Source organism: Sebastes umbrosus, chromosome 14, assembly GCF_015220745.1.
Source record: "Sebastes umbrosus isolate fSebUmb1 chromosome 14, fSebUmb1.pri, whole genome shotgun sequence".
NCBI lineage: Eukaryota > Metazoa > Chordata > Actinopteri > Perciformes > Sebastidae > Sebastes > Sebastes umbrosus.
In genome coordinates, this window is record NC_051282.1 from 1,890,742 (window position 1) to 1,962,830 (window position 72,089).

At 41.9% G+C, this 72,089-nt stretch overlaps 4 protein-coding genes across 5 annotated transcripts in view; 3 read left to right on the forward strand and 1 right to left on the reverse strand.

Moving 5' to 3' along the window:
* The first annotated feature begins 1,798 nt into the window (after positions 1 to 1,798).
* rpain (RPA interacting protein) lies at positions 1,799 to 7,867 on the forward strand. Of its 2 annotated transcripts, XM_037791264.1 has the most exons (7): positions 1,799 to 2,007; positions 2,447 to 2,653; positions 3,066 to 3,138; positions 4,131 to 4,242; positions 4,407 to 4,470; positions 7,328 to 7,468; positions 7,742 to 7,867. In XM_037791264.1, exons 1-7 carry the CDS (start codon positions 1,936 to 1,938, stop codon positions 7,769 to 7,771), a joined length of 699 nt encoding a protein of 232 aa, XP_037647192.1. In that variant the 5' UTR covers positions 1,799 to 1,935; the 3' UTR covers positions 7,772 to 7,867. The 2 variants fall into 2 exon arrangements, with proteins under 2 accessions (XP_037647192.1, XP_037647193.1); XM_037791265.1 differs by lacking the exon at positions 3,066 to 3,138 and having other exon boundaries at positions 1,820 to 2,007.
* Positions 7,868 to 9,102: 1,235 nt separating this feature from the next.
* LOC119501116 (26S proteasome non-ATPase regulatory subunit 11A) lies at positions 9,103 to 25,681 on the forward strand. The gene is made up of 13 exons (XM_037791254.1): positions 9,103 to 9,350; positions 10,158 to 10,259; positions 13,423 to 13,619; positions 13,742 to 13,799; positions 13,920 to 14,114; positions 14,218 to 14,362; positions 14,557 to 14,617; positions 15,972 to 16,034; positions 16,199 to 16,324; positions 17,074 to 17,109; positions 17,243 to 17,294; positions 21,297 to 21,440; positions 24,503 to 25,681. The coding sequence occupies exons 1-12, from the start codon at positions 9,260 to 9,262 to the stop codon at positions 21,437 to 21,439; spliced, it is 1,269 nt and encodes a 422-aa protein (XP_037647182.1). The 5' UTR covers positions 9,103 to 9,259; the 3' UTR covers position 21,440; positions 24,503 to 25,681.
* A 5,657-nt stretch (positions 25,682 to 31,338) lies between these two features.
* On the forward strand, positions 31,339 to 44,828 carry LOC119501119 (homeobox protein Dlx3b-like). Its single transcript, XM_037791258.1, has 3 exons — positions 31,339 to 32,057; positions 35,799 to 35,983; positions 41,555 to 44,828. The coding sequence occupies exons 1-3, from the start codon at positions 31,691 to 31,693 to the stop codon at positions 42,017 to 42,019; spliced, it is 1,017 nt and encodes a 338-aa protein (XP_037647186.1). The 5' UTR covers positions 31,339 to 31,690; the 3' UTR covers positions 42,020 to 44,828.
* Positions 44,829 to 62,451: 17,623 nt separating this feature from the next.
* The window catches only part of LOC119501123 (homeobox protein Dlx4a-like), a 21,096-nt gene continuing 11,458 nt past the window's right edge, over positions 62,452 to 72,089 (reverse strand). Inside the window, exon 3 of the mRNA XM_037791263.1 lies at positions 62,452 to 65,003. Coding sequence (XP_037647191.1) covers positions 64,761 to 65,003 — 243 coding nt within the window. The 3' untranslated portion in view covers positions 62,452 to 64,760. The remainder of the gene's footprint in view (positions 65,004 to 72,089) is intronic.

The following is a 72,089-nucleotide window of genomic DNA, read 5'->3' on the forward strand; positions in this document are numbered from 1 at the left end:
GATGCAAGACCTAGTCAGATATTTAACTTAAAAGGACTGTTTGTAGGAATCAGAAATGTCTTGTTAACAGCGACACCTGTGGCCGTTAAGTCAACGAAAGTCAGCGTCCTGTCGCTCGCGCTTGTGCTCGCTCTACATAGACATGAACGAGCATCGCTCAAAACAGTGAGGTGACACACGTCAGCTAAAAGCACAATATCACTCTATATTTCAGCTGCTTGGCAGTAATGTTAGCTGACCAGATGAAGGTCTCTCCATGAATCAATGCTGATCCTAGTGTTGGCTTTTCCTGCTTCAGCCTGTGGTGTTAATGCACAGGCTGAGCGGATTTATTAAAAACAATTCCCGAAGCCAGATCATGATCTGGATCGCCACCAAAAAATGACATTCAAATCCATCACGGACTTTTGGAGTAATCATCCAAACGGACAAACCAACAAACAAACCAATGCCGGTGAAAACGTAACCTCCTTCCTAGGCCTTTGGCCTTGGCGGAGGTAATAAGCCATATTGCTGCGCCATGCACAGAACAGACAAACCAAACACTGGCTCTAGAGAGAGCCTTTCACGTTTTTATATTACTTGAAGGCCACCGTAGTTCTCCGACCGGCTTGTGAAACTGCGGTAACGTGAGTTGCAGAGTGCAAATCCTGTGGTACCGCCAGCCGCCGTCTGACTTCCGTTGCTCCTAAAGTCGTGTTATATGGTAAGGTAGGCCTCTGAGCGAGGTGAACGGCGTTACCACGGTTTTGCACTCTACGACTCACGTTACCACAGTCTTGGAAAGGGAGGAGTGAGCGGAGGGGTACTCAGTTGGTTGCAATCTGCAACCACACCACTAGATGGTGCCAAATCCTATGACTTCAAGACAAGGGACATGGAATTGCTAAAATACTAACTCATTTCTGGGTTTTAGGACTCATTCCTGCAGCACCCTACGGGACATCATATCCAGCAGCAAATATGACTACTTTTCTGATAGATGGAGCAGGAGAAAAAGAGTGAGGGTGGTCTTTATTGAGTGAGGGTGGTCTTTATTGTTTCTACACACCGGGGATATTTATGTTGAAAAGCCATGAAAAAGTGCATTTCGCATAATATGTCACCTTTAAGCAAGGTTCAGTCCTCTGCAAGTTGATTATTGCGTGGCAACAATTGGAGAAAAAAGAAAGAAAAAGAAAAAAAAAATCAAACTGAACATATAAAACACTAAACCATGACTTGGAAAATAGTCGGTGGAAATGTAAAGTAGAGCAACATTTGATTTGTAGTAAACTGGAAAAAACATGTGGAACCATGGTGGTTATGCAGTGTTTGGGAGTAGGTTCATCTGAGGTAGTTAGTAGTTTCTGATGGTTCAACTGTATTCAAATAGACTGTGCATAGAAATCCAATTAGACAAAGTACTATTTTTTTTAAATCGTTTGATTGTTTTTCCAACACATGGTTGATACTTTATAGGCTGATTCCACAATTTTAGACTTAAAGTTTTACCACTTTTAGGCTAACACAACAATTACGACTTCATTAATAAATATTGTAGTCGTTAATAATAAATCTACACTATGATGTTATTACTGGCTTTGAAACAGCATTCAGAGCATGTAAAGAAATCAAATTTGCACAAGAAAAACTCTTTATTCACTCACTCTTTCACAGTTGGACTCATTTTCTAAAATCCCGACTATGGCATTTGTCTCTGAGTCATTCCTACCTTCATAACTGCTGCTGGCATTCTGCTGGCAGTTCAACCATTTTTTGGCAGCACAGAACTACATATCCCACCATGCAATCCGCCGCAGCGCAAATCAACTTCCGGGTCACGGGGTTAAAAGCTGAAGTGTTTTGGTTTAGAAGTCTTCCTCAATGTTAGCCAGTTAGTTTGGAACAAGTCTTTTTATTGATGTCACTTTACCCTCGCCAGTAGCAGTAGAGATGGATGCTCTGCACAGACACCGCTCACTTTATAAAGGGACGACTCCGCCATGGAAAGAAACCTACCGCCAGGTGAGAGACAGCACGTTAACTTGTCAGGTAGCTAGCTAGCGTTAGCATGTTTGTTGTTTATTTGTTTTGCACAATTTCAGACAATGCAACATAACAAAGAAATAAATGAATAATATTCAGTGCAGGAAGAGACAAACAACCCACTGGGCTGATCTGAAGCCTCCACCTAGAGACTAGTTTAATATAAAGACATAATATGACTACATCATAGTGATAACAAAACAATTAGGACAAGATATATATAATAACAATACAGTAAATATATCAGAAAAGACAAGTGTGTGTGTGTGTGTGTGTGTGTGTGTGTGTGTGTTGCGTGGAAGTGTATGGTAAGTGTTTGTGAGGAGGATATTGTTAAATATCTAAGCATGTGGAGGCGCAGCTGCTTCTTGGTTCTCAGTCTTTAACACTTCTGGTCTGTATGTGTTGTCTCTTGCAGCGCTGTGTAGACAGGCTGAAGAACAGCCGGTCCAGGCTGCTGCAGAGATACCGTCAGGTGGGAGAGAGCCAGCAGCAGAGGGGCTCCGGCTCCGGGGCCTCCGTCATCGTCCAGGAGGTGATGGAGGAGGAGTGGACTGCCCTGCAGGCAGAGGACCGGAGACTGGCCTCGCTGTGGGGGTCAGAGGGGTCAGAGGGCATGGCAGAGGTCGGTCTCTCTCTGTCACTATTTCTCTCGCTCTTTTTCTCTAACTAGGTATACTTTCTCTACTCTTGGCTCTCTGTAACGTTAGCTATTTCTAGGCTTGTCTCTTGTCTTTCTGTTTGTCTCTGGGTCTCTCTCTGTGTAACTCTGAGCTCTGTCAGGTGTGTGTGGTCCCAGAGAGAGCTCCCTGTACTGTGTAGATCGCACTGCGCCTTTGATAAAAACACAGTTTCACAATAAGTCTGTCTTCAAAAGAAATCAGCAAATCAAGAACTGCACTCAATAATGAATGAGTGAATTGGAGAGCAAAGACCTGGGGTGTCATCATGTGGAGTGGACTTGTAGAGTTGAATTATCTGTATGAGTTTTACAGTATAACCTAGTGGAGGTCTGCTGTCTCTTCTTTTATAAGCAGATGTTCAGTGTCATGAAGGAGTACGATGAACTAGCAGTACTGGAAGAAATCCAACAGGAACTAATGTCTCATGGTAATACATTTCTATAAATCATTTAAATTTTTTGGTGGGGCGGGGTTAAAAGTGGCAGTAGGCAGAATATCTTTGGCATCATTGGGCAAAAAATCCATAATAACCTTTCAGCATATTGTAATTCAAGTGTTCTGACAGATAACTAGACTTCTGCTCCTCCTCATGGCTCTGTTTTCAGGCTTTAGAAAATCTAGCCCGTGACGGGAGACTTTGACCAATCACAGGTCATTTCAGAGAGAGAGAGAGAGAGAGCGTTCCTATTGGCTGTTCATTCAACGGAGGCAGCTGTCAATCAATCTCTGATCAAATGGTCAAACTAGGCAGCGCTGATCAAATATGAATAAATATTCTGTTACTGTAATGCCTATTTCTCAAATAAAATGTTCTCAGAATCATCTTGTAGTGTACTGTTTAGCTATAAAATGAGAAAGTTTGCTCCGACTGGTGGGCGGTGCTTGGTATTTCTTCAGCAGATCTCAACATGGCGGCCGGGTAACAAACTTTCTCATGTTACAGCTAAACAGTGCACTACAAGATGTTTCTGAAAAAGTAATAAGTAAGAAAAGAAATAGGCATTACAGTAACAGAATATTGATTCATATTTGATCAACGCTTCCTAGTTTGACCGTTTGAACAAAGTTTGCGAGTGATTGACAGCTGCTCAGAGACGGCAAGGCTCCAGTTCAGCTCTGATTGGTTGTTTTCCTCCGGTCTGTGACATCTTGCAGATGCCATTAGGAGCACCGTAGGACACAGAGGAACATGATCATTTTTAGTCATATTTGCTCCAACCTGCCTACTCCAGCTTTAAATCCAAACTCCTGACTGTAGATATTAAGACGAATGTCCAGTAAAATAAATGGATCTGTAAATTATTCTATACAGTTTTACTTGCAGCAGGGTTGAGATATATCTGCGGATGCACTGGAAACAAGGAAGATGTTGCTTTTGAGTCCCTACTAATGTTGTGTATCCTCTTCTTTGTGCCCCAGAAATGTCTATTATTGAAGAATACGAGAGGAACCTGCAGTTTGAGCAGCAGTGCATATCATCTGTTGTGGAGGGGATGGAGGAGACGCATATTATTTGCCCCATATGTCACACGTGAGTCCTGCAGATGACTGCTATAACATAACATAGTGACAAAGGATGATATTTTTGCATATTTATCTACTCATTTTTAATACTAATCTAAAGTCACACTAACACAATTTTCAACCAGTGATAGTTTATGATTCAACTTTAGCATGTTTTTTTTTGTCTGGCAGGAACAACTTGACCATCAACAACTATTTCATCTCCTGCCCCTGTGGACTGTACATTAACACTAAGGTTAGTTCGTTTGATAAACTCTATCCCAGGGGTCGGCAACCTTATTGATATGAAGTGCCATTTTTAAAAAATGTTTTTGTGAATCAGTGTATGGCTCACAACAATACATCAACATTAAGGATAACGTTCAGTTTAAAGGGACTTTGTAAGAATCAGAAATGTCTTGTTAACAACGACACCTGTGGCCGTTAAGTCAACGAAAGTCAGCGTCCTGTTGCTCACACTTGTCCTCGCTGTACATAGACATGAACGAGCATCGCTCAACACAGTGAGGCGACACACGTCAGCTAAAAGCACAATATCACTCTATATTTCAGCTGCTTGGCAGTAATGTTAGCTGACCAGACGAAGGTCTCTCCATGAATCACTGCTGATCCTAGTGTTGGCTTTTCCTGCCTCAGCCTCCCGACCGCGGTCAGAAGGAACAGGGGAGACACCGGAGTTTTGGTCGGAGACGATAACGTTTCTCTCTGCGGAGCCCCGTCACTTCACAAGACACGGGAAACCTCTGTTGGTCTGGAGGAGGTGCAGCAGTTATTTCTGCACAAACGTCCACTGAACATTCACTAGATATTCTCAGAGCTACTAACTCTTCTGCAGTGTGGAGTGCGCGCGCATGCACGTGAGAGTGGAGCGAGAACGAGCGCGGTGTGTGAGTGAAGGCAGGCAGAGGAGCAGAGTACCTCAGAGACTTCGGTCCTGGAGACCAAAGCTACGGTCTCCCCCGCATCCTCCGACCGCGGCCAACACTGTTTAACAGACGGGCTTCACTAGATACAACCAAGAGGTTTTGGTGCTTCACTGTAGTTTGTGTTGGAGTCTGAGTCTGAACAGCGTAGCAACACGCGAGCGAGCATGGGACACCGACCCACAATGATTTATACGTGTAAGAAATTACAAACAGTCCCTTTAATAGTTGGTGCCTTCAAATGGGTTTGTGTTTACGGTGTTCACTAGAAGAGTCCATATGAACGCCCCCCCATCCCATGTGGTTTCTGAAAGCTTCACGAGTTGTGACGTGTTTACTGACGTTGTCAGAAATGGCGGAGGACATGGAAGTTTATTTTTCGGTACATAATAAGTGAATATTAGTAATTTTAGTCGTATGTTGTAATTCTATGTAATTGTATAATATGTCTGAGGAAAATGTTGATATTCTCACCGGCCTCATCTCTTTCCTCTGTCATTATGCCTTTGCATTTCCTGTATTATGTTACCCGCTTGCTAGCTGGCTAAATTGTTCTAGATGCCGACAGTAACGTTAATATTGCCGTTGGTTAGCAGCGGCGTTATCACGAGTTAACCACCTGAATGCCAAGCATATCTTGTACTAGACTTCCCATGTTGTGAACACGGCTCACGAGTTCCATTTTTGAAGGCACCATATGACACTACATCAAAATGAAAATCTCCAACCAATCTGTCATTTTATTCCATCTGTATAGGCAACGTGCATAGCAACATTTAAAAGAAATAATTCTGGACATTGCACAGTAATTCTGTATGAGAGCTATACAAAAAGGCTGCCATGCGTATGAAAACATCCATATCTGAGTTAAAATCATCAGCCCTACCAACCTTCAACAAGTCTTGTTCTTCAGCAACAAATTTGATAAATTCTGTGAAGACGAGTACTAGCCAATCAGAGGCAGCGTAGGGCGGGTCTTCGCTGATGAGGGTGGGGACAAAAATCAATCAAACTACGGTAATTAACAGGCCGCACAACTTCCAATGGCTGTGAAAGAGGCCGTTTGGCATGCAGATGAGAGGGCACTACAACATTTCCAAAACTCTCTTGCACACTTATTGCTAGTGTGCCACTGGTGTCCAAGGTTACCTACCCCTGCTCTATCCTATCAAAAATAAGGGACAAATGAGGACACCTGTCACTCATAACTCAGGCAAATCTGAACACACAGACATCAGAATCGTGTTTATTGCCAGGTGTAAGAAGTATACAATAGGAATTTGCTTTGGTTTTGTTGGTGAAAGTCAAACAGTATAAAAACAAAAGAATAGATAAAAACGTTAGAATAAAATAAGAATAACAAATTGAATTTCTACCAATATACAAAATAAGCTATAAACGTGATATAAACAGATAGGGCAAATATTGCCGGTGTGATCTATATCTATATCTATATATATATATATAGGAACTGCTAATAGCTAATTCGGCACACTTTTAATAATGCAAAATTGCCTAAATATAATATATAATACATAATATACAGGCCAAAATAACATTATACAGTATTTTCCATTTTAGAGTTTTAAAACTTGAATCATGATTATCCCCCAAACAGGAGTCATGGTTATAATAGTTTTGAATTTTCAATTAGTTTTTGTTTTTGTTAGGGACAGGTATAATGGCTCAGAAGTATGTAGCTACATATACATACAAAATACATGGTTGGAGAACTGTGTAGGAATGGCCATAATGTTTAATGTTCGTGCTGTTTTAGTGTCCGATGTGATGCAGTGGTGGCATAGCGCCATCTCCTGGAATGCCGAGTCCATTCGGTTTCTGTGGTTCAATGTCACAAGAGTTGACGGAGATTCGTGCTGTCTCCTTTTTTCGGTACTGATATATTATAGCTAAAAAAATAAAACTGAAATTAAGTTGCTTTCATTTTTATTTTATTTTTATTCGTTTTTTGACCAGGAAATATCATTTTAATTTAGTTTTAGTTTTTCTTAAAGGGTATAGTTGGATATATGTCATGCCTGGTTACACATGTGGTGACTATTAAAAGCCAGTATGTAAAGGAAGAGAGCAAAAAAAGCCCAGGGTTCAATTGAGTAATTAAGTAATGGCTTTGCTTAAGATGCTGCATGTTGTACACCTCGTCTTTAGAATCAGAACATCACCCCCGATGTCCTGCGGCTTCTTCTGGAGTCCAGGGTGTCGGAGCACATGGAGGACTGTCTCCACAACCCTGTTTTCTCTGTAGCTCCCAACACAGACAGCTCCCCCAACCTGATGATAAGCTGCAAGGTACGGTCACTGCCAAGTCTTTTGTACAGACGTTTCAACTGTGCTTCAGAGGATTTTTTCCATTGGCCTTTAGGCCCTTTTGTTGTAATGAAGTGCTGTATTTTCCCTGTTGTTATGTATGTACTGGCCTGTTGCCCACATATGTTCTCTGCTACTAGACTGACCCAGTTTCTCCAATAGAATAATAATCGGTATGACACACAATAACAGTAGTGTCACTGGTGACGGATGGATTCTTTGCCATCACAACTTTACTGTTTTCTCTGCTTCCAGGTGTGTGACTACCTGTCCATTGTCCTGTGAAAGCAGCTATGAGTGACCTTAACTCGTCTGATTTTGAGTTTTACTGTTTTATGCTCTCTGTTGTTTTGTGAAATAAAGACTATTTTTTATATTTAATGTGTTGATGCTCTTTATTGTACGGTCTGCTACCCCCTCTCTGACTACCATTTCATAACCAATGGTCATGATGAATGTAGTGTATGCATCATTTTACTAGTGCCAAGTATTTTCATGGAAACAATTAGGAAATTCAAGTTACTTAAGACTGCTGAACTTCCATTCTAGAAGTTGCTGAAACTTCACTCTATTTGCCTCCTGTCTGAGGTATAATACTGTGTGTGATTCTATGGTTTGAGGATGGTAATGGACCTGAAGTTGCTGACTGGAGTCTGGCCGACAAGTCAACCTTTTCAATTTGTCCCTAACCACCTATGTAACTGTAAGCTCCAAAATGCAACGCTTCTATTACAGTGCACACTACAGATGGACAAATGATTTCAAGAAAACATATTTATATTTTGAAATGTCTTTTTTGGCTGATGCAACATTTCCCTGTATTTGTTGGGCTTCTCTGGCTTGACAGAGTGAATTTCACTCTGAATACTAGGGGATACATATTTCCGCAGCTACAAAATCAGCTCCGGCGATAATGCATCCACGCTTTTGTCTGTCAGATCAAGTGGAGTTACCAGCACATATTTATGGCAACTTCATCTTAATTTCATATTCAATGTTAATTTCTTGGCATGTGGCTAAAGATCTAATTATAACATAAGGACAAGGAAACTTCGCCTGTGGAAATACTGCCAGATTAATTAAGAAAACCCTGCAAATTTCAGACTTATCCAATCAATGAAACTCTGTTCCTAGCGTGCAAAGAAACCTTGATCACTCCACATAATCATAAGCTATAAACGTCTATCAAATCTATCAGAATTAATGCAAAAATAATTGGGGCGGCAGTAGCTCAGTCTTCGGGGACTCAGCTTGGGAACCGGAGGGTTTACGGTTCAAGTCCCTGCACGGACCGAGTGTTGAGTGTGGACTGGTAGCCGGAGAGGTGCCAGTGGCACTCCTGGGCACTGCCGCGGTGCCCTTGAGCAAGGCACTGATCACCTAAACCTGCTCCCTGGGTGCTGTATAGTTGCTGCCCACTGCTCCCAATATATATATATCAGGATGGGTTAAATGCGGTAGCTGAATTTCACTATGTGCTGCGTTATGTACAATGTGTGACAATAAAATAGAATATACATTTACGTTTATGAACCCGACAGTCCAATAGTCCACTAGTGTTTTGCAAGTGCATGCACATCTGGGCGTGCAGAACTCTCCATCACCGGTAGAGGGCAGCATTGCTCCGACCATGTGAACCGTGATTTGAACGACCTGACCGCAAAACAACGAGGCAGAGCCGAGTCAGAGAACGACCTGACCGGAAAACAACGAGGCAGACCGAGTCAGAGCCGAGTAGAGCCGAGTCAGAGCGGAGGCAGAGAGAGAGGAAAGATGGCAGCCGCGGCAGTGGCTGAGTTTCAGAGAGCACAGTCTCTTCTGGGAACAGACCGGAATGCCTCTATCGATATCTTACATTCTATAGGTAAATATAACCGACACAATACGGCACTAGAGAGACAATAAGCATCCGCTCAGACACCGGAGCTGTACAGCCCTCCATCAGATGGGGAGCAGTTACAGTTAGCATGCTAAGCTAAGTTAGCATGCTAAGCTAAGTTAGCACGCCCAGTGCTGGCCGGCTCTCTCTTCTCGTTGCTTGCACAGTGAGTCAGCAGCAGCGGGCTAGCCGGCTAGCAGCATACCGGCTAGCTTAGCAGACAAGCTAACGGTAGCTAGCCCGACTCATTCATTTGACAGCAGCTAGTGTGACAGCTGGCTAGTTAGCGTTAGCATTAGCATGCAGCCACCGCTGTTAGCAGCTAACAGCTCGTCTGGTCAGATGTCAGTCAGGCCGACCTGGACATCAACGTGAAACTGAGTTGACTCTGTCAACACCAGCTACTGTGCCACAACCTACAGTTGATGTTCATGTACCATCTGATGTCTGATGTGGATTATTACATCGGAATTATGTTCTGATCGTTTATTGTTTAATGTGACAGCTTCGTCACCTGGCTGCCTGCCTTTCAACCCATTCATATATATATATATATATAAGTATATATATATATATATATATACTTATATATATATATATATACTGACTTAATACTAGTCTCTAGAGACAGATCCAACCTCTCCATGATATATGCATATATAGTGACTTAATACTAGTCTCTAGAGACAGATGGATAGAGTGTAACATCAGCATTGTCACTGTTGGTATATCACGGTGATTTGTGTCAATACGGATCAGATTACATCATCATTATATGTGTGTGTGTTGTAGTGAAGCGGGACATCCAGGAGAGTGATGAGGAGGCGGTGCGTGTTAAAGAGCAGAGCATCCTGGAGCTCGGTGGGCTGCTGGCCAAGACAGGACAGGCTGCAGGTAACAACATCATGTCCAGACACACACAAAAGCTTTATATCATACTGTATCACTACAAGCTCAGTCAAACCACATGAGGAAGTTTGGACATTGGTCTGATTGGATCGTTCTTTTTTTTATAAGAGAGCAACACTTGAAATTTGAGAAATTGTGACTTATGCTTTTTGTCACTTGATCTGATAATGTTGTCAAATTGTGAATGCTGAGCAGCAAGGCTTTTAAAGGAGCAATTCTAATCCAATCCACTTTTTGTTAAATTCTGAGAATATCTCCTCACTGTCCGCTAGCTGTCTGTTCTATGTGGGCGCTGGAAAAAAACTCTGGTGTTCATACACAGCCCTGACTCTGTTTGGTCTTAGTTAATCGTGATTTATCGCAAGTTGATCACACAGTTTTTATCTGTTCAAAATGAACCTTAAAGGGAGATTTGTCAAGTATTTAATACTCTTGTCAACATGGGAGGGGGCAGATATGCTGCTTTATGCAAATGTATGTATATATTTATTATTGGAAATCAATTAACAACACAAAACAATGACAGATATTGTCCAGAAACCCTCACAGGTACTGCATTTAGCATAAAACAATATGCTCTAATCATAACATGGCAAACTGTAGCCCAACAGACAACAACAGCTGTCAGTGTGTCAGTGTGCTGACTTGACTATGACTTGCCCCTAAACTGCATGTGATTATCATAAAGTGGGCATGTCTGTAAAAGGAAGACTCGTCGGTACCCATAGAACCCATTGACATTCACACATCTGGAGGTCAGAGGTCAAGGGACCCCTTTGAAAATGGACATGCAAATTTTTCCTCGCCAAGATTTAGCATAAGTTTGGAGTGTTGTTTAGCTTCCTTTGCAACAAGCTAGCATGATATGGTTGGTGCTAATGGATTCCTTAAATTTTCTAGTTGAATAATTAATTTCTCGCTTTTTAGAAATAACGTCGCCAAGAGGGTCTGAAAAGACGATAAATATAGCAAAAAAGTTGCCAAGTTGGTAACAAACTAAAAAACTAGTTTTTAGTTTCACATGATACCAGTATCTTCATTCTAGTATTACATCTGAGTCCGCTGCAACCTCCGAAAGATCGAAGTGCGTTAAAGCATTAAAGAAATTAATGGTGTTAACGCGTTATTATTGTGTTAACTTTGACAGCCCTAATTAAAAGAGAAAGGTAGTGGGAGTGAGAGGGACCGTAAATCTATTATTAGTATCTGTTTGGGTGTTGAGTTCAAATATCAACAATGTTTCTCCAGAATCGCTGACTCCACCTTTTAAGAGGAGAGAGTCTGTCAAATGTAAATGTTAACTGATCACCTCATCTGCTGAATGCACTAGCTGCCTTGTTTGCATGCAGCAGAATTTTATGAAGCTCAAAGTTTCAAAGAAATATGAGTGGACAATCAGACAAATCTGACAAATCATGTCCTGCCTTACCAGGCTTTATTATGAGGGAGTTTTGATGTCATTGACCATTTTTGTGCAGACTGCAACTGTGACCATTGACCTAATATCTTATTACAACATTAAACTTTTCATTAACCAACCAATATGTAACATATTTACTGTAATAAATCATCAAATGTCCATGATATGTCATCAGCGATTAAGGGAACATGCTAAGTGTAAGTCTAAAGCCAGTAAGTTCCTTTGCAATTTACATTCTGGTCCGAAACGTCTGTTTTTGTTTTGGCTGGTGTGATCCCGTCCACTGCCCATTTCAACACCCCGTTGCCACATATGAAACAAATTGGCATACAAACACAGCCTTCTGCAACCATGGAAGCAAGCTAACCAACTGGATCAACAGAGATAACGTTAGTGTTAGATTCTGCCCGACCTGAAAAGCCTCGGCACATCTCTCCGGGGTCCGTGTGCAGCTGGGTTATCAAGGTAGCGAGTATTTGAGACATACAGACGGAGAAGTGATTCCAACTACTGCTGGTGGCCAGAGGCTAACGCAGTCGTGACTAGAAGGTAACCCTCAAATTGCGAAGACGTGTGCTAACTGCTATCAGTCACACCGGAGGAGCTGATGGGCCACGGCTCCATTGTTTTGAATTTGGACTGCTGATACTCCTTTTAAATGCTAGCTGTCAGTGCTACATATTGCTCCTTTAAGTGTCAGGCTTTTTATTTATTATTTCATTATTTGGCTGTCGGATGAAAATTCAGCAAAAATATATATTTTTTAATACATGCACATGAGCACAGGTTCAAGCAATGAATCAAACTGTAGCAAGTGTTTGTGTTTAAATATTTGTATCAAAATGCTGTAAAGCTTTTGATAGTTATAGTTGTTTGAAAGTACCTTTTAGTGATGTTACTAAAACTGAAATGCAAGGATTAAGACATGGAGTTAACGTAGTACTAGACCAGGACATCTTTAAGGAATTTGTTCTTTAGTCTAGGTTTAGATTTAATCCCTGTCAGCAAATCTGCTATAAAATGTCCAAGGATCCGTCTGCCTTTTAAAAACAAAAACAAAACACTATGCAAGGAAGATATTAGCTGGCGAAGGTTTAAACATCATGTGTCATTGTATCAGTTGGGAAACAATTTGGAATTAGTGTGTTCTTGTAAAATGTTTATGTTTATTTATTTGCACATACATAAAACTTCATAAAATCTAGATAAAAATAAGAAATGTGACCGGAGAAGTCAAGAAGCCACAGGCTTATACAACGGACCTCCCCTCAACGTGAGGAGTAAAACAAAAGAAAATGAAGCTAACATAATTTAAAAATAATACAAAAAATGACAACTAAAGCACACAAATTAAGCAGAAAAACAAATAACTATATGAAAAAAACAAACAGAACAAAAATCAAAGAAGAGAATATATATATATATATATATATACATACATACTTACATACATATACATAAAAATAAACCCGTCAAGAATTAATTAGACATCATGGATTGAATGCGATGACAATTTCATTTAAACATTTTCCAAGGATACAGCGCTTTTGATTATGTGTATTTTGGCGTTCCATATCTGTACCCCGCACTATCAAATATTGTGTTATTTAGTGTTTTGCAACTCTGTTTACCTGCATCACATTTTTGCATTTACCAGCCATTGTGGCAGATTGACTTATACATACTTGTGTACTATACGTCTTTCTTATCCTCCCACTCTCCTCTCAGAACTCGGGGGTCTGCTGAAATATGTACGCCCCTTCCTTAACTCCATCTCCAAGGCCAAGGCAGCCCGGCTGGTCCGCTCCCTGCTGGACCTGTTCCTGGACATGGAGGCTGCCACGGGTCAGGAGGTGGAGCTCTGCCTGGAGTGCATAGAGTGGGCCAAGGTCGAGAAGAGGACCTTCCTCAGACAGGCTCTAGAGGTGAGAATCAGTGGTGTCGCAGGGTTTGTTCACACCCAGCGGTTTGTCTGTCGTCTTTTCTGGTTTTCAAACAAGTTGTAGACCCGGGCCCTAAAATGGTGTTTTTTCTCCTTTCTCCTCAGGCTCGTCTCATCTCACTGTATTTCGACACAAAGTGCTACCAGGAGGCACTACAACTCGGTAAGTGTTGAATCTCCTGGAGTTTTTAATTTCCTTGAATATTACAGAAAGTGTAGATGTCAAAAGATGTCAAAACGTACTGAATTATTGCGTTGACTCTAAACTTGCCTCCTTTTTCAGGCACCCAGTTGCTGCAGGAGCTGAAGAAGATGGACGACAAGGCCCTGCTGGTGGAGGTCCAGCTGCTGGAGAGTAAGACATACCACGGGCTTAGCAACCTGCCCAAGGCCCGCGCCGCCCTCACCTCCGCCAGGACGACCGCCAACGCCATCTACTGCCCACCCAAACTACAAGCTGCTTTAGACATGCAGTCAGGTACAATCGCTGTTGTGGGGTATCTGTTGCTCAGCTGCATGTAGCTATATATATATATATATATGTATAGTATATACATTTATGTGTGTTTGGTTGTTTCCAGGGATCATTCACGCGGCGGAGGAGAAAGACTGGAAGACGGCTTACTCCTACTTTTACGAGGCCTTTGAGGGCTATGACTCCATTGACAGCCCCAGAGCCATCACAGCCCTCAAATACATGCTGCTCTGCAAAATCATGCTCAATTTGTAAGTGGTATACTACACAGATACATGCAAACGCATGCTCAGCACCATATCCAGCCAGTATGCATGGAATATTGGGTTTTAATACATTTAATGTAAGACGTGCGACTCCGTTGTCAGTTTGTTGACAAGAGAAGCCAGACTGGGTGTAAGCTTTTTGTCCTGCTGTGTCTTGATGCCTGTTGTTTGTGTTTCAGGCCAGAGGATGTCCAGTCCCTCATCAGTGGCAAGCTAGCTCTGCGGCACGCTGGCAGACAGGTATCTCTCTTTATTCCTAAGCATTTGAATTCTAATTTAAACTTAGCTGACCATTTGTTAAACCCCTCCCCTGAACAACAGTTGTTGAATCATAGCTTAGCCACCATAAGTAGGCATGACAGGTCTGTCTAGCTCTGCAGTTCTCTACATGGTGAAGATGAGCTTCTCTGCAATTATAGAGTGTGAAGGGTGGTGTTTATATTGCCTTTCCAAAACTGACAACACAGGAGCCAATGTGTAAGGAATGGATTAAACGGTATCGTTGTCTGCTCTAAAGGAAGCTGCAAATGTTAGCATGTCTGGCTAACTAGCATACTACCTACCTAACCAGACATCTCCCCGGCCAGGAACACATCATCAACAAACTACATTCATTTGTGGGGTTACAGATTAAGTTCAAATAAAGCCCTGCTCCTGATGAGCACACCCACTGTGAGATATTCACCTCTGTGGAATGGAGAGTTTAAGCTAACGGTAGCAGCTCTGCCCTGCTCTTTATTGACTTTGGGGTAGAGACGCACCGTTCGATCGGCCGGTGACCGGAATCGGCTGATTATCAGCTTGATCAGCCGTGACCGGTGACCGGCCGATCAGTATCGGATACGGCCGATTCTGTGCCGGCCAAATTTACACGCATGTGGCGCACAATGGTTCACGTCGCGCACACTGCGGCACAGACAGTAGCCAACTGTTGTCACAGCCACACACACACTCCGGTGTTCTCGCTAGACGTGATTTCTAAAAAAGGCGACTAGCAACAAATTTAGCGACTTATTCAGACAATCAGGGAAAGAGCGAGAACTTTATTTAAATATATTATATTGTAATTTATTCCCAATGCTGCTCAGAGTAATCCCAGTGAGCGCCTCCTCTGTCAACAGCGTGGGGTTTCTCCCTCTCCTCTTGCTTGGTGTGCAGTCAGTAAGTCTGGGGCAGGCAGGAGGAAGCCTCAGTTTTTTTAGCATAATGTCATGTACATAGCCATTAAGTACATATTAAGGCCCTTTCACAGGGTTCTGGTTTTAAAACAAGTCAGCTGGAAGACAGAGTTGGTGTTTTGAACCAACTACCTAACAGCTTAATTAGCTAGCTGGCTACAGCTGATAAAACCTGCCAGCCACAGTTGTCATTTCAGCTGGCAAACTCAATGGTTGTTGTCATTGTAAACTGCAAAATGTGCCATTAGAGAGCAGAAAGCTTGACAGGTGTATCAACAGTAACTAAGAGGGAAGGGCTTAGCGAACAGTCATTGAAAGTTAGATTTAGTTTTATTAGCTGGATTTTCTGTATTTATTTATTGACATATTTATGTTGTATGTGCCCATAACCTTTCCTTTGTATTCTTGTTCTACAGACAGACTCACTGAAATGTGTGGCACAAGCCAGCAAGAACCGGTCGCTGGCAGACTTTGAAAAGGTTTGTGTCCAGAGTTTGATGCTGTGTGTGGACTTGTGTTGAAGCTGTTACATTATGAATGAAACTGCTGAGTACACTGTCTGCCTCTCTGCATGTTTACATTTTTTGGATCATTTTCATTTGTGATTAAACTGTCCTGTCCTCCCCCGTCCTCCCCTCTCAAGGCACTAACAGAGTACAAAGCCGAGCTGAGGGATGACCCCATCATCAGCACTCATCTGACCAAGCTGTATGACAATCTGCTGGAGCAGAACCTCATCAGGGTCATCGAACCTTTCTCCAGGGTCCAGGTAGATCATCTTTTCAACGTCGGTCTGTATTCAGACGGAGAGCTAGTTGACGTGAGCTGTTTGCAGCCGGTAAGCAGCACAGTCCTGCATGGAACCAACAGCTCACGTTAACTAGCTGTCGTCCTGCCGACTTCAACACAGATTTGTTGTTTGGAATGAAGCATTATCGGGGAAAAATTATGGTGCGTCAATAGTGAGTTTACTGCTTCCCAAACACATTTTCTATCATCAGGACGACGGGACGCCGTTAATGTCGAGCCCTGACGGTACCTATGGTACCTGCAGGTTAGGGGTTACAATCACATTTTCAGAATTTTGGCATCGACTTGGTACCGAAGTATTGTGGCGGCTGTGGCTCAGATGATAGAGCAGGTCGTCCACCAATCGGAAGGTCGGTGGTTCGATACCAGGCTGCTCCGGTCACATTTCGATGTGTCCTTGAGCAAGACACTTAACCCCAAATCGCTCCCGAAAGCATAGCCATCGGTGGGTGAATGAGTATTTAGATTAAATCCTGTTGGGCAAAGTTGGCACCTTAGCAGCCTCTGCCATCAATGGGTGAATACTGACATGTAGTGTAGAGCGCTTTGAGTGGTTGGAAGACTAGAAAAGCGCTATATAAATGCAAGTCCATTTACCATATTGGTTCTTGTGACATCCCTAAGTATTAGTAAGCACACTAAGAACACTGAGTATACTTTGTAAGTAATGTCTTTAATCATTATGCTTGTCCTTCTTTTCTCTAACAGATGGCACACATTTCCTCCCTCATCAAACTATCTGAGGTACGATTTAGCTAATCTTCATCAACGTTTCCGTGTAGACTTTCACTTTCATTATACATGAGTTGCCTGTTTGATGTAATCCTTTAGATTTTGACAGTGAAATAGCAACAATCAGACTGTGTGTGCTTTGCAGGGAGACGTGGAGAGGAAATTATCACAGATGATCCTGGACGAGAAGTTTCACGGTGAGTGTGTCTGCAGCTCTACTAGTATACACGTCATGCTAGATAGCTAAATATGATTATTAGGGCCCGAGCACGAAAGTGCCAGGACCCAACGGTGTCCTGGCATGAAGTGCAAGGAACATATTGTTTTTCTGCAGATTATTAGGGCCCGAGCACGAAAGTGCCAGGACCCAACAGGGCCCGAGCACGAAAGTGCCAGGACCCAACGGTGTCCTGGCACGAAGTGCAAGGAACCTATTGTTTTTCTGGGTATTATTATTAGGGCCCGAGCACGAAAGTGCCAGGACCCAACCGTGTCCTGGCACGAAGTGCAAGGAACCTATTGTTTTTCTGCAGATTATTAGGGCCCGAGCACGAAAGTGCCAGGACCCCAACGGTGTCCTGGCACGAAGTGCAAGGAAACCTATTGTTTTTCTGCAGATTATTATTTTTCTGCTGCAAGAACGCGTTTTTGACGACCTTAGCCATCCCCAAAACTCACCAAAATTGGAACATGCGTCGGGAGTGTCGAAAATTGCAATGTTCTGTAGTGATTGGGAACGGGCGTCGCCAGCGGGCTCTATAGCGCCCCCTAACGCGTCGAAATCTAAGGTTGATCCGATATTCATGAAATTTGGTATGCATATCCCACTCATCATTTGAAACATATTCCTCATTGGGTTTCATTAGCTCCGCCCACCCAGAAGTCGGCCATATTGGATTTCATGTCATTTTTAGCGTTTTATAGGCCGCGTACTTTAACGAACTCCTCCTACAGATTTGATAAGATCGATTTGAAATTTGGTCAGGACCATCTTAAGACCTTGAGGATGAAAAGTTATTAAAATCGTGAGTTTTCACTTAACGACCTGACCGTGGCGTGGCGGCCATTTTGAGCCATTCGCCATGAAATGGAAAAATTGATATCCGCGCTCCGGTTTCACCTACAAGTACAAAATTTGGTAGACAGATGTAAGATGTGGAGAGAAACAAAAAAGCCTCTTGGAGGTATGCCCAAAACTCAACAGGAAGTCAGCCATATTGAATTTTATGTGCGATTTTGCCCATTTTTCGCCCATTTCTGGGGGGTTTTGTAGGCCGCGTACTTTAACGAACTCCTCCTGCAGATTCAATAAGATCGATTTGAAATTTGGTCAGGACCATCTCAAGACCTTGAGGATGAAAAGTTATTAAAATGGTGAGTTTTCACTTAACGACCTGACCGTGGCGTGGCGGCCATTTTGAGCCATTCGCCATGAAACAGGCAGTTATTGTAACTCAACTGTACATAGTCCGATCTGCCCCAAATCTCTCAGGTATGATGGTGGTCCAGTACTGATGACATGTATATGAAAAAATATACTCATAGCCCCGCCCCAAGACGTTAGCCCCGCCCCCTTTCATATCTCATGAACCGTTTATAGTAGAGTCTTGTGGGAGGTGTCATATCACTCAGCAGAGAGTGCCTGTTTCATTGGTGAAAGTTATGCCCGACCCCTACACATTAGCCACGCCCCCTTTCATAACTCATGATCCGTTTGTAGTAGAGTCTCGTGGGAGGTGTCATATCACTCAGCAGAGAGTGCCTGTTAAGTTGGTGTTGTTATCCCCGCCCCCTACACATTAGCCACGCCCCCCTTCATAACTCGTGAACAGCTTGTCGTAGAGCCTTGCGGCAGGCGTCGTGGCGCTTGTCAGAGTTTCGGCTTCACGGTGCCCGGCCGCGTCGGTCGGCGTCCCGCCAGCATCCCCGACGCGCAAGTAGGGGCGAGGGCCCGTTCATCGCTGCTCGCAGCTTTAATTATTCTTATTCTGCTGCGAGATCGCGTTTTTGGGACCTTTTCCATCCCCAAAAACTCATGAAAATTGGAATATGCATCAGAAGTCGCGAAAATTGCAAAGTTCTGTAGTGATTGGGCTCGGGTGTCTCCAGCAGGGCTCCATAGTGCCCTCTAATGATGGCAGGCTGTCAGACAAAGTTACTCCGATCTTCACGAAATTCAAGTATGTCATTGCTCACGCCCTCATACCTGGATTAAATGATTTTGAGATTTTTTCGGCAAACAGGAAGTCAGCGATCTTGGACTTCCTGCGTTTTTTTTAAATTTACGAACACATGTTTGAGGACTTTAGGATGCACAAAAACTCATGAAACTTTACACGCACATCCAAACTCGTAATTCCTTTGATTTAGTGGTGAAATTTTGCTTGGGCGTGGCATGTTGGCTCTCTAGCGCCCCCTTATGTCTTTTAGCCTTTGAACATGCCTTTGACACCCTTGGAATACTCGAAAACTCATGAAACTTGGCATAACGATGGACACCCGTAAACCTTACGTGAATGTAAAGCGATTGGGCTTTGCGTGTTTAGCCGGCTCCATGGCGCCCCCTAACGCGTTGAAATCGTAACTTTGTCAAAGTTGATCCGATATTCATGAAATTTGGTATGCATATCCCACTCATCATTTGAAACATATTCCTCATTGGGTTTCATTAGCTCCGCCCACCCAGAAGTCGGCCATATTGGATTTCATGTCACTTTTAGCGTTTTATAGGCCGCGTACTTTAACGAACTCCTCCTACAGATTTGATAAGATCGATTTGAAATTTGGTCAGGACCATCTTAAGACCTTGAGGATGAAAAGTTATTAAAATCGTGAGTTTTCACTTAACGACCTGACTGTGGCGTGTCGGCCATTTTGAGCCATTCGCCATGAAATGGAAAAATTGATATCCGCTCTCCGGTTTCACCTACAAGTGCAAAATTTGGTAGACAGATGTAAGATGTGGAGAGAAACAAAAAAGCCTCTTGGAGGTATGCCCAAAACTCAACAGGAAGTCAGCCATATTGAATTTTATGTGCGATTTTGCCCATTTTTCGCCCATTTCTGGGGGTTTTTGTAGGCCGCGTACTTTAACGAACTCCTCCTACAGATTTGATCAGATCGAGTTGAAATTTGGTCAGGACCATCTTAAGACCTTGAGGATGAAAAGTTATCAAAATGGTGAGTGTTCACTTAACGACCTGACCATGGCGTGGCGGCCATTTTGAGCCATTCGCCATGAAACAGGCAGTTATTGTAACTCAACTGTACATAGTCCGATCTGCCCCAAATCTCTCAGGTATGATGGTGGTCCAGTACTGATGACATGTATGTGAAAAAATATACTCATAGCCCCGCCCCAAGACGTTAGCCCCGCCCCCTTTCATATCTCATGAACCGTTTATAGTAGAGTCTTGCGGGATGTGTCATATCACTCAGCAGAGAGTGGGTTAACCCTAACTCAACTGTACATAGTTCGATCTGCCCCAAATTTCTCAGGTATGAGAAGGGTCCAGTCCTGATTATATGTAAATGCAAAAATATAGTCATAGCCACGCCCCCTACACATTAGCCCCGCCCCCTTTCATAACTCATGAACCGTTTGTCGTAGAGTCTTGTGGGAGGTATCATATCACTCAGCAGAGAGTGCCTGTTTCATTGGTGAAGGTTATGCCTGCCCCCTACACATTAGCCCCGCCCCCTTTCATAACTCATGATCCGTTTGTCGTAGAGTCTTGTGGGAGGTGTTATATCACTCAGCAGAGAGTGCCTGTTAAATTGGTGTTGTTATCCCCGCCCCCTACACATTAGCCACGCCCCCCTTCATAACTCGTGAACCGCTTGTCGTAGAGCCTTGCGGCAGGCGTCATGGCGCTCGTCAGAGTTTCGGTTTCACGGTGCCCGGCCGCGTCAGTCGGCATCCCGCCAGCAACCCCGACCCGCGAGGAGGGGCGAGGGCCCGTTCATCGCTGCTTGCAGCTTTAATTATTACTGTTATTATTTACTTGTTGTCAATATTGGTGTGTTTGGTTGTTTCCTGCACATGAGTCAGATTTACACTCACGGTGACGTTTTTGTGCCATCATAGTTCATAATGGTTTGTTTTTTTACCCCGGTCTGTAATCGACAGCCTTTTAACGTTTTTTCTCTCTCTGTTTTCCTCCTCTTATCACTCTCCCCTCCCCCTCTCTACCTGACAGGTATTTTGGATCAAGGTGAAGGAGTGCTGATTGTTTTCGACGAGCCGGTGGTGGACAAGACATACGAGGCGGCCCTGGAGACCATTCAGAACATGAGCAAAGTGGTGGACTCGCTCTACAACAAAGCCAAGAAGCTAACATAAGGTAAGCCCCGATGCAACTGATCACGTTGGTGTCTGTCTATGTGTGATAATTCAATAAATGACAAGGTGTAGCAACCCATGAGGCTGAGATACCTTTTGGTGTATTATTACTGTGCAGAGATAAAAACAATTAAAGCTGCAAGCAGCGATGAACGGGCCCTCGCCCCCGCGGGCACGTCTGGGGAACGCGCACGTCGGGGAACACGCTGTCGGGGGCGGGCATAACCTTCACCAATGAAACAGGCACTCTCTGCTGAGTGATATGACACATCCCGCAAGACTCTACTATAAACGGTTCATGAGATATGAAAGGGGGCGGGGCTAACGTTTTGGGGCGGGGCTATGAGTATATTTTTTCATATGCATGTTATCAGTACTGGTCCACCATCATACCTGAGAGATTTGGGGCAGATCGGACTATGTACAGTTAAGTTACAATAACTGCCTGTTTCATGGCGAATGGCTCAAAATGGCCGCCACGCCACGGTCAGGTCGTTAAGTGAACACTCACCATTTTGATAACTTTTCATCCTCAAGGTCTTAAGATGGTCCTGATCAAATTTCAACTCGATCTGATCAAATCTGTAGGAGGAGTTCGTTAAAGTACACGGCCTACAAAAAAACCCAGAAATGGGCGAAAAATGGGCAAAATCGCACATAAAATTCAATATGGCTGACTTCCTGTTGAGTTTTGGGCATACCTCCAAGAGGCTTTTTTGTTTCTCTCCACATCTTACATCTGTCTACCAAATTTTGTACTTGTAGGTGAAACCGGAGCGCGGATATCAATTTTTCCATTTCATGGCGAATTGCTCAAAATGGCCGCCACGCCACAGTCAGGTCGTTAAGTGAAAACTCACGATTTTAATAACTTTTCATCCTCAAGGTCTTAAGATGGTCCTGACCAAATTTCAACTCGATCTGATTAAATCTGTAGGAGGAGTTCGTTAAAGTACGCGTCCTATAAAACGCTAAAAATGACATGAAATCCAATATGGCCGACTTCTGGGTGGGCGGAGCTAATGAAACCCAATTAGGAATATGTTTCAAATGATGAGTGGGATATGCATACCAAATTTCATGAATATCGGATCAACTTTGAGAAAGTTAAGATTTCAACGCGTTAGGGGGCGCTATAGAGCCGGCTAAACACACTGAGCCTAATGGCTATACATTTACATAAAGTTCACAGGTGTCTATCATTTTGCCAAATTTCATGAGTTTTCGAGTACCTAAAGGTATGTTCAAAATCTAAAAGACATAAGGGGGCACTAGAGAGCCAACATACCACGCCCAAGCAAAATTTCACCACTAAAATAAAGTAATTACGAGTTTGGATGTGCGTGTAAAGTTTCATCATTTTTTGTGCATCCTAAAGTCTTCAAATATGCGTTCGTAAATTTTAAAATCACGCAGGAAGTCCAACATGGCTGACTTCCTGTTGGCCGAAAATATCTCAAAAACATTTAATCCAGGTATGAGGGCGTGAGCAATGACATACTTGAATTTCGTGAAGATCGAAGAAACTTTCTCGGAAAAACTGCGTACGTTAGGGGGCGCTATGGAGCCCCCTGGAGACACCCGAGCCCAGTCACTCCAGAACATTGAATTTCCCACCAGTTCTGACGCATGTTCCAATTTTGGTGAGTTTTTGGGGATGGCTAAGGTCCCAAAAACGCGATCTCCCAGCGGAAAAATAATAATACTGACAAAAACAATAGGTTCCTTGCACTTCGTGCCAGGACACCGTTGGGGTCCTGGCACTTTCGTGCTCGGGCCCTAATAATATGCCTAGCGTCCTCACTACTCCGGCATTTTCAAACCCCTAAAGCAGAGATGTGAAAACGCTGCTGATCCAGTATTAGTTTGAAGACTCCGGGATTATGTTTTAGTCTGGACGGGCAGAAATGGAGACCTTTGAAAACACCAACGCTTCCTGATTTCCCTGATTTGACACGCCCCTATCACGTGACCCTTTTCCAGAAGAAAACAAACAACATCAGCCTCAACCACCAGTGGTTCATTTCCACATGGATGGAACAAGTTACAAGCGTTGCTGACCTTGTTGTCTCTGCTTAACAGCTGTTGTGCAGTTAAATTCTGCATTCTGTAATTCTACCACTGCCTACATGCGCAGGAGGCAAGCGATTATTCGTACGATTTGCGACAATTAAAATTTTGCGTGAATGCTGATGTGATGTGAGTTTTCAGGCGTATTAGTATGGACAGAGGTTATTTCTGAAACGGTGCTAAAACGCTCGTGTGCACGGAGATATTAGTGTGGATGTAGCCTGAGATGAGACTTAATTGCTTTTTCCAGCGGTGCATGCCTATCCACAGTCCCTACAATGTATACTAATTAGGGCTGTCAATTGATTAAAGTAGTTAATCCCGATTCATCACACATTTTTTTTATCTGTTCAAAATGTACCTTAAAGGGAGATTTGTCAAGTATTTAATACTTTTATCAACATGGGAGTGGACAAATATGCTGCTTTATGCAAATGTATGTACATATTTATTATTGTGAATCAATTAACAACACAAATCAATGACAGATATTGTCCAGAAACCCTCACAGGTATTGCATTTAGCATAAAACAATATGCTCTAATCATAACATGTCAAACTGCAGCCCAACAGGCAACAACAGCTGTCAGTGTGTCAGTGTGCTGACTTGACTATGACTTGCCCCAAACTGCATGTGATTATCATAAAGTGGGCATGTCTGTAAAGGGGAGACTCGTGGGTACCCATAGAACCCATTTACATTCACTGATCTGGAGGTCAGAGGTCAAGGGACCCCTTTGGAAATAGCCATGCCAGTTTTTCCTTTGCCAAAATGTAGTGCAAGTTTGGAGCGTTGACATGGTTTGTACCAATGGAGTCCTTAAGTTTTCAAGTTTCATATGGTGCCAGCATCCAACCTAAAAATCGCAAGTTGCATTAATGCGTTAAAGAAATTAGTGGCGTTAAACAAATATGCGTTATTATTGCGTTAACTTCGACAGCCCTACCAAAAACACACGTCTTCTTCAACCCTGTCTTTGTCTTCCCCCTCAGAGAGAGCGAAACCATCGGTCCTCCTGTCAGGAGCGCCGCGGGCCAGTCACACCTCCGCCGTTCGCTCACTTCAACCCGGGGAGGGACGAGGGGAGGAGGAGAGTACAAACACTTTAACACCCCAGCAAGCAAACAAACCAGCTGACCAACCGGAGACAACCCGACGGAACAACACAGCGACGGGAGTGGACGCGCCGCTCCTCCTAGTCCTCCCTCCCTCCTCTGCTCTCCCTCATCTCTCGTCTCTTCCTCCCAATCTGACTGGGGTTGATCTGACTCAATGTGCTCCTCCCTGTGAACTAATTCAGGCACTGTGCCCCTCTTCTCTTCTCCTCCCACCACTGGTTTCTACTGTATGTCAAATTGGACGAGCCTCCCTTTCCCACCTTTTTTTTCCCTGTTTCTCTCTGCGCTGGCCATCAGGGAATCTTGTAAAATAACAATAAAGAATACGTATACAGTACTTATACATACATGTATTATATATTAAAAACAAGGAGTGTAATTGGGGGTAAACGTAGGTTGGTTGGTTGGTCTCTGTCTCTCACCGGATTCTACCCTTTCTGTTCAGTTTGCCAACCAGCCCTGAAACTTGAATGTTTGAATTTCTCTGATGGTTTTGAAGAAATCGGCCCACAGTCAACGGCGGCCATCAGAACAACCCCTCCCTTCTCTTCACATCCTTACTACGACCCTTGCCCCCTCACCCCGTTTCACCCTCACTCACTCACAAGGCATTCTGGGATTCGTGGACCATACAGGGAATTTGCTCTTCTGTCCACTCGGGACCATGCCACAAGGAGAGGAGGACATTCATCAACACACGGGGGAGGGGCTCCTATACCCCTCCTGCACTCCCACTTCCTGTTTGTATATAACATTGCCAAGCACCTCTGTTCATCCAAGGCCCGATGTATCACACTGTCCCCCTTTTTTTATAATGCGTAAGAACTGTATAAACGTCGCCCCACCGAAAGCTCGGTCAGTCAAACCAAGTGCTTTTGACGCTTGAGACTTGACCGGAGAGGAAACTCTGAGTTGTTTGGGCGGAAAAGAGAGCGGGTTTCGCCGAAGAAAATCATGCTGTACATTTTTGGGAACTTAAATTTTGCAAGGACTCGAGGGTTTACCATATATGACATAGAGAAAGACAAACGCTAATAAAAAAAAAATGAAACCGGCAAGTTGTTTGATTTTAGGATCCTGGTAATTAAAAGGTGTTGCGCAATTAATTTAAAAAAGATTTGATTGAAAAAAAAAAAAACACCTTAACAGTACAGTATGATTGAGAGAGCATGAAAGCTAGTTAGCAAGCAAACAAGTCCCAACAGTTCGCTAAAAGTAATGGATAAATGGTGACTTAAAGGTGCAATGTGTAAGATCTGGTCAGAATTTTAGTTCAAAAACATTCATAAAATGAACTAACATTATCAGCAGGATTTAAAGAGGTTACAGCGTAAACACTTGTACCTTGACAGGCGATAGTGAGTCACTGTAGCTTCCAGTCTCTCAGTCCAACATGAGAAGACCCGAGGGCTTAAAGGTTCCATATCATGCTCATTTTCAGGTTCATACTTGTATTTTGTGTTTCTACTAGAACATGTTTACATGCTGTAATGTTAAAAAAAAAACTTTATTGTCCTCCTACTGTCTGCCTGAATATACCTGCATTTACCCTCTGTCTGAAACGCTCCGTTTTAGCGCATTGCAACAGAATTGCGTTGCTAGGCAACAGTTTCGGTCCATGTTTACTTCCTGTCAGCTGATGTTATTTACATCCACTGCAACAGGAAATAGACAAATTGAGAATGTTTACGTTTAAAACCGTGTAATGGTCTAAATATTGTAGATTTGTGACATCACAAATGGACAGAAATCCTAACGGCTTGTTTCAAACGCACAATTTCTGAATACGGACTGTGTGTATTTCTCCGTATATTGAGTGTTTTGATAGTTTAACAGTATTTATAAAGCACTTAAACCTGCTTTATAATATAAAAGACATGAAAATCTCACTTTGTACAATATGGGACCTTTAATAATCCCGTTAAAGGTACAGAATCCGTCTATGTTTTGTCTGTTTATTGGATTCATGATGCCTTCAAATGGAACTCTTCAGCTTGCATGTCCAACATGGGAAGTCGTGTACACAATATGCTTGGGAGTTCAAATGGTTAATTTGTGATAAAACCCCGCCGCTAAGGTTATTGTCGGCGTCTAGAAGGCACAGAGGCTAACAATTTAGCAAGCGGGTAACGTAATGAAGGAAATGCAAAGACATAATGACAGAGGAAAAAGATGAGACCATTGGGAATATCAACATTTCCCTCAGACATGTACTGTATATCAACTTATTATGCACCAAAACGTCAGCAAAGCCCCCGTTTAGCGGCACATTGAACACACAGATGGCTAAACTACAGGCCGACGCCACACGTGAAGATTGTAAAATAGCATTGCTATTTAGACCAGCACTCAGAGTTTCAGCAGTTTGGTTGAATTGTACGTATTCTTGCCCTGCTGTTAGCTAGTAGTTGGCTTTTTTTTTTTTTAAAGAATTATAACTACTGCTTGTAGATTTACATTGGATGGACCCAGTATAACGGTGAAATGCTGATCTGTTGGTTTGGGGCATGTGGCCAGATCTTACACATTGCACCTTTAATGCTTCTTCCACTCTAAAGTCACCACCCCAACATAAACATTCAATTATATGAAAAGAATATGTAACAATATCTACTATTAATTAAGAGGTTTGTACTATAATAACGTCCACTTTTTTAAATGAACACATTTGGAACACAGCGGGCGGTGTAGGTGGCGTGTGCTTGAGCTCGTCTGATGGGGAACCAATGCTTCGGACAAGAATTCATGCATAACAAAATACACTTGTAACTCTACTTGAGTCAGTGTCTGCTGCTTAGGGGTTAACCCTCTGAGAACTACTACAGGTTCAGTTTTAGAGTTAGAGCTAATGTATCATATGAAACTAGAAAGAAACTTAGAGAATCCATCGGTACCAACCATGTCATACTGGCTTGTCGGGAAGGAGGTTAAATAACGCTCCAAAGTTTGGAAACATTTTGGCGAGGAAAAACTCTCATGGCCATTTTCAAAGGGGTCCCTTGACCTCTGATCTCAACATATGTGAATGTAAATGGGTTCTATGGGTACCCACGAGTCTCCCCTTTACAGACATGCCCACTTTATGATCATCACATGCAGTTTTTTTCCTGCAGTATAAATGTTTTATTGTCTCCTGATTTAAAATGGTGTATTTTAATATTTCTACCTACAGGGGTCCCTGAACAGTCTTGAATCACATAAATTGGGTCTCACTGTAAAGCTGAGACTCCAATGAGCCCAACTGTATTCATGTGTGATGATGTTAGATAGATAGATAGATAGATAGATAGATAGATAGATAGATAGATAGTTACTTTATTAATCCCGAGGGAAATTCCAGTTTCCAGCATCACAGTTCCGTAGCTAAGTGCAAACATGTTAGTAAAAAGGCAGTTAAAAAAGTTAGTAGTAAAAAGTACAAAAAATATACCAGATATAAAAATACCAGGAGATGAAGAAAACTGTTAAAACTGAATATAGTGCAGGGTAACAGCTGTGATAAACGACTTTTAAAAAAAGTGAATATAGTACAGAAGAGACTGTTAAAAGTGAGTATAGTGCATTATTATCTGTCCTGCAGACCGTCCTCCTTTGTCCCCCTCCTCCCTAGAGAGGTGTTGTACAGTGTGATGGCTCGGAGGACAAAGGATTTCCTGAGTCTGTCTGAGGAGCACTTGGGGAGCAGCAGCCTGCCGCTAAACAAGCTCCTCTGTTTGTTGATGACGGCGTGCAGAGGATGGCTGGCGTTGACCAGTATGGCCAGCAGTCTGTTGAGTGTTCTCTCCTCTGCCACCGTCACCAGAGTGTCGATCTCCACGCGACCACAGAGCCGGCCCGCCTGATCAGCTTGTCCAGCCTCGAGGTGTCCCTCTTAGTTGTGCTGCCCCCCCCCAGCACACCACAGCGTAGAAAAGGACGCTGGCAACCACAGATTGGTAGAACATCCGCAGGAGTTTTGAGCAGATGTTAAATGATCCCAGCCTCCTCAGGAAGTACAGTCTGCTTTGGCCCTTCCTGTAGAGGTGGTCAGTGTTTATTGTCCAGTCCAGTTGGTTGTCCAGCTGCAGCCCGAGGTACTTGTAGGTACCCACGACCTCCACCTCGTCCCCATCGATCTGGACTGGTCGTGGGGGTGGTCTAGACCCCATAGGAGCCATTTCATTGTAGTGAGACCATTTTTTGAAACTTGACCTCACTGTATATAATGACCTGTGGTGAGCTCTAGGATAATCACAGCCTCATGAAACTTTACAGCCACAAACTAAAGACCTAGAGCATTCAGAGGATGGATGGATCAAACTAGAGACCTAGAGCATTCAGAGGATGGATGGATCAAACTAGAGACCTAGAGCATTCAGAGGATGGATGGATCAAACTAGAGACCTAGAGCATTCAGAGGATGGATGGATCAAACTAGAGACCTAGAGCATTCAGAGGATGGATGGATCAAACTAGAGACCTAGAGCATTCAGAGGATGGATGGATCAAACTAGAGACCTAGAGTATTCAGAGGATGGATGGATCAAACTAGAGACCTAGAGCATTCAGAGGATGGATGGATCAGACTAGAGACCTAGAGCATTCAGAGGATGGATGGATCAAACTAGAGGCCTAGAGAATTCAGAGGATGGATCGCTCTCCTAGCTAGATTGACAATAAGGGGGTCTCTGAGCAGATTCCAGAACAGAAGTGCTCTCCATCCAGTCGCCAAAAAATTTAATTCTTTGCAGAAATCTCCAAATGTCAAAAGTTTTCGATCCCTTTCTATGATTTCTATGGTGTTCCTCAAGGTCTTGGCATCTTAATGTGGTATTTTGGAGGGATTATTGATCATTTTTATCAGTTCTCGATAGGTTAAAAATTATTAAATTTAGCACCAAATCTGTGCAACAAATGGTATCAGCCCATAAATTGCTGCAACAACTTCTGAGACATAATAGAGCATGAGGATGACCATCCTATACTTCTATCATAATGTTCTAAACCCTTATACACTTTTACAATTCATTTTAATTCATTCATTCATGTTTATTTCTAATTTATGAGTAGAACAACTTGACACACAGTGCTGAGCAGCATCTCAGATTAATCTTCAGGTTTCCAGCTTTCAGATGATGTACACCACTTCTATGTGACATCTACTGTTGACCTGCTATCTCCCCCTAAAGACCCCCTGGACCCCTCCAAAAAGGACAAAAAACTGGTCTATTGTGGGTCTCAGAGGGTTAATTTCCAAAATCTGTTTTTAAATCAGTGCATTTAATGCACTTGACATTTTGTTGCCAATCCTTCCTGAGAACTACTTTCATGTAAAGAGTCAACAGTGACATCTGGAGGTGAGATGATGTCATTGTATTGATGGAAACTCCTAAACCTTTCAGTCACATGGATATTGTTCTTTCTTTGTGTACACCATGTATTTTTTGTTGCAGTCATTATTATTTGTAGTGTGGAGCGAGACTGTTTCTATCTTCTCAAAAGGAAATTGAAAACGGCAAATGTTATATTTGATATATTTAGGGTACGTGTAGTCAGATTTGACTTTCCACTGCAGTAAATTACAATTTTCTTTTATATAGATTAAAGGTCCCATATTATAAAAAAGTGAGATTTTCATGTTTTTATATTATAAAGCAGGCTAAAGTCTTATATAAATACTGTGAAAGTATCGAAACGCTCAATCTACAGGGAAATACACACAGCCCCTATTCAGAAACTCTGCATTTGAAACAAGCTGTCAGGATTTCTGTCCATTTGTGATGTCACAAATATACAATATTTAGACCCTTGACACAATTTCAAACGTAAACATTCTAAATGTGTCCCATTTCATTCCTGGTTGCAGTGTATGTGAATGTCATCAGCTGACAGGAAGTACACATGGACCCAAGCTGTTACCTAGCAACGCAATTCTGTTGCAATTACGTCAAAATGCGCTAAAACTGAGCGTTTCAGACAGAGGGTGAATACAGGTATATTCAGGCCAACAGTATGAGGAAAATAAAGGGTTTTTGAACATTACAGTATGTAAACATGTTCTAGTAGAAACGCAAAATACAAGTATGAACCTGAAAAAGAGCATGATAGACCTTTAAGTCTTTTTACAGTGTGGTAGTAGTCCTTGTGGTGTGGCCTTCATGGCTACAGTGTCCTTATATGCACCTAAAGTTGATTGCAGGCTCAGTTTATGGCTGCTTCTCTCCCCTGGGGCCCAGTCAACACATAGAAAGACTTTTTTTTAAGTGAGCCCTGATTAAGTGTAAATAAGTCCCAACATGGGTCGACACAGTCTGTATCTGCATCTGAATGGGAGGCAGCACCGTAAAGCTAATGCGTAAACACTCCTTATCTCAGCACCATTATGCCTGGGTTCAGTCTGCTACATTGTGATCTGCTCTGCTGCTGACGGCCTCTTGTTGTCGAGCTAAATGTTAGTTAGAGGACTTTACGGGCTGTGGTGGAGGCCTGAGGAGAGGCTTACTGGAGGTTAGTGTGGGGAAGAAACAGGGAGCCAGACAGACAGACAGGCAGACAGGCAGATAGACAGACAGGCAGACAGACAGACAGGCAGACAGGCGACAGACAGACAGACAGGCAGACAGACAGGTGACAGACAGACAGACAGACAGACTGACAGACAGGCAGATGACAGAGAGACAGACAGACAGACAGACAGACAGACAGGCACAGGCAGATAGATAGACAGGCAGACAGACAGACAGACAGTCAGACAGACAGGCAACAGACAGACAGACTGACAGACAGGCGACAGACAGACAGGCAGACAGAAAGACAGACAGGCAGCGCTGGCTGGCCTCAGGGCCTCTACAGGCAGCGAGCAGACGAGCCAATGAGGAAGGAGACATCCACCCCCCTTCTCGTCCTGCCTGGCTCGGCTCGGCTCAGCTCGGCGCGCCCTGTAATTAGGAGCTGTAGTTGGGTTGGGCGCCGCCACGGTGGACAGCCTGGCTGCTGTTTGGTTTGAGCTCCAGACTGAGAGGAGACCTCATCTCGTTCTCAACACTGCTGCTTCAGAGACTTTAAATCGGACAGCAGAGAGACATGAACGGACAGTGTCCACCTGTCTTCGAGGAGAAGAAGCCCCCCCTCCCAATCATGGCTGGCAGCTCCATCTCCACCACCAAGGAGTCCCCCACCCTGCCGGAGTCCTCGTCCACAGACATGGGCTTCTACAGCGGACAGAGCGCGCTCCACGGCGCGCACGACCTGTACCCAGCGCAGCAGCAGCAGCAGCAGTACTCCGCGCAGCACATGAACCCGTACGCGTACCACCACCACTACAACCTGCACGGGCTGGGGACCGGCGGGGCCTACCCGGTGGTCGCCAAGGCAGAGTACCCGTACCCCCACGCAGCGTACCGGGAGCACGGCGCATTCAGCAGGGAGGTGCACGCGACGCTGCAGGACGGTGAGTTGGACCCGAGAGGACAAGTTAGTTTCCGTGCATGAGTAGAAGTGACTGATCACCGGTTATATATTAATATCGGATCATTTTCATAAAGAACTGTATCTCAGTATGTGTCTTAAAACCACATTGCCTCCCCCCCCCCCCCCCCCCACCCATTACGCACGGGTTTTACGCACGGAGAAAACGTTTCCACTGCTGTCCTAAACTATTCACATCGCATTTTATACATTGTTTTGGAACACTGAACTGATGCTCTGTTAATGTCCTTCAGTAGAAGATGAGTAGTGGAGTCACAGTTACAGTGTATTTATGGTATTGAGTTAATAGAAGTAGGGGAGACGCTCTATACACACTATATGTATATACAGTCCAATACCTCACACTGTATATACATATACCTCTATATACATAGAACCTGCCACAGTTGTCTCCCTGTTCAAAAAAACACATGTGTCACCGGCAGTTCGTAAAAGAGTCACGAATTTTAATCTATTCAATTCCTGTCCATAGAGACTCAGGACAACTTTCAGCAATGTATTTTTCATGCATTTTTCTACCAATGTCCAGCAACAACTGACGCACGTGTCAATTTCTGCTCCCAGTTTTTTTTTTAAATAAAACTACTTGGTTAGGCTTAGGAAACAGAACTACTTAGGTTTAGGAAAAGATCACGGTTTGGGTTAAAATAAAAAATTGTATTTTCACACGGGACACGAACACCGGTCTCCTGGGTGAACGTCCTGTGTTTGACCCCCCCCCCGACCTCTTCCCATTGCAACATTTGCCGCTCTCTATACTTCTGGGTTGCGTGGCTCAAGTACAAATTGATTTTTTTCCTGACCATCACAAAAAAGATGTGAAATTGGTGTCTACAGTATGTACACCTATCAACAGTTACATTTAATTTCGAGACTATTTCATGAACTGCTGTGCGACTGGGCTGATGTCACAGATGTTTATAAGAATATTTTCAGCTATAATGTATTTCTTCAGAACTGTATCTAAATTAATTGCAAATGTACAATATTCAAGGTTAGTGACGTGTTACCTTTCAGACTGTAAAGCTTTGAAAAGGATGTGAATTCTGGGTTCCCACTCACACAGTACCTTCATATGGGGAGTTAGATATACAGTAGTTGTGACAGCCAGGTGAGGTTTGTACTCTCCTCCTGCTACTAGTCAGAAGTAGAATCTTTATTTGATTTAACTGAAAGGAAGGACTCACGAATGAACCCAGTCTGTCTTTTACTGTAAGTGGAGCAGCTTCTTATTGCCAGGGATGTCCCAGATTTGTACAAGTGTTAACCAGCTCCGCCATGCACTTAAAGTTTCCAGAAGAAAATACTTGCGACTCAAAGTTTGAGAGAAAGGTAGCCTATAGGAGCGGGGGGAGGTGTCAGTGGGCGAAGAGGAAATAGGAGATCATTGCTGGCGAGATAAAGCTTCAGCCTGCAGGAGAATAGTTTGTATAGAGGGAAAAAAACAAAGCTTTGAGTTTGACGGGGGTAAATTCACTTAGCTGCTGCTGTTGTGTGTCTCATTGTTATTCACTGTAAATGGAAGCACACCTGCCAATCATCTCGTCTTTGAGCTTCTTTCAGATTTATTTTGATAGGAAAATGGAGATCAGCCTGAAGGTCTTTAGATGGAAGCCATGGCCTAGTTCTAGCGAGTGGCATTTCAACTTCACCTAGGCTACTGTATATCAGGGATGAAGAAGTAATTAACAGGCAACACTTGTTGGTTTATGTGCACTACATAGGCAACCTAAACAGTCTAACCCTAACCCTAACCCTTCCATAAATAAATATCACAAGACCACTAAAGACAACATTTGGAACATCATTTTGGCTCTTTAACTTAAACAGAAGTGCCCCTACAGCTAGACTGCGTTCAAAAGCCTGGAAGACGTCTCTGTGCAAACGACAGAGAGGGAAAACAAGCTCGACAGACTGGTGTACTGTTTTTGACATTCCAGTTGGGAGTTGACTCCTGGAAATTGGCCCCGGGGGACTTTGGCCCGCAGCCGCGCACATCAGGTGTCACGACATGTCAGTCAGCCTTGGCCTTTGAATCACCCGACAAGGCTTCTTATCATGCAAGGCCCGTGGCCACGCCCGCACAAATAACCAGCAAACAAATACACAAATAGGTGACGAATTAAACTCAGAGATAAATAGAAGGGCTGTTTAAAATAGATCGCATTATTGTCCATAGTTAATCACGATTAATCGCAAAATAATCACACATTTGTAATCTGTTCCAAATGTACCTTAAAGGGAGATTTGTCAAATATTTAATCCTCTTATCAACATGGGAGTGGGTAAAGATGCTGCTTTATGCAAATGTATGTATATATTTATTATTGGAAAGCAATTAACAACACAAAACAATGACAGATATTGTCCAGAAACCCTCACAAGTACTGCATTTAGCATAAAACAAAATGCTCAAATCATAACATGGCAAACTGCAGCCCAACAGGCAACAACAGCTGTCAGTGTGTCAGTGTGCTGACTTGACTATGACTTGCCCCAAACTGCATGTGATTATCATAAAGTGGGCATGTCTGTAAAGGGGAGACTCGTGGGTACCCATAGAACCCATTTACATTCACTTATCTAGAGGTCAGAGGTCAAGGGACCCCTTTGGAAATGGACATGACAATTTTTCCTCGCCAAAATGTAGCGGAAGTTTGGAGCGTTATTTAACCTCCTTCATGACAAGCTAGTATGACATGGTTGGTACCAATGGAGTCCTTAAGTTTTCAAGTTTCATACGGTGCCAGCATCCAACCTAAAAATTGCAAGTTCAGAGGTCAGAGGTCAAGGGACCCTTTTGAAAATGGCCATGCCAGTTTTTCCTTGCCAAAATGTAGCGGAAGTTTGGAGCGTTGTTTCCCAACAAGCTAGCATGACATGGTTGGTACCGATGGATTCATCAGGTTTGTGGCCGCTACAATCTAAAAATCGCAAGTTGCGTTAACGCGTAAAGGAAATTAGTGGCGTTAAAACAAATTTGCGTTAACGCGTTATTATCGCGTTAACTTTGACAGCCCTTCAGCCACTAATTATCTCTTTTTTTTTTAATTATGATCATTTAAAAATATCTAAATTCAAATGTGGTCAGTAAATAATATAAATAAAAACACACAATTTGTAAATAGGTATAAATGCATATGAAATATATTGCATTGCATTTCCTATACAAATTAGAATAGATTTTTAAATTGTATTGTTTCCCCATCTTAAGGTGATACAAATATATGTGTTGATCAAATGTGAACAAATGTATTTGAGTCAGGTTGGCTGTTTATCTAAAATAAGACCAGAAAAAGGATTTGGATACAAGAATAAGAGCTGAAACGGGGCGAGATGTATACAAGCGGGCCTCCAGGCTACATGAAAAGCACCTATAAATCTCTGTCTCCCTCCCCGGCTGTGGGAGACACTCCGACCAAAATTACAAGTTCTGCTGCTGGCGGAATTTCTTTGAAATTTCGGGGTTGTAGTGGCCGTGGCTATTTTTGTGCTATAACTTCTCGGCACAAACTGCCATGTAGAAAAGTTCATTTAATTGTTCGAAGTCTCATACGGGTCGTGTCACACTTTATAAGATCAAAGAAGAAGAACAGCACTGTGATCGTTTTGACTGGGAGGTTCCACAAACAAACTAAAAGTCCCCCCCACAGGAGTGTTGCAGGAATATTACATGGCTTTTTTTTATGGTTTCCTCCCACAGTGAAAGAGGAACCAGACGTGGAGGTTCGGATGGTCAACGGGAAGCCCAAGAAGGTGCGCAAGCCCCGGACCATCTACTCCAGCTACCAGCTGGCAGTCCTGCAGAGGAGGTTCCAGTCGGCGCAGTACCTGGCCCTGCCAGAGCGGGCCGAGCTGGCCGCACAGATGGGCCTCACACAGACGCAGGTGAGGCTGCAGGGAACACCGACAGTACACTTCAGTTTAAATGAGAGAAGAAACAAAGTGCGTGCTCTCTTACACTGCAGATCACAGGTGTAAACAAGTTCAAATGTCTTAAAGGTCCCATATTATAAAAAGTGAGATTTTCATGTCTTATATATTATAAAGCAGGTTTAAGTGCTTTATAAATAATATGAAAGTATCGAAGCGCTCAATATACGGAGAAATACACAGAGCTCGTATTCAGAAATTGTGCGTTTGAAACAAGCCGTTAGGATTTCTGTCCATTTGTGATGTCACAAATATACAATATTTAGACCATTACACGGTTTTAAACGTAAACATTCTAAATGTGTCCCAGTTTATTCCTGGTTGCAGTGTATGTTAATGACATCAGCTGACAGGAAGTAAACATGGACCCAAACTGTTGCCAGGCAACGCAATTCTGTTGCAGTTCCTTTGAAATGCACTAAAACGGAGCGTTTCAGGTATATTCAGACAGACAGTAAGAGGAAAAAAAAGTTGTTTTTTTTAACATGTAAACATGTTCTAGTAGAAACACAAAATACAAGTATGGACCTGAAACTGAGCACGATATGGGACCTTTAAAATGTTATTTTTTTGTCTGTGAGGTCAGGGCCGGCTCAAGGCATAGGCCATATAGGCAGTCAGCTAGGGCGCCACCTTCTGGTCGCCCGCTAAAATAATCTTTTTAGAGAAAAAAAAAATTTGCTGGTGCCCTTCTTCATTTTCTGCATTGAGGTAACAAACCAAACGAATAAAGAAAGAAACACATACATAAATACACTTTTCACCCCTGTAACTCTCTTTCTCACACTTTTTCATCTGCCTTATTAATACTTATTTGTTAATAAAAGTGTAAAGTGTAGCGAAACTGACAAAACACTTTTTAGCCAACAATATCAGGGACCAGATGTTTATTTATATTATAATAAATACAGTTATTTATGAAAATACAAATCTTAATCTTTGTCTTAACACCATTGTGATGTCTGATTGTGTTGTGGTTTACGGGGTTAGGGTTCTGGGGGGTTGAACACAAACCCTAAGGGGGGGGCTCCAAATCCGGATTTCGCCTTGGACACCAAAAGGGCTGGAGCTGGCCCTGTGTCAGATGTTGAATGGGAGTTGCAGTTTAAGTTGAAGCCCTCAAAGTAGTCGAAGTGTCAGTTGAAGTTGAAGCCCTGAAAGGGTTTGAAATATCTTTTGTGTGTAAGAGCCGGAAACAGTCAACGATTTACTTTCAAATCTAAGCCCCGTTAGGTAGTCGTCAGACCGTAAGGAAACACTGAAAGTAGCTCAATCGTCATATGAAGCGTGAAAGATGAAAGTAGCTGAACTGTCATTCAAAGAGATTAGAAGAGATTAAAGCAGTTTAAATGTCAGTTTAACTTATCAGCGATGAAAGCAATTGGAATTTCTGTTGAATTTGAAGCGCCGGGAATAGTTTAAGTGCATCGAAAGTAGTTGAAGTATCAGCAGATGGATTGACAGAACTCAAAATGTTTACAGTGAAAAATGGAAAAAAAATAGTTGTGTGAGTTGATGTGTAGAAGATGAAAGCAGACAGTTTAGTTGAAGTGCCAGAGATATTTGACGTATGTGCTCTGTAAACAGTTGTAGTGCTTGAATGAAGTCTCCTGGTGAACATACGAATGAGTATGAAGAATGTTGAAGAGGAGGTGAAAAGGTCCACAGATTATGAGCAATACTGTATCTTAAAGCTATAGGTTACACTCAAATTACAGCTGTCAATCGATTACAATATTTACTCGCAAATTAATCACACATGTTTTATCTGTTTAAAATGAACCTTAATATGAGATTTTTAAAACTGAGCCCGCTACAACTTAAAAATTGCAAGTTGTGTTAATGGGTTAAAGAAATCAGTGGCGTTAAAGGAATTTGTGTTAATACATTATTATTATTATTATTATTGTGTTAACTTTGACAGTTCTAACTAAAATGTAATTTGCGAGATCTCTTTTGACTGCAGAATAATGGAATATACTTAATGGTGCTCCGTACGATATTCAGAGCATTAATATAGCAGGAAATAACGGCTAGCTCACAGCCGCCGCTCTGCACTGTGCTTATACAGCGGTTACAGCTGACAACGTAGCGCCCACCCCCCCATTTCACCCCCAGGTTAACACTGTTAGCGCCGTCAGTACTTTTACTGTGGTTTTCATTGTTGGCGCTGTTAGCACTGTTAGCACTGTTAGCACTGTTAGCTGCAACCCATGCACATGGGAGAAGTTTTGTCTTCAGGGAGATTACAGGCAGAAAGCCCTGTGCGCAAGCCTTCGGCCATATTGAGAGCTGTGTAGAGGCAATAGATATTCTCAGAATTTTGATATTGGCACCTTAAAGGTCCCATATTGTAAAAAGTGACATTTTCATGACTCTTATATTATAAAGCAGTATCGAAACGCTTAATCCACAGAGAAATACACACAGTCCGTATTCAGAAACTGAGCCTTTTTTTTTTTTCAAACAAGCTGTCAGGATTTCTGTCCATTTGTGATGTTACAAATCTACAATATTTAGACCATTTCAAAGTTTTAAACGTAAACATTCTAAATGTGTCCCAGTTTATATCCTTTTGCAGTGTATGTGAATGACATCAGCTGACAGGAAGTAAACATGGACCAAAGCTGTTGCCTAGCAACGCAATTCTGTTGCAATTCCATTGCAATTCCATTGAAATGTACTAAAACGGAGCGTTTCAGACATAGGTTAAATACAGACATATTCAAGCAGACAGTATGAGGAAAGTAAAGGGTTTTTTGAACATTAAAGCATGTAAACATGTTCTAGTAGAAACCCAAAATACAAGTATGAACCTGAAAATGAGCATATGTCCCCTTTAAAATACAATAATATAAAATACAAGGTCATACTAGGCTATTAAGATAACATTTAACAAAATAAATTAAGAATAAAACATAGATACTATAAAAATAATTTATAATAAAAATAGAAATCTATTTGCCGGAGCATTAGACAGTGATCCTATCAGCCCTGTGAGTTGTTACTGTTGTGTCAGTATGGTTTATGCAGTCATACTCCTCCTTCCTTAATGATTTACTGCCACATGAATTATCTTCTTAGCTTGCGGTGCAGGTTGTTTTATCACGGCTGCTGTAAATCATTGTTCAGTGTTATGCTTGGGTTGCATACACATGCTTTATGAAAACAAAAGGCATGAGCAATAACTTGAAATGTATGATTGTCATGTCGTCTGGTTTGATGCTCTCATGGAGTCATTATTGTTTATACAAATGACAATAGCTCTCATATTATCATAATATTACATTTCAATGAGCTGTAATCTGTTCTGTGACATCACCTCTGCTGGCCAATAACTGTTCTTAGATGATATCTTGTTTATGGAAGTTAAATATTACTTACTAGTTACCTGGTTTATGACTAGTACACAGCATTTATTGTAACATGCTTTATTTAGTATGACAAAAACATTTTCAGAGGATGTTATTTTTTGGCAACAACTGATTAGTAGATCCATTTGAGGAATAGTTTAGATTAAGGAACTGAACTGAAAACAAGTGGGGAACATTGTTATGGCCAGTGTGTCGGCAAACAAAGTGCCTATTAACACATCCTGTAGTAATGAAACAACATTAGTATTCAGTTGGAGTCGTGGTTCTGGCCACCTGATGAATGGAAGTCTAATATTCGCTCACTTTTAACTCTGTTTTTGGTCACCACCATCACCTGAGAAACAATATCTGTCTCTTTAGCTGCTAAATGCTCAGCTACGTTGCCACCAGCTAGTTGCAGACTTTGCCAGTCTGCTGTATTGTGCTGGGCAGGTAGTGCACGGCGGCTTTACCAGAGCTTTTTCACTGAAAACGGCTGCCTTGGAAACAAGATTGTTAAAAGTAGAGTTTATAGGGAAAGAACCAAAAACAATGAGCTAAAAGAAGCTAAATTAGTTTTTTTTTTTTTATATATTAACAATGGATCAAATGATTAAGCGACTTTCAAAGCAGTCACTTGTACTGACGAACCCACAGAGAACTCTGCAGTTACCCCTCAGCATTACAGAGCGTTTTAGCACCTTTCAGGTCATTGTTTTGGTTTTAACTTTAAACTGTTTCGGTTCACTTTTACACCTCATTATATCCATTCATTTCGATACGGCATGTATGACTATTTCTGTCTTCTCCAGCTGCGTCCCCGTTTCCGGCGGTGTGAAACAGACTCAAGAACAAGTAAAATAATAAATATAAAAATATAATTCAAAGCGGTAAACACCCACAGCATAAATCCAGCTGTCATTCCTGCATTTGTCAGTTTAAACTGTGTTATTTTCCACCTGTATTATGAATTAAACTTCTTCATATGTCTTTAATATTATCATATAGTCACTGCACTGAGCTCTGATTTGTCGGCAGGCGGTGCTTTTATACAAGTTGATCTCTTATCTGGAACATAACCTGCTCCGGAGCAGGTTAGCTGTTCTGCATAAGTTACCATGGCGATCTACCCCGGTAAGAAGTGAACCAGCTTCGTAGGACGGAAAACCCTGAAGTTACCTCGCTAACCACAAATCTTCGTAGTAGAGGCCTCTGGTGTGTGGAGCCACCTGGCAGAATTGTAGATGCCTCCAAATGTTAATTAAAAATCAATAGTGTATTAGAGAATTGATACAGTATCACAAAACATAATATACTCAGAATCAGAAATACTTTATTGACACCGGGGGGTCAGCGTTACAGTTACTCTTGTACAAACATAAGAAATGTAAGAAATAAATGAGTATGTAACATGTCAATTATGTACATAATGCTACAATGTGAACAAAATATATGTAAAGAAATATAAGTAAGTACTAAAATTAACAATAAGAAAATGAGAATATAAAAAATATGAAACGTGCAAATATTTGCATTAAGATGTGCAATATATAACAAAGAACCATAGTGCAACACAAACACAACATACTGAGAAGTAGGATCTATTAAGTGTGTTAAATATAAATGCCAGAATAGTAAATTAATAAGAATATTTCTTGTATCTACAGTATAAAGCCGGAATTAAAGACAGTATTGCACAGTTGAATTATTGCACAAATTATTGTACGGTTAAGTCAGTATTGTATATAGCAGCTGATGGGTGAAATAAGTCCAGGAAATATGTATCAGTATTTTCTTACACCCTTACACAAGAGTGAGTATTGGAAATTAATATTGCATTAAAGGTCCCATATTATGCTCATTTTCAGGATCATACTTGTATTTTGTGTTTCTACTAGAACATGTTTACATGCTGTAATGTTAAAAAAACCCTTTATTTTCCTCATAGTGTCGGCATGAATATGCCTGTATTCACCCTCTGTCTGAAACGCTCCGTTTTTGCGCATTTCTTTCTTCAGAGTTTCTGAATACGGGCTGTGTGTATGTCTCTGTGGATTGAACCTTTCGATACTTTCACAGTATTTATATAGGACTTAAGCCTGCTTTATAAATCTCACTTTTTTATAATATTTCCCCTTTAAGTTGCCTCAACAGTTGATACTCTTTCTTCCAGGTCAAAATCTGGTTCCAGAATCGTCGCTCCAAGTTTAAGAAGCTCTACAAGAACGGAGAGTTTCCACTCGGGGAAATTCCTCTTGAACACAGTCCAGACGCCAGCGATTCCATGGCCTGCAACTCTCCTCCATCCCCGGCCGTGTGGGAAAACAGTAACGGCAAAACTAACAGCAACAACAACAACAGCAGCAGCAGCAACAACAACAACAACAACAACAACAGCAACAGCAACAGCAACAGCGGCAGCAGCATCAAGAGCAGTGCAGTGATGGATCCGACCAGCAGAGGGCAGGGTCCCTATCAGCCTCCTGTGGATTCCTCGCCGGCCTGCATGGGAGAGTACACACACCAGAACTGGTACGAGCAGCAGGGCGCACATTTAGGTCTGCTACAGTTGGGCCCGACGCACCTCGCGCCGTCAACGGGGGCGTCGGCCACACATAGTCTGGGAGCCGTTTACTGACGCTGGAACATGGACTGCACAACAGGAGCTCCGCGCTTAAACACTGAGGGGAATTCTTTTTTTGGAGCGCCGTTGGGAACAGAAACACCCGACAGTGATCGTCAGATACGAGTCATGACTGTTAAACCCGACACATATGTTGTCAAACAGGCTTTTCTACAGTAAACGTGGATTGAAAACAAGTGCTGGCCTCCGGAGTTTATGAACTGATTGAACTCGTGGAGATTAGAGCGATTGATATGTCTTATTCAGTGCTGAGACTGAATTCTTATTTTAAATCACAGATAACAGATGATATTTTGTATATTTAATATTTTTTAAATATGACCGTATTTATGCCAAAAAAAAACTTCCCTTCCAGTCTTCCATAAATTCTTCTTCTGGAAAGGGCCTCTGACGCAGCATTTCCCCTCTAAAACGGAATACTACTGACATTTTCCGGGCTTCGCAGCAAATTAAAGCCCACCACACCAACACGGCAAACTTTAAGATATGTTGGGCTTTAACCTGACAGAAAACAGGACTGTTTGACAGGTCAGGCACCATGTTAGAGGGGAACAACACTGAAAGGCTGATAACCTTTTAAAACAAAAAAACATCAATATCAGACAAACACTGAAATGAGCCATGAGAGGGTGTTTTTGTAATTTGTAAAAGAACATCATACACGGAGCAACGGAAGTCCTATAGGACATTAATGGGAGGATTTACTTCTGTAGCTCCGGCACATTCTACCCGCCATTCACAAAGTACTGTCCAAACAATGTTTGTGTCCATAGATTTTTTTTGTCAAAAAGCTTTTTTTACTTATAAAACCCATCTGGAGCAGATAAAAGTAAAAAAAAAAAATGTACATACAACAATGGGCAAGAAAGCAGAATGTTGTATGCAGACTTTTGATAAAGTGCCTCCAGTGATGTCATCTGAGTAGGGATGTCACCATATCAGAAACTTATAGTCGATACCAATACCAGAACAAATTCCACGATTCTCGATACCAATTCGATACCACGGTAAAAAACAAAAGTAAAACAATAAATCCCATGTATTTCAACATCCACTCCTTTTGTACCGTTTGCATTCTGGTGTTTGTGAGGAAGTTCAACAGGTGCCCCACGGCCCCGAATGGGATAATGAATGAATGAATGATATTTGAACACATCATGATAACGTTGGAATTTACCTTCACCCAATACTCATTTTCACTGAATAAAGCCTGAACACATCATAATGTAATTCTTTTGCACCTCCCGGTAACGGTAGCAGTTATCTCGGTACAGGACTGTGCTGCTTACTGGCTGCTGACCGCCAACGTTAGCTAGATCTCATCCTGCGATCAATCGGCAGATTGATACATGGATTTGTTGACCACAATGTAGCATTATCAGGGAAAAATAGGGTACGTCCCCTGGATGCGTCGATAGTGAGTTTACTGTGTCCCAAACACGTTTTCTATCGTCCCCGGTACGACAGAACACTGTTAGTCTTGAGACCTGACGGTGCCTGCGGTAGGTACTGTAGAAAAATGTGTACCATCACGTTTTCAGAATTTTGGGTTCGCATGACATCCCTACACTTGAAGCAGAGGTGGTTGTAGTTTGAAAATTAGAAAAAGAAAAAGAAGTGATCTACAAGCATAACACACCTGAATCTCCGACCGAACTGTCGGTGGTTGAGTTGCATTGTGGGTAATGTAGGCGCCAGGTTTTGACAAGAATAATGCATGAAATAAAAAAAGACATATCTCTGGTTCTGCTGCACCAATTTAGATTTTTCTTTTTGATAATGTAGGAGTGCAATGCTAACATGGTGGAGAGCTCCTTTAAGGACCTTTAAAAGTTGATTTCACATGTTAGCTCAGCTCAGAGGTGTTCAACCTACTGCAAAGAATATATCCCTTTTTTAAAATGTCTTCCCTCCTCCTACCTTACCCGTTGCTGAGGCCTTCTCATACAGGAAACAGCCTCATGGAGTAAAAGCTTAAGGGTACATGTAAAACCCCAGAGATGTACAAAATGGTACAAAATGTGATGGAAATGTTATCCAGCACTGTTTATCCGTTTTTTGTTTAGGATATGGGTTACGTCCTCGAATATTATGTCAAACAGTCAAAATAATTGTCGGGTACAAGCAGCAGTTCAGAGTCAGTGAGAATGAATGAGTCTTTTACGTCTGTGCAGCTTATTCTCAGTCTCACTTTCAAAAAGTTAGGGGACTTGCGAGAGGCACAATTGAGCCAGTGGAGGCCGAGGTATCCCGACTTTTAGCCCGAGCTCTGAAAATGCTGAATCAAACAACCCCCACAATTCAACACAATGTAGCGTCTTTCATTACACCCTCCTTAAACACCCACATCTTTCACACTCCATGTTAGCTTTTTAATACAAGGCTTTCTGTTTTGAATTTGAAATCTGCAACCCTAAACCGAGATAACCGTGATGACATCACTATGACATCGCCGGGGTAATTTGACAAAGCTCCTCTAGAGCCACAGAAAACATTATACAACTGTTTCCACGGGCTGAGTAGTGCTCTTCTTCATGATAAGTAAACGGATTCTCATGGGTAAAATTGTTGAAGTGGCCCCTTTAACTCCTCCTTAACTCCTAAAAAAACTATCAAGAGCAAAAGTGATAGCGGGGTCGGTGCTAAAACATCTGGAAAATAAGTTGTATATATTCTATTAACACATCTGCTGTACTCAGGTTTTTTATTTATAGTGTCAACTGTAGAACAAAAGTGGCACAACAGTTTGTTCCTTAGGAGCTTTTTTTTTTTTTCAGAAAAAATAAAATATATTTGAATCAGCTACAAGTGTATTATTTTCAGCGTTTTTTTACGTGTGAATGCAGTACACACACACACACACACTAGCATTGAAAGTGTGCTGACGTTGCTTTGCTGGTGTGCCTGCCAGAGTGAGTCAGACAATAGATACAGGTTGCACCCATCTATATATTATATACACACACACACACACACACACACACACACACACACACGCGCACACACACACACACACACACACAGAGTGCGTGTAAAGGAGGTTGTGGGAGGTGACAGTGCAGCAGACACTCTGGAGTCTCTGGATACTAATAACACAGAGAGACGGGTGTACACCGCTTTCATGTGGCACACAGTTGGAGAGGGGAGGAGAGATGTGTGTTTGTGTGTGTGTGTGTGTGTGTGTGTGTGTGTGTGTGTGACAAACATGCTGCTCTCCAGGCCAAACTCTCAACCAACCAAACCCACAGGTTAGCCAACAAAAAGAGGGCGTGATGAGGAAGAAACATAGACGAGGACACTTGCAAACAATGTTATCGACCCAAATACCAACCCAGTCGGCAGAAAAGTTCTGCAAACCTCGGGATACGCCGAATGTCGACTTCATAAATACGTTTCATATTAGCCTCCTATCACACTTGCAGAAACGCACCATGCCACATTGTTAACGTTGTGAAAAGATTGGTTAGGTTTAGGCCTCAGAACTACTTGTTTAAGATTAGAAAAAAAGATCATGGTTTGAGTTCAAATAATAACATAACGTAACGTAACAACGCAACACAACGCAGTGTAACAACGCAATGTAACAACGCAGTAAAACAACATAACAACATAATGTAGCGACGTAACAACGGAACGGAACAACGGAACGGAACAGCGCAGCAAAACAACGTAACGCAACAACATAACGCAACAACGGAATGCAACAATGAAATGTAACGTATGAACGCAGCAAAACAACATAACGAAGCAACATAACGTAACAACATAACGTATGAACTTACCGTATCAACGTACCATAACAACGTAAGAACGTGGCGTAACAACGAAACGTATCAACGAAACGTATCAACCAAGCGAAACAACATAACGTAGTAATGTAATGTAACAACGTAACGTAACAGCCTTAGAATACTTGTAGAATATTTCTCTTTGTGACCTTGTTTGAGAGGATTTGGTAATGTAAAGGAATAGTTCAGCATTTTGGGAAAAGTGGCAATCAAATAAAGCGTAAGTAAGCGAGACAGTGTGTGGGAGTTTTTATCAGAAGCACCTGTCACACAAGAGTTGGTCGCAGTTTGATGCACTAGCTGGGTAGCGTATAAAATTTCGGCCATCGAAAGTTAAGTATTGAAATGGACCGCAGCTTATTTAAACATAATGTATGCATTTCGAGCAACTATGCTTTAATACAAAGTCATCTCCCAGGTGTGTGGTCCCTTTCTTTGTAGACAGGACAGTAGAATGATGCAGACCATCAAAAATGTAGTTTAAAAGTGTAACAAAGAAAAAATGTGACTTTCAGCAGGGAAGGGAAAACAGACGTCCACATTATCATATCATGCTCAACTGTACCCACAAATGTGCAGGGTGTGGACCCTAAACCACAGATCCACTGGGACACCTTCCATGTTTGTTTAGGCTCTTACCTTCCTGTGCTGAGCCCTCAGCCTCCAGGTGTCAGAGTGGAATGTATCTGAACATCACAGGGAGACAGACAGAGAGGGCAAACAGGGACTTGTAGCAACCTGTGACTGGTAAGCCATTGTGTTGGGTTGTCTGGTTTTGGTTTTAACAAAACAACTGTATATATTCATACAACTAACAGCAATGTGATTCCAAAGACAAACCAGCGGGGATTTGTGCTTTTAAATTCTGTGAATCTTACGACCGTGTCCTGAGTGTTTCATCACCTTCTGTTCAAGCGTGTCGAGAAACTGAACGCCTGATCTTTTATATCATCGTGAATAGTTGGACGTGGTTGTTTGGGAGGTGAGCTGAGGTGACAGTTTTATACTTTGGCATTTGCGGGCAGGCTGAAGAGGGTGAGACGAGGTGATGACATCAGCTGCTGCGAGCTGAACTCAGCAGCGGAAGGAAAGTTTATAACAGTGTCATGAAAGATTTGGAGCTGACGTTACTTTCCTTTCCCTGCCTCCAGACATGAACTGCACACTGCGTTCCGACCGATGTGTTTTGAAAACCGATACTAAAGCCGATCTCGATTTTTTGTTTTGTTTTTTTTCACAAAGGAATGCCAATAGGGGATATCTTGTGCCAATATGAAAAGTCAAATTTGGGGAAATAATCTGAAGCAGCCGGTGGACCTTTATGTGGCACTCAAAAACTACAAAACCTTCACTCCACTTCAGTTCATTGACCGGGACATCGCACCCCTCTCTCTCAGTCATAACTCAGTCAAACCAGAATGCATTGAAGTCGTAAACTTACTGCTACAATCAGCACAACTTACATTTTCCACTGATAACATACACACAATAAATGTCAGTAAACGTCTAGAACTTGTTAAACTGTTCTTTTGTAGGTGACTGTAGTCTGTACATCCATTGTTATCTCTACATGGTAAATATAGAGCGCTCCAGGGATGATGTATTTTTGTAGGCCAACCAGGAAGTTAGCATCACCCTGGTTCACTCGACTAAAAGCCAATGGGATTTTTCCATTGGCTTTTGGATTATTGCAGAAAATAAGATCTGTGGCAAACACATTTTTATGACTCATAATCTTCACAAATGAACACCACTTTTATGATTTTTGAAGCTTAAATGCAGTTGCCAGAAGTAAAAAGCTAACATTAGGCTACAAACAAACTACACCACGGTCACATGAGCGTGAGTTTACACGTTAGTAACACGACAACGCTGTAAAGGCGGTCGTGTTCGGCACTGATGACGTTTAACGTCTCCAACATTCTCATTCCAAGTCTCATTTGAAAACTTGTTAGCAACCGCATTTTTTTAAGACACGTAAAAGCATCAAAGTTCAAGAGATTCACTGGATATTTACTATTTTATGTCATAGAACAAAACGTTAAAATCTCTTAAGCTTGTGTTAACCTCAGAATTTATTTCACACATCTAGCCAAAAACCCGTTGACTTTGAGTCGAGGGAACCGGAAGTGCTAAAATGCTAACTCATTATCGGGTTTTTGGACTCATTCCTGCAGCGCTCTATACCAGTGATCAGTTATCTTAGCTTAGCATAGTGACAGAACTTGGAAACAGCTAGCTTGGCTCTGTCCAAAGGTAACAAAATCTGCCTACCAGCACATCTAAAGCTTCCTAACTGACATGTTATATGTTGTTGTAAAAACACACGTGTAAAAATGTCTACTGTGGGGACTATGTGCCGGACTATGTCTTGGCCAGGACTCTTCACTGGTTGCCTGGCGACTCCTCCCAGATTAAATTTACAAGATATAACATGTTAATTTGTGAGCTTTGTTACCATTGGACACAGCCAGGCAAGCTGTCTTTATGTTAAGCTAAGCTAACTGGCTGCTGGCTGTAGCTTCTCATCTAACTCTCGGCAACAAGGTGAACAAATGTATTTCCCAAAATGTCAAACTGTTCTTTTAAACATTGAAAATCGTGCATTGTTTGCACCTTTGTTTATTTGTTTAGCAGTCTTCTTCTTCACTGTCTGTGCTGAGGCATTGCTATGTTTGTTGGCGCATTCACCATCATGGACGTTGATCAATGTATCCTCATACAACGGTTCGCGTTTTCCTACGAATGTCCAGCGACACGGGCGATCAGTTTAGGTTTAGGAAAAGGTCGTTATTTGGGTTAAATGAGTATGTTTGAGCTACTTAGTTTTAGGTTTAGGCAAAAAAAACGACTTGTTAGGTTTAGGGAAAGATCGCGATTTGGGTTAAATTAATTACGTGACAAATAAGTCAACATTGACAAACGTTGGCCTCCTGATTGAAAGTCAGGTGTTTTTAGACCCACCTATCCACCCTGACCTCCACCCTAGGTGGACTCTGTTATTCTCTATACTACGTCACCTGTTCTGGCTCACAATTACGATGGATTATATATAAAATGATTTACGTGGGTATATGAATTATAGTGCATTACTTTTTTTAGGTATAGCTACGATGTCCCATGTCTGTTGGGTCAGGCCATTATCAGGCTGAAGTCATGTATTCTTATCCAGACTCAAAGTTGGTTATTTAAATTATTATTCAAATATTTTTATTAAGGGCTGTCAATTGATTAAAATAATTAAACGCGATTAATCACATGATTGTCTATAGTTAATCACGATTAGTTTTAATCTGTTCAAAATGTACCTTAAAGGGAGATTTGTCAAGTATTTAATACTCTTATCAACATGGGAATGGAGAAATATGCTGCTTTATGCAAATGTATGTATATATTTATTATTGGAAATCATTTAACAACACAAAACAATGACAGATATTGTCCAGAAACCCTCACAGGTACTGCATTTAGCATAAAACAATATGCTCAAATCATAACATGGCAAACTGCAGCCCAACAGGCAACAACAGCTGTCAGTGTGTCAGTGTGCTGACTTGACTATGACTTTCCCCAAACTGCATGTGATTATCATAATGTGGGCATGTCTGTAAAGGGGAGACTCGTGGGTACCCATACAACCCAACTACATTCACACATCTGGAGGTCAGAGGTCAAGGGAACCCTTTGAATATGGCCATGCCAGTTTTTCCTCACCAAAGTTTGGTGTAACTTTAGGTGTTCTAGTTTCAAATGATGCCAGTATCTTCACTCAAGTTTTAAAACTGAGCCCACGACAACCTAATGTAGGCGTTAGTCCCGCGTTTTTACGGCCCTAATTTGTATTGAATTTTCAGAAGAGAAATCAGCAAGCAAAACATTCTCACACAAATATTGACAGTGGACAACATGACGACCAATATCAGCAAAAATATATCGGTCTAACTCCCCCCCCATACACACACATCCACACACACACCAGCAAGGCTCTGCAGTATCTCAGTTGCACTTAGAAACTGAGCGTCTATGTGTTTTGGCACCGCATGGGTCAAGTTTAACAAGCAAATATAAAGTGACCCCCTACTGTTCATGACTTGTTTTAATTAATGTGTTTTTTCCCCCATGTCTCTCTCTCTCTCTCTCTCTCTCTCTCTCTCTCTCTCTCTCTCTCTCTCAATATGTCTCTTTCTATGAATCTCTCTCTCTCTCTCTGCTTTCTACTCTACGGGGGGTCACATGTTGTCATCTGCCCAGTAGCAAGTTGTGAAGTCTTTAGTTTTATAGTTTTCACATTTTTGTCCTCACGCAAGCTCTCGACTTTTGCTCCACCATTTCCTATTCATCTTCCACATGCTTGGTTTTTATTTTTCTATATAAACAGTTAAATATGTATTCATCCAGTCTACAGCGAATCTCATTCCTGACGTCTCCTCTCACCTTGATGCTTTTAAGTTAGAAAGCATAGCTTAACATCTTGAACAAGCTCATATCTTTGATACAAATGAAAGTCAATGATTTTCTCCTCCTGAGGTGAAGTCACATTAAACTCTGCTATTACAGATTCATTGCAGGTCTTTTGTTTACTTATAAAAGGCCTTTACTTCTATGTTATACACCTATAAACTAAAAATGGGATTGTTGTGACGGTGGATTGTGCCGCAGGATGCCGCTCCATCCCTTTTTGATGAGCTTCAGTGAGATACTGTCACTCATACTTGCCGATCCTCCTGATTTTCCGGCAGACTCTTGTTTTTCATTGCCCTCTCTCCCGGTTTCCTCCCAGGGTCACAATTCTCCTGTATTTCTCCCGATTTATGACAAATGTTCACACCTTTTTTTGCCTTTTCCTTATCTCAACCTGTGTGTGGGACTGTACAGCGTGTATCAGCCCTACTGTTTCCACCACCTGGATGACAATAGAGCTACACCAAATATCTTTTCCCTGTGGAGGGGCTCGTGACAGAATGCGGTTAGAGCTGTGCTCGCCGCACATCACAGCGCGCAGCGCCCAAAGTTGGGCTTTGCTCGAGGCATCGTAAAGCCGTCGTGGCGTGGCACAGACCGTTGTAAATAAGGGGTTTCAGAGCACAGTGGTGCCGTTGTGTCTGAAAGGACCTTGAGTGAGTGAGAGACACAGAGAGAGAAATGGAGAGTACTAAGAAAAAAAATACTCAAGCAGGGGCAAAATATGAAAGAATGAATAAAAACTGATAGTTTACGGGGGTGTTTGCAAAATGACCAAAATGCATGCCCCTTGTTAACCTGCCATCCCCTAGTAGCATGTAGCAGAAGGAGTGCAGGGGCAGCGGGGTGGTTTAGTTCAATATGTTAGCTCTGAAACATCAGTAGCCTGACTATGCAGTGTATCAATAAATCCACGGCGCTGTCCGTGGTGCTGAAGTAGCAGATGGATTTATAATTGCGACTTTTTCTCAGTGTCCCGCCCTTCTGTCAGTTTCGTGTTGGTGCGGTGCAGTTGCGGAGCGCTGCGGAGCGGTGCGCTGTGTTGCGGTGCGCTGTGGTGCGGTGCGCTGCGGTGCACGAATAGCAGACAGGATGAGTGACAGTCGGAAACGAAGCGGCATGTAAAATTACGGTATTATGGAACTTATAAGGTTTAGTATAATTATATTGAATAATTTAAGTGATATATGTGCACACATACTAATCAAAGGTCAAAACAGCGCTAAATTTGACTGAATTATAAAAGGCAGAAGTGGTATAACGAAGAGCCGTTTGGGAGCCGAAAGAGCCGACTCTTCTTGGTGAGCTGAGCCAAATGATCTGGCTCACTAAAAATAGCCTGAGTTCCCATCACTACTCCAAACTACATACTTACTGTACTATACAGAACCAAAAGAGTTGTTCATGGGGCGGTTCGCTAGTCGCGGGTCAACGAAACAAACCCGGGCCGTCCCCCCTGTTCAAAATTAACAAATCGCCAACTGAACAAAAAAGATCTAGTTCCTCATTAAAGGGACTGTTTGTAACTTTTTAAGCATATAAATGTAGCGGATCGGCACACATGCGCGCTCGCATATGCGCGCTCGCGTGTGGCCGGAGCCTCGTCTCCGCTGCCTGCTCTCCTTCACTCAGACAGCGTGCGCGTCCTCGCTGTCTCGCTCCACCTCTAGACGTGAACGCGCGCTCACTCCATACTGCAGAAGAGTTAGTTTAGCTCTGAGAATATCTAGTGAATGTAGAGTGGACTTTTTTTTGCAGAAATAAATGCTGCAGCTCCTCCAGACCAACAGAGGTTTTCCGTGTCTTGTGAAGAGACGGGGCTCCTCAACGAGTTACGTTATCGTGTCGTTACTGACCGGGTGCCGGTGTCTTTGGCTGCCGGCTGCGGTCGGGAGGCGATAACGTAACTCTTTGAGGAGCCCCGCTGCTGAAGCCTGCGCTGATCAGGAAAAGCCAACACTAGGATCAGCATTGATTCATGGAGAGACCTTCGTCTGGTCAGCTAACATTACTGCCAAGCAGCTGAAATATAGAGTGATATTGTGGTTTTAGCTGACGTCTGTCGCCTCACTGTTTTGAGCGATGCTCGTTCATGTCTATGTAGAGCGAGCAAGTGCGAACTCGACGCTGACTTTCGTTGATTTCAAGGCCACAGGTGTCGCTGTTAAGCAGCATTTCTGAATCTTACAAATAGTCCCTTTAAGCACATGAGGGGACTCTGTGGCTTAATATCATCCTTTCTCCTTTTGTAAGAGAAAGCGATCACGATCACCACTAACTTGCCAAAAGCTTGAAGTGAATGGAAGAGAGTTCCTGATGAAGGAGGTGTGATTCATCCTGCCTGTTATTTTATGTTTGATTATCCGACTGCAGGGTGCGTTTAGTTTTACCACTGTACAATTTAGGGTAGGGGCACTTAGAGGCGCATGTCCTGTAGTGAGGGTGGACAATGGAACAGTTTTACAAGTAACTTGGTTTTGGATTCACCACATGTCCACATTTGGACACACACATTGCGCAACCAAGTCTACAGTTGGGGAGTAAACGAGCAGCTCCCCCCCTCACCAAAGTGGTTGAGACTTGGCCTGTGGGCAACTGGTGCCTCAAACCTGCATTCTTTCTAACAGCCAGCAGGGGGCGACCCCTCTTTCTGATTGTATAGAAGTCTATGAGAAAAGAAGCCTCCTTCTCTCTTGATTTATTCCCTCAGTAAACATTGTAAACATGAGTTTATGGTCTCAATCACTAGTTTCAAGTCTTCTTCAATACAGCATGATGTTCATTTAGTAAATGATGGTCCCATTTAGAGTCAAATAGACCATAAAGCAGGGGATGCTTTAGGGCGTGGCTACCTTGTGATTGACAGGTCGCTACCACGGCGTTGTCCGGTCTTGGAGTTGTCCGTGTTTTCGTCTTACAACTTTAACCCTTTCACAGTGTGTTTTCAGTTCATCAAAGTTAATTATAACATTTTTGGTCACCTAAAAATGTCTTATTCAGTGTTTGATTGAACTTAGTTCCACCCTCTTGTGTCACTTCTGGTTGCAAAAATCCAAGATGGCGACGGCCAAAATGCCGAACTCATAACGGCAGTCCACAAACCAATGAGTGACGTCACAGTGACCACGTCCACTTCTTATAGTCTATGGATTTGGCCTGTCTACATACACTGACCAGCCATAACATTCAGACCACTGACAGGTGAAGTGAATAACATGGATTATCTCGTTACAATGGCACCTGGCAGTGGGGGAGGGGGGGATATATTAGACAGCAAGTGAACATTTTGTCCTTAAAGTTGATGCGTTGGAAGCAGAAAAAAATGGGCCAGCGTAAGAATGTGAACGACTTTGACAAGGGCCAAATAGTGCTGGCTAGACGACTGGGTCAGAGCATCTCCAGAACTGCAGCTCTTGTGGGATGTTCCCGGTCTGCAGTGGTCAGGATCTACCAGAAGTGGTCCAAGAAAGGAGAATCGGCGACAGGGTCAGACCCGAGGCTCATTGATGCACGTGGGGAGCGAAGGCTGGCCCGTGTTGTTTGATCCAATAGGAGAGCTACTGGAGCTCAAACTGCTGAACAAGTTAATGCTGGTTCTAATAGAAAGGTGTCAGAACACACAGTGAGGATGGCAACGAGTTGGAGGTGTTGACTCGGCCTCCAGATTCTCCAGATCTCAATCCGATGGAGCATCTGTGGGATGTGCTGGACGAACAAGTCCGATCCACGGAGGCCCCACCTCGCAACTTCCACGATGTAAAGGATCTGCTGCTGACGGCTTGGTGCCAGATACCACAGCAGATCTTCAGAGGTCTAGAGGAGTCCATGCCTCCACGGGTCAGGGCTGTTTTGGCGGCAAAAGAGGGACCTACTGAATATTAGGCAGGTGGTCACAGTGTTATGGCTGATTGGTATATCGTGGGTATTCTGCTGAATTTCAACAGCATTGTACAAAACACAGACAGCAAAGAAAGACTATATGATAAAAAAAGCTACAGAAGCAGCAGTGTACTGCTTAAATTGTCCCATTTTAAATATTCTAGTCTTTCTCATGTTTTAATTTTGTATCCCTAGCTGTCCAGCTTAGCCATTACACAGTATCAACTGATTCAATTCAATGAAGTTCAAATGACTTGGAAAAATGAGCCTGATCATGATTATAGCCAATGTGGCAGTTATCAGAGAATTGTATTTGCAATTGGATGGAGGTAAGGCTGATTTTATAAACTGTGTGCTTCTATAATCCTCTGTCAAATTTGCAAGCTTTGATTTTAATTTCTTTTTGTGTTTATTGTTAGTTATTTTTTGCAGCCACAGCAGGCAGGAGAGACAGATAAGGAAGGCATTTTTCTAGCTGATTTTTTAATGGAGTATCATATATTTTTCTTGGTTTGAGCTGTGAATTGTTTCCAACGCAGTCTCACGGCAGTGGAAATAGTCACATAAAGTGTTATCTCTGATTCTTGTACATAGACACGAATTTCACTTTTTTTTTCGCTACGAATGTCCGGCAATATGTGACGCACGTGTCAATTTCCGCTCCAGTCTTTTCCAAATACTTACAAACTACTTAATAAGGTTTAGGAAAAGATCGACTTGGTTAGGCTTAGGCAACAAACTACTTACTAAGGTTTAGGAAAAGATCGACTTGGTAAGGCTTAGGCAACAAATTACTTAGTTAGGTTTAGGAAAAGATCGACTTGGTTAGGGTTAGGCAACAAACTACTTACTAAGGTTTAGGAAAAGATCGACTTGGTAAGGCTTAGGCAACAAATTACTTAGTTAGGTTTAGGAAAAGATCGACTTGGTTAGGCTTAGGCAACAAACTACTTACTAAGGTTTAGGAAAAGATCGACTTGGTTAGGCTTAGGCAACAAATACTCAAAATAACACCGGAAGTGGCGTAACTTAGCTATGGAAGTTACGTAACAAAAACTACTTAGTTAAGGTTTAGGAAAAGATTGTGGTTTCTGTCAAAATAATACCGGAAGTGGCGTAACTTAGCTATGGAAGTTACGTAACAAAAACTACTTAGTTAGGTTTAGGAAAAGATCGTGGTTTGGGTTACAATAACTTTGGAAGTGCTGTAACGGAAGTTACATGACAAATACATCAACTTTGACTTGAGGTTTCATACGGGACATAAACACTAGTTTCCTGGGTGGGGAATCCTTTGTTTTTTGACCCACCTGTCCAACCCCAATTTCTTCTGTATGTGGCGTTCACCGCTCTTTATACTTCACAATTATATGGATACTTACGAATTGATTTCGTGCTGCCCATCACGAAAAAAAAGGGAAATTCATTTCTATGTACACAAATCAATACATTCAATTTCATGACTATTTCACCGACTATTTTATTTTTAGGAACAAAATCCAGAGTCCACAGCCTAACGATGCTGCTTTAGAAGTCTCCACCACTTCTCTGTAGGGGTGTGTGTGAGGCCCTTTGCTTTCTGTTTTTTTCTGTCTTCCACTTTTTAGCAGACAGTGTTGGTTTGCTAATGTTCCCTCAGCCCCCCCCAGCCTTCCATCAGTTCATTAGGACAATACGACATGTCTGAAGTCTGTCAAGCAAAGTATTCTATAAAACTCTACGTTGTGAACGTCGCCAGAGGCAACAGGATGCTGCTCCAAGTAGCAGATTAATTAAACCGGGGCGTTCTGAAAGTGTCTGGTGTTTTGATCCTTGGAAGAAAAGAAAATCAGAAAAGTAAATTATAATTATGAGGGCTATCAGGGGACAGGAGAACAGTCTTAAAAAATATATATATATAATTTCCTCCAAAATTGTTTTCCCAAACAGCTTTTTCAATATGTAAATAATTAATAATGCCATTTATATTTCTGTGGTCCACTGATATCGTGGCAAAATGTTCAGGTTCCCCAACATGTGTTTCCCTTTAAAAAGACTACAGTCAACTGTCTCCACTAGATTTAAGAGGAAGAGGAAGAAGGTTTCCCATGCGATGCCAACGGTGTTTTAGTGTTACACCCAAATCTCTGACCAACATGAAGCCAGCTCATGTTCAGGTACAGGGGACTGCTGTGCACAGAGCAGTGTTGATATTGCAACTCAGTCTCACGGCAGCTCGTGAAATAGTCACAACATTTTATCTTTTTGATTTGTGTACATAGACACGAATTTCCCTTTTTTGTGACGGTCAGCACGACTTTCAACAACATATTTTTTTCTTGCTTTTTCCTACGAATGTCCAGCAACATGTGACAATTTCGAAATCAAGTCTTTTCAAAATAAAAGTTAGGTTAGGTTAGTTAGGTTTAGGAAAAGATTGTGGTTTGGGTTAAAATAACCCCGGAAGTGCTGTAACTTAAGTACAGACGTTACAAGACAAATAAATCAACTTTGACTTGAGGTTTCACACGGGACATGAACACCGGTCTCCTGGTGGAAGTCCTGTGTTTTCTGACCATCATGAAAAAAATTGTGAAATTCGTGTCTATGTACACAAACCAATATATTACATTTTGTGTCTATTTCACGAACTGCTGTGCGACTCGGCTGGATATTTTGTGGTAACACGTTAGCTCCATTTAGTATTTCTAAGCACTATATTTTTATTTAAAAAAATCATTTTCATGAATATTTTTGTACTATAACTGTTTATATGAGGCATGCAGAGCCGGTGTATAAACAAGAAATGTTTCAAGCTACACTGTCATTATATTAGATATAAAAGTGTTCATTGACTGCATTTACATGCACAAAATATTCCGTTTTTTGCCCCCCCCATTCCAAAAAGACAATATTCCTACTAAGCTGTTCACATGTCTGATTAAAATGAATAATCCACTAAAACTCCAATTTACATTCAGCCGTTCATACTCTGATTAACCTGATAGTGGTGAACTTGTTTGACCGTGCAAACACAGCCTCCCTCTTTAATTCCATAAACCACCTTCTTGGAAAGGTGGTGTTACGACTGGTGAATGGGGACCCAAGCACAGACACAGACACAGGGAGTTTGGGTTTAAAGAGAATGGATTTATTTCTCAGGTAGAAGGTGGAGATGGGGGATGGATGTCCGGAGGAAAAACCGTGGAATCACGACTTACAGGTTCATCCTTAAACAACTTTTTCCCATTGACTTGCATCGGGAAAAAGAAGTCTGTAACTTAGCGGATCAATCTTTTTAGGTAAATCAACTTCCCAGTATGAACACTTAAATAGCCCTTATTTAAATCATTAAGTCCTGAAAGTTGTAAAATGCACTAATAGCCAGATTCAGAGTTATTTCACTTCCTCCGTTCATGTGAATGAGCCTGACACCAAGCGGCTGGGAAGCGGAGTTAAAGGAAACGTTAGTGTGCTTGCTCTCTGGGCCAACTGATGCGGAAGATCTGGGTAATTTTGTACTCGGAACACAAACTGTTTTGGCCACTGAGCAACTTTCATAGGAATGAACGGGGCCCCGCCTCCAACGCTGCATCCAGTTCTCTTTATACATCAATGATGTAAACGTAGTCTACCTGCAGGCGGCGATGAACGGGCCCTCGTTCCTTCCGCATCGGGGGTACTGGCAAAACGCCGGTGGCTGTGGCCAGGCAGAGTGAAACCGTAACTCTGCTGAGTGCAATGATGCTTCTCACAAGAGCCTGCGACAAACGGTTCATGACTTCTGAAAGGGGGCGGAGCTTAAGTGTAGGGGGCAGGGAACACTGTAACTAATGAAAGCAGATCTCCCCAATGAGTCCAATGATGCCTCCCACAAGAGTCTACGACAAACGGTTTATGAGTTATGAAAGGGGGCGGGGCTTACATGTAGGAGGCGGGGATAACCTTCACCAATGAAATCCGCTGAGTCCAATGATGCCTCCCACAAGAGTCTGAGACAAACTGTTCATACGTTGTGAAAGGGGGCGTGGTTAAATGTTAGGGGCGGTGATAACCTTCAGAAATAAAACAAGAACTCTGTACTGAGTGCAATGTCGCCTCCCACAAGATTACGACGAACGGTTTATGAGTTATGAAAGGGGACGGGGCTTACATGTAGGAGGCGGGGATAACCTTCACCAATGAAATCTGCTGAGCCCAATGATGCCTCCCACAAGAGTCTGAGACAAACTGTTCATATGTTATGAAAGGGGGTGTGGTTAAATGTTAGGGGCGGGGATAAACTTTACAAATAAAACAGGAACTCTCTACTGAGTGCAATGTCGCCTCCCACAAGACTGTATGACAAACGGTTTATGAGTTATGAAAGGGGTGGGGCTTACATGTAGGAGGCGGGGATAACCTTCACCAATGAAATCTGCTGAGCCCAATGATGCCTCCCACAAGAGTCTGAGACAAACTGTTCATATGTTATGAAAGGGGGCGTGGTTAAATGTTAGGGGCGGGGATAACCTTCACAAATAGAACAGGAAGTCTCTGCTGAGTGCAATGACGGCTCCCACAGAAGACTACGACAAACATGTAGGAGTTGGGGATAACCATCACCAATGAAATCTGTTGAGTTCAATGATACCTCCCACAAGAGTTTATGACAAACATAGGGGCGGGGCTCTGAGTATTCATTGGCATTTAATAGTCCTCAGGGCTAGACCCTCATCATGTCTGAGAAATTTGGAGCAGATTTGACAAAGTACAGCAACAATGTCACATGAAACTGCAAACGTTTGATAACCTTTGACCGTATTTCATACAGCTATGTGAAAGTTAAATGTGGGGCCTTTTAATTTGAAAATCAAAGTCAAATCCGAGCACGAGACCCAAAGATTACCATATTTTTACACAAATCCTGATAAGTGTGCCAAGTTTGGTGAGTTTCGAGCACCATGCGTCCCTCAAAAATGCGATTCATTTGGCAGAATAAAAATAACAAGTGTACGACAAATGGTTGATGAGTTATGAAAGTGGGCGGGGCTAATGACACCAATGAAACCAGAACTCTCTGCTGAGTGCATTCGAGAGGCAAAGTGTCAGTGTCCTTTCAGTAGACCACCATGGGACCTTATTTCGGAAAAAAATATGAACGGTAGTCAACGGCGGAGTAGGGATGCTAATTTTGAAAAATGTTCTTAACCGATAACCGACCCTCGTTAACTGATTATTAACCGTTAACGGACCAGATTTGTGCCTCGCATGCAGCGGTGTACCAGCTGCAGGAGCACAACAGATATTGGTTGACGGGAGTCTCCAGTTCACCGTCCGGGAGCGTTAACTTAGCAGCTACGATGCTGCGTGTAGTGTCGCGGACATGCAGCCACTTTCCCAGTAAAAGTCTCCACCGCACATTTAGTTTAGTTTAGCAGGTTGTCAGCTGTGTGTCTGCCCGGAGTAACTTTAGCGAGTGGCCAACAAACAGTGTGTGTATTTGTGCTACGTTAGCAGCTCTAGCATTGTCGGAGGCTTTGTGCTCGCCGCCGCACACGTAGTCTGAGTAACTTTAGCGAGTTTCCAACAGACCGTGTGTGTGTGTTGGTGGTGAGTGTGAGGTTGTTGGTGGTGTTCTAGCTGTGATCGTAGGTGTAGCAGTGTGTGTACAGTTTATTTGTCGGTGAATAAATACTACCAAACTACAACTCCTCCGCTCCGCTCAAGCGAGCCAGAGACCGGAGCCGACTTCCTGTATCCTGCAACTCTGGCTATGCCTCTTAAGGTGGGCTGTTAAGGTGGACCAGCTTTTCTCCTTAAAGAGACGAGCCGCTCCTCTGAGCCGCTCAGCTTTTGAGTTAATTATTAACATTTCTTTTAACCGTTTTAACCGATAGCGTTAATCGGTTAAAATGCTTAATGTCGGTTAACGGTTAAACGGTTAGTTATGGACATCCCTACGGCGGAGACACATATTTTTTTGATCCTGATTGAATTTTGCCATGAATTATAACATATCATGTCACAGTTTGTCGTAGTATCATTTAGTTTTCAGTTAAACCGTTCAGTGAACTACATCTCTCGTCTCACACAATATACAGCACCAACACTAGCTAGCTAACTTAGCTATGTTCCATGTACAGATGTAACGTTATCTTACCTGTTGTGTTTTATCCAGCGACTCCTGGTCTTTTTATGAGCCAGGAACAGAAAGATTGAGCGAGACCCGTTGCTGGTTTGAGTTCATCCCGATAGGAAACACAGCCATCCTAGCTTCAGAGAGAGAGACGTCACTTAGCGACTTTTGGGGGTGTGTAGCCTTTCTAATTACATATTTTCAGTCTTACTCTTCAATAGTTTTACAACAAATTGCGACTTTCTTGTCTTTAAAAATTATATTTTAAATTGACAAACACCATATGTGTGATTGTACGGAATCAAAAAAATATTTGTCTCTCTCCGTTGACTACCGTTCATATTTTTTCCGAAATAAGGTCCCATGGTGATCCGGAAGGGGCGGGACTTTGCCTCTCTATAGGCAACTTTAGTATCAAAATACATTGAAAGAGATGTTTGCTTAATTTTAATACACACAGACACAAATGTAGACACATTCTTACACACACACGCACGCACGCACGCACGCACGCACGCACACACACACACACACACACACACACACACACACACACACACACAAACTGTACCTGAAGGTAATTTGGCCCGTTTTCTTTTGTCCGCTCAATTGTTCTAGCAATAACAGGAACAGCAATGGAATATGCTACTACTTTGCTTTTTGTCCTTGAAAACATTCAACAAAAAATAGAAAACAGAAGAAAGAAGTGAAAATTCCTGCTCTGTATGTTCCATAATCTCCAACCACAAGCAGCATAATACATAATACAGAAATGTATGAATGCATTTTTTTTTAATATTCATTCAACAGATCAATTTGTTGTGAAAGGATTAGCCGTCAGTGATCCAGTTGGATGTAATCCACTACTTCCTATAGCCTTTTCCTGCAGGGCCCGAGGCAGAAGGATATTCCCTCGACTGACAATTACAGATAATTACGGCGGCGGAGTGAAAGCTTTATTTAACAAGCTGTGTCCCAAATTGCCCATAATTGACATGGTCATTTTATAAAATCATTGACGATGTTTGACGACTTTTTCTGCTTTTCCAGATGTTTGCGGGGCGAAAGACGTGACCCGCTTCTTCTGATTTACGACTTTAGAGGAAAATGGCTCCAGGCCACTCGGGCACACACAGACCATCCACTGAGAAGAAATATGTTATTTTAGCAATACATCACTCAATGAAGCCTCAATTTGATATTATGTGTTAAAGGTGCAAAAACAAATGTCAGATGGAAGTCAAAGAAACAAAATCAAATAGGGTGGCAATCATCACTGGGTTTGATTTATTTCAAATAACATAGCATGTCCTTACCCACAGCCAATATTATTGGCAAATATTAATTCAGTAATTTAAGAGGTGGTTGAATAAATTCTGGTCAACAGATCATGGCTTTTATATATATATATATATTAGGGCTGTCCGTGATAATAACAGGTTAATGCAAATTTGTTTTAACGCCACTAATTTCTTTAACAAGTATATTGTTTTATTTAGTAATGAGCATATTGTTTTATTTTAAATGTAATACCTGTGAGGGTTTCTGCACAATATCTGTCATTGTTTTGTGTTGTTAATTGATTTCTAATAATAAATATATACATACATTTGCATAAAGCACTCATATTTGCCCACTCCCATGTTGATAAGAGTATTAAATAATTGACAAATCTCCCTTTAAGGTACATTTTGAGCAGATTAAAAAAATTGACTGAGAGCTATATATATATATATATATATATTAGGGCTGTCAAAGTTAACGCAATCATAACATGTTAGCGCACATTCGTTTTAACGCCACTCATTTTTTTTAACGCATTAATACAATCCAAATTTTGGAGGTTGTAGCGTGCTCAGCTTTAAGGCTAGAGTGCAGATATACTGGAATCATATAGAACTAGAAATCCTAATGAATTCATCGGTACCAACCGTGTCATACTAGCTTGTCGAGAAGGAAGTTAAATAATGATAATGAATGTTGCCTGTTGGGCTGCAGTTTGCCATGTTATGATTTGAGTATATTTTTTATGCTGAATGCAGTACCTGTGAGGGTTTTATAATTAATATATAATTAATATTTGTCATTGTTCTGTGTTGTTAATTGATTTCCAATAATAAATATATACATACATTTGCATAAGTTAAGCATATTTGCCCACTCCCATGTTGATAAGAGTATTAAATACTTGACAAATCTCCCTTTAAGGTACATTTTGAACAGATCAATTAATTTGCGATTAATCACGATTAAATATTTTAATCAATTGACAGCCCTAATATATATATATATATATATATATACTGTAAACTCCCATTTCAGGAGGTGAGCAGAGAAAACAATGTGTTGGGAATGAAACACTTAAACTGACAGCAACCATATCTAAATCCATAAGAAAATAAAAAGAGAATAAATGTAAAATGTTCACAATCAGAAGTGTAAAACCGCGATTAATTAAACCCTGTTATGTAGCATGGCATCTAACAGCCCATTATTTACCACCAAAGCCTCCAAGAATCCTCTCTCTGGGGACAAAACTGAACAATGACTGGCTGGAGTGAAGGGCAAAAATAGTTATGAATGACCTGTTGTAATATTTCTTAATACATTTCAAATACATTTCCTTTTGGGCTTGATCTTTTATCTTTTATTACAATGAAAAAATATATATATATAATTTGACTCGATACAATGAAGTAACCGTGTCCATTCAGTGCCTATTTCCCATATAGTCTTAAAAAAAGGGGATTATAAGTACCATAAAATGGCTGCTTGTTCCATATACCTTATCAGAGCCTCTGTTGGTGCTGTGATCAACTGTCCCATAATGGCTCTTTAAAGGTCTAAATGCTACACAGACCCTTTATAGTGTTACACCCTGTCAGCATTACAAAAACACACACAATGGTCAGAGTCAAAAGAACTTTCTTCCTTTCTTTAGTTCTTTAATCTGATCTGTCTCTCAAGTGGGTCCTTTGAATCAGATCCATAAAGACCAACTGTGAAGAAACCCTGAAGAACCCTTCGTTTTACATGTGTAGCCGCCCCAACGCAAGCCACTGAATAGACAGAAAAAAACCCTGACATGTCCAGAATCAGAGATGAAGGGCTGGCACTAGATTTGAGTTGTAGCTTAATCACAAATATCTTGGCAGGCTGAGCTGCTCTGGAGGCACAAATAACTTGACTGGCTGTATTAAAGTGAGAAGTCAAATTCATAAGTATTAAACTAACCCTTACTCCGTTCCGTGCACTCAGGGGGGGGTTGTTGCTTCTACAACACGTTCCCACTCCCAACTCCTCACATCAACTCCCCTTGGTCAGGACCACTTGGCGTCACTTTTTAACACACTGGGTACCCCGTTTTTCAACGTGCAGGGTAGTGCGATAAATTTCAACACGTGGTTTACGCTACGTTAAGACTAGGTTAGGTTTAGGCAACAAAACTACTTGATTAAGTTTAGACAAAGATCATGGTTTGGGTTAAAATAAGTACGTTTAAGATAAAGCTATGTACATACTGTAAGTTAAGTTAAGCACGTAAGCTAAATTACGTACGTAAGCTAAGTTACGTGCATAAGCTAAGTTATGTACATAAGTTACATGCGTAAGATAAGTTACGTACGTAAGCTAAGTTACGTACGTAAATAAAGTTACGTACGTAAGCTAAGTTACGTACATAGGTTACATACGTAAGCTAAGTTGCATACGTAAGTTAAGTTCCCTACGTAAGTTAAGTTCCGTACGTAATTTAGTTTACGTACGGAACTTAACTTACGTAGGTAAGCTAAGTTACGTACGTAAATTAAGTACGCTGCGTAAGTTAAAATAAGTCAGTTTCACACACAATAAGTTGGTTGACGACTTCTATCCCTACCTCCTCCCTGCGCAGACTTTGACGCTCTTTAAGGCCTTTACACACTGGGACATTTTTTTTCCGTGCACGTCAATATATTTTTTAACTGTTATTTTTGTGATGAGTACTTTCACACAGTACACCAAATATTACGCGGTGAAAAAGCATCGGAACTTTTTTTACGGAACAAGGTTGATCCACTCCTTCCTTCCTTCTATCCCAAATATTGGCAGGCGAGTATTTCACATTTTTGTGTTGTTTATTTGCCTTTCTACAGGTCACCAAAACCCTCTCATAATTAGGGCCACTAAAGGTGGCACTGACGCTAAAGGGGTATGTGGAGCATCATAGTTTGACGCGTGGCACCACTGATCAAAGTGCCGTATTTGAAGAGTCGGGAGTGAGAACGCCTTGGCTACAGCCTTGCATAGTCATGGCTATAATTTTATATTTTATATCTCTTTCCCTTTGCCTCTCCAGCTTAAAGGAAAGCCACAGTATCCGTACACTACAATTGATCACTGCCAGCTGTATCATTTTTGCCTCCAGAGTGGCTCAGACTCTTCACAACGTCCGTGTCCCTAACAGCTCCAGTCAGCTTGCTGGTATAAATCCATAATTTGTCCTGGAAGTGTTGTTGTGTCCTCCTGACTGTCACATCATCTGAGTCCTCGGCATGGAGTCCTGCTGGTGTCCCGGGTACCAGTGAGCAAAATTGTTCATGTATCCTCCAGAGTGCACCGGCGCGCCTTTGGCGGCCATGCTGATGTCCCACAGAGAGCAGGGAGAAGAGGAGGACGGCGGCGGGGGGGCGAGGTGGTCTCCCTCAGGTCCACAGGGCCCGTTCTTCATGATCTTCTTGTATTTGGATCGCTTGTTTTGGAACCATATTTTCACCTGAAGGAAAGAGAAAGAGTTAATACTCAGACTGGGGATCCTTCGTTTATATGGTCAGTAACATGTAACAAACCCCGAGGCAACCAGGAACCCCTTTTACTGACCTGTGATGTGTTTTTAGCTTGTGGGTCAGTGAATAGAATAAATATCATCGAGCAGCTTATGCTGGTTTATCTTTTATTCTTCGAGTTGTTTTATGATATGTGAATTTGTCAAAGTGCCTTGACTTTTCTCCATATTTGAAATTTGACTAAAATGAAATAAAAAGAAACCTTTGATAACAAAAAATATGGCAAAATGTATCAATTTTTGTCAATGAAGAATAACTTCATGATGTGAAAGACGTACAGATGAACAAGTTCATAATAAAGTAGTCTTATGCAACAACCTGCATGTGGAAAATCCAGCCTAGACTAGACATTTATGACATTTTCAGAAATTATGTTACGTTGTTTCCGTATGTATTGTACTTAGTTTTCCTACTTATTTTAAGCCCGACCATGAAATTTTTGCTAAACCTAACTAAGTGGTTTTGTTGCCTAAATTTAACTGCAGATATTGCTGTAGTTCTGTCCCATGGTGTACAAATGACACGAGAAAAGGCAAAAATGTGTCCTCATGACACGCGGAATGTCATAACATCTTGTTTTCAAGACTTGTCATTTCACTATTATGCTGATGATACACACATCTATTTCTCTGTTAAACCCAATAACCTGAATCAACTGTCCTCCCTCCATGATTGCTTAGTCACCTCCAAAGATTGGATGTCTCTTCATTTTCCCAAATTAAACCCGAACAAAACCAAAATTCTTTTAATTGGAACCAATAACTTTGCCACTGCAGTTGATCAGTTTAATAACAATTCTACCACTAAGAGTCTCGGTATCATCTTTATACAGTATATGACTTTTGACCATAATATTACTAAACTCGTCCAGTCCTGTTTTCTCCTGCTAAGAAATATCGCACAGATTAGATGTATATGGATCTTTGGACTGTTTGAAAGGGGCCATTTTGTAAGATTCAACCCTGTCTCCTACAAAATTATGTTCCCATACAACTAGACTACATTCTCAATTACGTTTCGAGGACAACAAACATATTTTCTCCCGGATTACGGTCACAATTTGAAATACGTGGTAAATTGAAACAAAACAAAACAAAAAACGCAACAAAACTACTTGGTTGGGTTTAGGCAAAAAAACTACGTGGTTAGGTTTAGCAAAACAAACTCATGGTTTGGCTTAAAATTACTATGTTTGTTTATGTTATTAAGCTAAGAATGTAACGACCTCCTCCCCACGCGGACTATCATTAGAAATGTATTTGTAATACTTCGTATGTACATATAAACCAGTTTTCCGTGTTCATAAGCAGTATGTATGCATGTATGCAGTATGCATGAGTGTAAGATTAATCTGCTGTCAACTATCCCAATCTTCCCCAGTATGTTTGCTTGAGGCAAATTACTGCGTTAGCTGCTCTTCTCAAATTAAACCCAGCAAGTGAACAACATTTTAGTGAACAGGTGTGAATCCAATCTATCAAAAAGGAATTTGGCACAGTTACAGAGAAGTTATGATGAAATAATGAGAGATGACAACTTAAGTGAATGTTAGAAATATTGAAACGGTTGAAGACAAAAATACAATAAATCACGATGATATGCTCACTATACTATACCAACCACAGACACACCTGCTGGGAATATACAATTAGAGATGACAATGAAGTAAAGTAACCTACAATTAGGTTCTAATGAGCCATACAAATGAACCAATAGTTGTAAAAACTAATAGGGTGACAAGTATTAATGTAACACGCATGAATACCATTAGAATAGGTGTGACTACAATATTGTCACTGTACCATTACCAGGAATATTATAGAAATAGAATATATAGCTACCACAGGAGCTCAAAATACTATCACATACAGTTTGATAAAATCATTGTAAAACACTGTGATTCCTGTAGACACATGGTTTGTCCCTAATGGTTTATAATAGGGTACAATTACAACATATGGTGGTGTACCATTAAAATAAAATGGATTTAAATCCAACACCAGTGCTCCGCTTTATGAAATGATGTAAAATTTAGGGCTGTCAATCGATTAAAATATTGAATCGCAATTAATCACGATTGTCCGTGATTAATCGCAATTAATCGTAAATGAATCGCACATTTTTCACGTGTTCAAAATGTACCTTAAAGGGAGATTTGTCAAATATTTAATACTACAACATGGGAGTGGACAAATGTGCTTGCTTAATGCAAATGTGTGTATATTGGAAATCAATTAACAACACAAAACAATGACAAAACCCTCACAGGTACTGCATTTAGCATAAAAGATATGCTCAAATCATAACATGGCAAACTGCAGCCCAACAGGCAACAACAGCTGTCAGTGTGTCAGTGTGCTGACTTGACTTACTTGAAACTGCATGTGATTATCATAAAGTGGGCATGTCTGTAAAGGGGAGACTCGTGGGTACCCATAGAACCCATTTACATTCACATATCTGGCGGTCAGAGGTCAAGGGACCCCTTTGAAAATGGCCATGACAGTTCTTCCTCGCCAAAATTTAGCACAAGTTTGGAGCGTTATTTAGATTTTTATTTTGGTTTTCTAGTTTCATATGATACGGGTATTCTTTCTAGCTTTATAACTGAGCCCGCTACAACCTCCTATTAAGGTGTATTTTAGATATTTTCTCCATATTGTTTATAATTTTAACTTTATTTATTCATAATTTAGAATATATTTTCTATGGTTGGCTGTGGTTGCCTGTGTGTTTGTTTTGTTGTGCGAGCAGATTGATGTGTTGAGAGTGTTGTTGGGCAAAACAAAATCTTTTCACTCCACAGTCATTGTTCAATTCATTATTGATAATCAATAAAAAAGTCTTTTGAAAGAAAGAAATTATAACACGTGTATTAATTCCGAGGCAGCAGCCCCACAATAAGAATATTACATAAGTGTGTGAATAAGACAGACATTATACTGTTGGAACATATCAGAATATTAAGCTGCAGATCACTTCAATCACTTCTCTGTGGTTAGAGACGACTCGGTTGTGTTGTTGTTTATATAATTGGCATGTTCTCCGTTTCACAGCGCGCTTGCAAATTGAGCATCAAATTACACGAATATGCCCCTCGGGCAACCTGTCAGCCTAGCAGGAACAAATGAATCATAAATAATTATACACAGTCAGCGAAGGATACTTTTGTCTCAAACAGGTTTTAACTGCGGCGTATAAAGGAAAAAAAACGAACGCCCAAAGGACTGGCGCTGCCCGGCCCGGCGACAGAGGAGTGATAAAAGAGAAAACACGCTTGGCGCTGAAATTGTTTTCTCCTCCACACTGACAGTCCTGGGAATTATTACCATGCGATTTTATAGGTATTTATGAAGATGGTTGAAGTGGTCTATGGAAGATATTTTATTCTATAAAAAAAAGAATTTCACACTGCTCTAATTGACTCTAAATATGTGGAAAAAATTATCCCTTTACTCGATCATCAAAAAGGCACCCAGCTTTCACACCCCGGCCAAAGAGCCAAGGAGTCCTGCAGAGCCAAACTTGACTTTTAATTTGATCTCTATTGTTCCAGTGTATCTGCTGACGTCAATCACAGCCTGTTAGAAGTTAGTATGCATGATGGCGAACACATAAAATCAAAATACTACTCCATAAATAAGCAATGCCATCGTAATTACACCACATAATGCTTTTTATTAAGAGATTAACTTGAAACTTAAACTCTTTCTCCAAGTTCTCCAATTTCAATAATGAGTAAATTGTACAAAAAAATTATGGGCTGTCAATCAAGAAATATTTATCCATGATAATTAATCACACATTTTTTATTTGTTCAAATTGTACCTTAAAGGGAGATTTGTCAAGTATTTAATGCTACAACATGGGAGTGGGCAAATATGCTGCTTTATGCAAATGTATGTGTGTATTCATTATTGGAAATCAATTGAAAACACAAAAATATGACAAATATTGTCCAGAAACCCTCACAGGTACTGCATTTAGCATAAAACAATATGCTTGAATCATAACATGGCAAACTGCAGCCCAACAGGCAACAACAGCTGTCAGTGTGTCAGTGTGCTGACTTGACTATGACTTGCCCCAAACTGCATGTGATTATCATAAAGTGTGCATGTCTGTAAAGGGGAGAATCGTGGGTACCCATAGAACCCATTTACATTCACATATCTGGAGGTCAGAGGTCAAGGGACCCCTTTGAAAATGTCCATGCCAGTTTTTCCTCGACAAAATTGTGTGCATGTTTGGAGCGTTATTCAACCTCCTTCGCGACAGCTAGTATGACATGAAAGATCAATTGCGTTAATGCGCTAAAGAAATAAAGACAGAAAGAAATTAGTGGCGTTAAAACTAATTTGTGTTAACGTGTTATTATTGCGTTAAACCTGCAGTAGGCTGAGAGAAAACTAGACTTCTGCTCCTCCTCATGGCTCTGTTTTCGGGCTTTAGAAAATCTAGCTCGTGACGGGAGACTTTGACCAATCAAAGGTAATTTCAGAGAGAGAGCGTTCCTATTGGCTGTTCATTCAATGGAGGCAGCTGTCGATAACTTGCGGACTTTCTCATTTTACAGCTAAACCGTACACTACAAGATGATTCTGAAAACATCTGAGGACAAAAATAGGCTTTAACATAACAGAATACTGATTCATATTTGATCAGCGCTGCCTAGTTTGACTGTTTGATCGGAGTATGCGAGTGATTGACAGCTGCTCAGAGACGGCAAGGCTCCATCTCGGCTCTGATTGATGGTTTCCTCCGATCTGGGAAATCTTGCAGATGCCGTTAGGAGCACCGGAGGACACAGAGGAACATGATTTTTCTTTTCAGATTACCTGTCTCATGCACTACTGTCAGGATATAGTGAGCGTTTTATAAAAATAACTTTTTTTTTAATCATATTTGCTCCAATTCTACCCACTGCTGCTTTAACTTTGACAGCCCTACAACAAATAAAACTTAGTTGTCCTTGTAATTGTTACAGCCGTGCTTAAAACCAAACTGTAAGCCCCTATTTACAATAATCTATAGACGAATGACAGCCACCAAACCGCAGTGCCTGCAGGATAATAATTACCCGGATAGAACCCTAAAGTGAGTATGTAGAGCATTATGAGCCGAGGAGTCAATCAACAGCACGTTAAGTTAATGCAACCTCAGTGAGAGGATTTCTGCCGTAATTATTGGTTTCATATTCCAGCAGCTACATAGAGCTGACAGCTTCCCTGAGAGCGCGGCCAATGGCACCGACATTAGTGGAGAGGAGGGTGGCTGAGAGGCAGGCCAGGTGCCGCTGGCTGTGTGTTTGTGTGTGTGTGTGTGTGTGTGCACATGATATATTAAACCCAAACCTTGCAGTGCATATTCTTGAATACATGGGTGAAAAAGTTGGTTAGGATTTTTAGAAATAAAAGGCGTCCGTTTGGCGGGTGGTTTAAGCTGTATGGGCAGTGTGTGTGTGTGTGAGAGAGATGGATAGAGATAGAGAGAGTTTCAAGGAAAAATGTCAGAACCGTGCTACGTGCCATTTCTCAGCTGCGTCTGGGAAACACTGGAGATTTAGATGGAAAGCGGTCAGCGGTTGGCTGCCGGCCTAATGGCATGAAGGCAGGACGGAGATGTGGTGCATGATCACTATCTCCAAGTGTGGTGTGTGTTTATGTTTCCATCTGTGTATGAAAATGCACACAACATATGTCTGAGTAGATGCACGGTTGTGTGTGCGGACTTAAAGTGCCCCTATGCATGTGAGGAATGTGTGTATATGTGCACAGTAGGCTGCATACTGTATGTGCTTGTACAGCTACATATATGCACACTAGGCTAATTACAGCTGACTGAGAGAGTTTCAATACAAGCTGTTCTGTGTCTCCGTCTATTTACAGTGTCCCCACCAGCCTGCAAAACACAACATTGTGTTCTATGTTAAATGTAATGTAAGTTTTCGCCCCACAAATATCCACATTTACAATGATGGTGTTTAATAATTGAGAGCTAGGGTTGTGGGTAATGTTCTCCAAAAACATTTTATGTTATATTTGTTGAAATTGTCATTACATCCCGACAGCAATCAATAAATCAAATGCTCTGACGAAAAAGAAAAGAAAAAAATACAGTATGTGGTGGCGATCACAAGACTGTAAAGACTGACCCTCGTTAACTGCCAGCTGGAGGGTGTGAGCGAGGAGTCCCACATACGAGGCGGTGCGCCGGGACCGGCTCTAGGTCGGCTTGGAAAGGCTCGGGCGAAGGTGCTTCCTGGGGCCGTGACCAAAGTTTCACCAGGGTGGACTGTTCTTAGTGCGCCCCAGATTGGGGCTCGGCCCACGTAAAAGGCGCCAGGGGTCTGCGGCGATGTCTGCAACCCTACCGACCCGTCTTGAAACACGGACCAAGGAATCTAACGTACGTGCGAGTCAGAGGGTGCAAGCAAAACCCTGTGGCGCAATGAAAGTGAGGGCCGGTGGGTGCCGGCTGAGGTGGGATCCCGGCCGTTTTGCGAGTGCGAGTACATGGGCACAGTATCGGACCCGATACCCGATACCCGATACTGGTATCGGTGCAAGTTTTGTGACTGCATCTTACACGGTTGTGATCATGGTCACAAAGTCTGTCAGACTGACAGACAGACAGACAGACATAAACAACTGGCAATACTGAAAACCATTTCTGTGGTAGGTGTCACCAGGACCACATTTTACCATGATGACACACACACACACAGACACAAACTCACAAGGTGCAAACAATACCAGCCGCACTGTCACGGCTGGTAAATATTAGTAGGCAAACAGCACTGCTAATTCTAAAAAGGTCTCACCTTGACACTAAAACAGGGCAAGCACTCACAGAAAAGGAAGCACACACATTCTTTATCCCAAGCCCACAAAAATGTGTCTGCATTCCTCAAACTACAGCCAGATCCTTTAATTGCACTCTAGTATCAGTCCAACTCTGACATACTGTAAAGACTATAATACAATCAGTCAAAGCCAACTTTCCCTGATCCAAAA

Bases quoted from the DNA above. Each gene is read 5' to 3' on its own strand.
- rpain (XM_037791264.1), top strand. From the start codon at position 1,936: ATGGATGCTCTGCACAGACACCGCTCACTTTATAAAGGGACGACTCCG. The intron at 4,243-4,406 runs GTGAGTCCTGCA...TTTGTCTGGCAG, and splicing joins ATTTGCCCCATATGTCACAC to GAACAACTTGACCATCAACA. The intron at 4,471-7,327 runs GTTAGTTCGTTT...CCTCGTCTTTAG, and splicing joins GACTGTACATTAACACTAAG to AATCAGAACATCACCCCCGA.
- LOC119501116 (XM_037791254.1), top strand. From the start codon at position 9,260: ATGGCAGCCGCGGCAGTGGCTGAGTTTCAGAGAGCACAGTCTCTTCTG. The intron at 13,620-13,741 runs GTGAGAATCAGT...CTTTCTCCTCAG, and splicing joins TCCTCAGACAGGCTCTAGAG to GCTCGTCTCATCTCACTGTA. The intron at 16,035-16,198 runs GTTTGTGTCCAG...TCCCCTCTCAAG, and splicing joins CGCTGGCAGACTTTGAAAAG to GCACTAACAGAGTACAAAGC.
- LOC119501119 (XM_037791258.1), top strand. From the start codon at position 31,691: ATGAACGGACAGTGTCCACCTGTCTTCGAGGAGAAGAAGCCCCCCCTC. The intron at 32,058-35,798 runs GTGAGTTGGACC...TTCCTCCCACAG, and splicing joins GCACGCGACGCTGCAGGACG to TGAAAGAGGAACCAGACGTG. The intron at 35,984-41,554 runs GTGAGGCTGCAG...TCTTTCTTCCAG, and splicing joins TGGGCCTCACACAGACGCAG to GTCAAAATCTGGTTCCAGAA.